This window comes from Corvus moneduloides, chromosome 7 (genome assembly GCF_009650955.1).
Source record: "Corvus moneduloides isolate bCorMon1 chromosome 7, bCorMon1.pri, whole genome shotgun sequence".
Taxonomy (NCBI): domain Eukaryota; kingdom Metazoa; phylum Chordata; class Aves; order Passeriformes; family Corvidae; genus Corvus; species Corvus moneduloides.
In genome coordinates, this window is record NC_045482.1 from 22,626,896 (window position 1) to 22,691,878 (window position 64,983).

Consider the following 64,983-nt stretch of genomic DNA (forward strand, 5'->3'; position numbering starts at 1 on the left):
CCCTCGCCTCTGCTCCGCCAGCGATGGCACCCCCCGCCCCGCGCCAGGCACCTCTCCCGCCTGCAAAGTGCTGTCAGGGTTTTTAAGCGTCAAACACGGGGATAATTATAAACCTCTCAAAACCGACGGGGTTTCATCTCCCTCTTTCACCGACTGCAAACCTCCACGCTTGGCCACGAGGTGTAAGCACTGTCCCCTACGCTCTTCCACCCACCCCCCCAGCCCCCCGCCCAAAAAAAAGGAAAAAGAACAAACGCGGGGCAAGTGGACCAGCTCCGTCAGGGAGAGCAGCGACGGGACTCCCGCTCCAGAATCTCGCGGCGGATCGAGAGCGGAAGAGTCCGCCAGCCTCCTCCCCTTGGCCTCACCCGATCTCTTATTTGCAAAACGGCGAAGTGCTTTTTCCAACACGACGTTAACGTTTTGCCAGGTTTATTTTACTTGTTATACACAGACGATACAAACGGGCAAAAACCGAAACATTTCTCAATGGAGCATGTACTGGTATAAATTATTCAGTTCCACAGACGTAACAGAACAAATATAAAAATCACAACATTCGATTTACAGAAGAGTCAAAAATATACACACGTTTATGACCCTGAATTTCTATTAGGAAATCTCCCCGTCGAGTGTAATCTAGACTGAATATTTAGCCTGATGCATATTTCAGTTCGTAATTGTTTTTTTTTTTTTTCTTCCATATAAAAATGCGTTAATTGTATAGATTTGCTACTCAAAATTCGAAGACTTACTATTCTGCTTCGCCGGGGGGGGAGTCCTGGAGGGATATTAGTTCTCCTTCAATAGTTTGATAAGAGGTTTACAAGAATGATCACTCTTACTTTCGATGTGCATTTGAGTCCCCAGGAAGTCAGATCTTGGTTAGCTACTTTATGAAAAAGTCAATTCCAAAACTAAATGCAGTAAAATATACAACTCACAACTCATCTTCACTGGACTACACTATGGTTACCAACAATTCAGTCGTCTATATCTTTTTTCTTTTTTTTTTTCTTTTTTTTTTTTTTTAAGATTATTCATTACAAAGATTTACAATGATATAAAGAAAGAGGGGGAAACTGCAAAGAAATTTGAAAATAGTTTGTTAGCATATTTGGCACCTGCGGGGACCAGTAATGGATTTGGCACTTGGGGGCAGGGGAAGGGAGAGACCACAAAAATAATAATATTGCTGATCTCGAGCTATTCCTTTCAAAGAAAAATAAGAAGCAGGTAATTTTGGTTTTGGAAGGCATTATGCTCCTTTAATCGACTTTCCCATGAGGCGTATTTCTGTTCTTTTGAAGGGAAAGCTGAGCTATTCCTTAGCTGTGTTATCCCAGGGCACCGCGTAATTATTTCATGCGAGGAATTGGAGAGAAAGTGAGAAACCCATTACTCGCTGCTACAGCTATGGACCACTTACATGTTCAGAGGCATTTAGGAAAAGTGTTTACCTGGGGAGGGGCACGAGGAAGAGGGAGCAAAGAGTGGGGAATGGGGTAGAGAAATTTAAACAGGATCTAAGTTTTGTGACTTAACAATGAAAACAAAACAAAAAAATCCAAACAATAAATAAACTGAATCAAAGAAAAGTAATCTGTTACAATAAAATAAATACTATGTACAGGCATTTCACAGGCTGTTTTCCCCACTATTACTGTTTCCCCTAGAATCCATCCGTGGTAAAAGGAAGGAAGCGCTGTACGGTTTGAGAGTCTAAGCATCCTACTTATCAGTGGGTTTCGGTGCGGCAGTACCCCCCGCGCCCCCGGGGCGCCGCCGGACCGGGCCGGGCGGGGAGCGGGGCGGGGGGGCGGCGGCGGCCGCGGCTCAGCCTCCCTGCCTGCCTCCCTGCCGGGCCGGGCCGGGGCACGGATAGGGCAGCTAGGGGAGGGGGTCAGTGCGCTAACGCGGAGGAGTTATTGTGCAAAAGGACGGCGGGCCTGCGGCCGCGCCTAGCTGTGCGAGTAGAAGCCGTAATAGCCGATGTCCTTGGCGCAGGTCTTTTCGCAGTCCCGCTGGGTGAGCACCTCGCTCTTGAGGGGCGAGGAGCTCTCGGACACCGGGGTGTCCGAGGGGGAGATCCGCCTCCTTTTGGCCTGCTCGTAAATCCCAGAATCGGAGGAGTCGATGGACTTAATGGACGACGGCGTCTCGATCCAGCTGGAGTCGGACAAATCTTTGGGCTTGGAGTCCTCGGCGCCCGGCAAGGGGGACCGCTCGGGGGCCAGGCTCTCCGCCTCCTCCCCTAGGTAGGGGTTGCCGGCGGCCATGCGCGCCGCCGCCGCGCTGTTGGGCCAGCAGGAGAGCACGGAGCCCGACTTGCTGCAGTACTGCGGGGGGCTGCGGGCCCCCCAGCCCGAGGGGTCGGCGTAGTAGCCCAGCGGCCGCCCGGCGCAGCCGGCCGCCTGCAGCGGCAGCGCCTTGACGCCCGCGGCCGCGTAGGACAGCAGCGTGGCCGCGTTGCCGGCGAAGTCGGTGGCCGTGTCGTAGGCGGAGGCGGCGAAGTCGAGGCGGTTGTTGGCGGGGGCGACGAACCAGCGCTGCGGCGAGGGGGCCCCCGGGTCCTCGGCTTGCTGTGGGGAGAGCAGCCCGTTTGTGTGGGGCACGCTGCGGTCGGCGCCGGGCCCCGGGCCGGCTCCTGCCCCGGGGTGGAAGCGGGACTTGGCGTAGTTACTCACGAACTGGTCCTGGAGGAAGGAGCCGGCCATGGCGTAGCGGGCCCCGGGCACGATCTGCGAGCGGGGCGAGTCGTTGGGGGAAGGCGTCAGCCGGTCCATGTCGCAGCCCGTGTAGATCCTGCCCAAGAGAAGGGGAGAGAGCTGGGTGTCCGCCGCAGCCCGGCGGCCTCCTCGGCGCGGCACCCGGCCGAACGCGGCCCTCGGGGTACGAACGGGACGGCGCCGTCCCAGCGCGCTCCTGCCCGGCCGAGAGCCTGCGCTCCTCTCCGGGCTTGGCCTCCGGCATCAGTAGTGCCGAGGGCCTTTAACGGGGAAGAGGAAAGACGGGGGCAAACATGGAGAATAAATCATTCGGAACCGGTTGGCCATTCCTTGACGGGGCTGAGATCCCTCTGTCCGGTCGGAACCCACAACCCAAAGGCATGGAATCCCGCGCGGTGACACATTGACCGGCCCCACCACATGCGCAACAGGCAGCCCGGTCATTTGCCGCGAACAGCATGAGTGGCAGACTACGGAATTCTATCGGCTGTTTAACACTTATTATTGGGAGTCACAGACGAACCATCAACATTTTGCTGAGTTTAAATTAAGCTAATCTTTAAACACCTACTGTAGGAAATGTAAAGCCAGACACTTCCAGTGTTCCCTGCTTGGCCTATATATAATTCTCCCATGCTGGCTGTAATTTGCGATTATAAAACTTTAATGGATGAATAACTACTATCTGTATTTAATTCAGGCTAAAACTGTGCTTTAATTAACCCTCCACGCCTCCTGGAATTTCTTATCCAAAATAAACTTGGCCCTTAAACAAATTCAACGTGCTAGACAACATTGAAGCTTCCCCCTCCCCCCGTCTCCTTTCAAGTGACGCCCTATAAAGTTTTTCCCTATCAAAAAGAGAAGAGCACTTTTGGCTGGGAGCGAAGGCCACGCAGCCTTTCCAAAGGCCGCACATACTCTCGCCGAGCTCCCGGAGAGCGGACAGGCTCGGCTGCCACCCTCTGTGGCACCAGGAACGGCCGCTGTCCTCCCGGCGGCGGCCCTGCTCCCCGCCACAGCCTCCGCGACCCCCGCCCCTGGGGAAGAGCGGCCGCACCACAAGCTGCTCCCTGGGGAGAGCTGGAGCTCAGCCCCGGGCCCCTCTCGCACTAATTCAGCTCTTGGCGTCGTTTCCACCCTTGTCCTGAAAACCTGCTGCTGGTGGCTGCTGGACCGCGGTCCAGCGGAGAGGCTGAAGCAGGCGCTGAAGGTACGCACGGGATGAGGCGCTCGAGGCCAAGTGAGGCTGCTCACCGCCACAGTTCAGAGAGGAAAAAGGTTTTCCTCCTCAAAGCCGGGGGCCCATCCCACAGACCAGAGCTTGCAGTGGGACAGGCGACATCCCAAGCCGCCTGCTCTCCTGGGTGTATGGGCCGCCCTGCGGCCGCCACCTCCCGCTGCCCCAAGCTGGGCTAGGGGGATGCCGGGCGGGCCGCACCTCGGGCCAGGAGAAGCCTGCCTGCAGCGCCTGCAGGCCGGGATATCCCCGTATTTGTCCCGAGGGCCAGGAAAGGCGGCGGCGGGAGTGTTGATGCCGCCCCGGAGCTGCAGTCGGAGGGGCACCAGCCGCGTGTGGCGCGGGGTCAAGGCCGGGGGGTCAAGCGGCTGGGAACGCCTCGGAGGCGGACGGGCAGAGGCAGAACACGGACAAACCGCGTTTAAAACTTCAGAGGCTTTAGCTCCACCCAGAAGGGAGAAGGGGGAAAAAAATCCAACCCCGGAGAAGAAGAAAACAAGACGAAGACGTTTGCCTCCGGACCCCGGCTCTGCGGACCCCGGGATGATGCAGACCCGGCGGGTTGCCGGGGACTGAGCCCCTGCTGCTCAGGTGCTGCTTTCGGAGCCCTTACACGCAAGTGAAACGGAAGCTTGGAAAGAGGCGCCAAGATACGTGCCAGGAAAAACCAACAACAAAACCGCCGCAAGTGCCAAAGCGAGATGCGGACTCAGGTGCGGGCAGCGCGGCCCCAGGCGCGGAAGCGGCCTCAGGCCTGCGTAGGGCCTCGCCGCAGGGACAGCCCCTGTGCCGGAGCGGGCGCGTGCTTCCCTCCCAGAGGGCTCTGGAAAAGCCTGACATTACATATCTCGGTGTGAAACGAGCCAGCCCTCATGCTAAATCTCCCCCGTTTGACATGTGTGTGCAGCCGGCAGAAAGATAGTAAAAATCCGGTTTACTTACGTATCATAATTGTCTCGGAATCCTTTCGCGAAAGGGTTGTGATCTATTTTCAGCTGTGTGATCTAGGGAAAAAGAGGAGCAGAGCACATACTGTGAAAGCCTGAAAAATATACCCCACTGCAGCCAACAGGTTTTTAAAGGACCAAGCTTTACTCTAGTCAGTCATATTGCCTTTAAACCGTGAAAAATAAGCATTGGCATGCTTATAGACATCGCCGTCTAATTTTAAGATTTACGTTGTTGTAAAAAGTACAAAAGAATTCAGTATTTAACCCCATATTTTGAGACGTGTTCAGCATTCCTAGTGCATGGGTATAAATATATTGAAATCCAGAAATTAGGCAAACGTACCGCAGAATGGTAACTAGGAGTTTGCATTTGCATCAAGCAAAATAATTAAAGCGAGAATGTGGACTGAACATATGTCATTTGAAAAGGGGGCACCAGTCTGTAGCAAAGCCAGACCACTCCGAAACGCATCCAGGCATTAACGAGCTTTTAATTTGAGGAAGTTGCTCCGTCACCCCCGGGCGCAATCAATGAGGATGTTAATTGATCTTTGCAGACTTAAAGCTTAAGATAACAGCTTAACAGCTAACTAAGCTGTTTCCGACTGGGAGATAAACGCCGCGGGCCAGCGCCCAGCCCCGGACGGAGGGGCAGGATCGCGCCCGTCCTGGGCGGGGGAGGACGATGCCGCTGCGGACGCCCGGACGGGGCTCCTGGGGCGAAGGCGGCCCGAGCGGCTGCGGCCGCCCTCGGGACGGCCAGGGAGCGATGCCACACAACGAGGAACAGGGAGCCCCATCTCCTGGCGCCGGAGACCCAGGGGAGGGTGGGCAGCAACCGGGCCGTCCCTGGTGGGATGCCTTGCGGGGAGCGGGGGGACCGCGAGGGGAATAAACTAGGGAGCTCTTTACATCGGTGTTTTGGTAGGCGGTGACGGCTATGAACTGCGTCTCGGGGAACGTGAATGTCTGCACTCTGCCCGGCTGATTGGTATCCTCCGTCCCGTCTTCGTTCACCTCCACCACATGCAAGCGAGGTTGGTACTTGTGAAGGGACTGCAAAACCACCATCTGTCAGGCATGGCAAAAGGAGGGAGGGGGACGCGGGGAAAAAGGAAGAAATTAGTGCGAGAAGGACGAGGAGAGCGATGCCCGCTGGCCGCCGCCTCCCCGGGACGGTTGCGGACTTCCCCGGCCGCACCGGACAGCGGTGTCAGCTTGGGCAACGCGCTCAGGGCCGACGAGGCCCGTGGCGAAATAAAATGGGAGGACTTTCTCACCACCACCCCCCTTTTATTTTCACCTAACGACACTATCTAAAAAAAAACCCCAAAACAACAAAAACCCCCACGTCCTTTCGGAAACGGTAGGATTTTAACAGAAACAATAAAAATAATTCTGGCAGCGTCTGCCTTCCCGCACTGACCTGCCCGTTGTTGTTTGATGCTCCTTTATTGTTTGTAAGTTTTAGTTTCCCAAAGGAGATTTCCTGACGCATCCAGTGGGCTCCCGTGTTGGGGGAGTCGGGATGCATATACACCCGGTTTCCTAAGCAAAACAACAAAAAACACAACCACATCACAGTTCTCGCCTGTACCCCTGTTCTGCCGCTGCATCCGCACACGAGGGCGAAGGACCCCGTGAAGTTACCAATATGTTACTGCCAAAACTCCCTTCATTTTAAAAGAAAAGGATTAAAACAGCTTTTTTCCGAACACCTTTTACTTTCTCCTCCACCCTCCTTTCTTTCCTTTAAAAAAAAAAAAATCGTTGGCCCATTTGCGTTTAAGAAGTTGCCAGAGCCAGTCCGCAAAGGCATTAATTAATCATTCTCACCTACATATGTGTCGGCAAAAGTGTTAATTGGAGGAACTTGCCTTGTACATTGGTGTCCGCCTTGCCGCAAGGAACCCATTTGCCTCCCTGAAATCTCCAGTGATTGGGATCCGCCAAAATTACATCCACAAAAATATTGTAGTGAGCCGTAGGGTCGAGACCAGAAATATTAAAGCTTAGGAAAGGGAACATGCGCCTAAAAAAAAAAAAAAGAAAAAAGAAAAAAGGGGAAAAAAAAGAAAAGGAAGAAGGAAAGCAAGCCACCGGCAGCGACAGGCACACGCGGAGGAACCAGCCGTTGTGCTTTATCCTCACGGCTCCCGATAGCGACCGGGAAATAAAAATCAAAATAAACCCCCTCCCTGGAGCGTCGAGCTTTCCGCGGGGAAGGGATGAGGGCAGCGGGCGCGGGAACTTGCGGGGAGGCAGAGAGGGCTGCCCCGGCGGGGACCGTCTCCGGCGGGGACCAACTCCGGCGGGGACCGGCACCGGCGCTCCCGGCGAGCAGGGCAGGGGCCCCGGTGACGGGCGGATGGCTCCGCCGGGGCGGCGGAGACTCCGGGCGGCTCCCCCGGCGAAGTCCGCGGCTCAGCCCCGACACCCAGAAAGGTCCGCGCGGTGGCTTACCTTCCCTGCTTCGTGATGATCATCTCCGTCTGGTGCCGGTGAAATTTCAGCCAGAGTGGCCTGTTGCACAGGTAGACCTGAGCCTTGCCGGGAACCAGCCCCGGCTGGGTGGAGGAGAACTGGTAGAAAGGTGCCCTTGGTAGGAATGGCCATACTGCTGGGGGTACGGGTAGCCCGCCGTGGGGTAGCCTTGCGGAGAAGAGTTGGACAGGAGGCTGTTATAAGCTCCGTTGGTGATCACAGGATGATGAGCCATGTAGCGGCTGGGGCTGGCGATGGAGAAGGCTGGGTGAGCAGGTCCATGCTGGCTGGGATAAGGGAACATGGTACTAGGAGCAGAGGCAGCAGACTGGGGCTGGCTGGACTGAGAGAGCAGATAGCGATCTGCAGCAGATCCATCGAAACTGTGACGAAGCTCAGAGACCCCGTCCAAGACGGGAGAGAGTTTATTTCTCTGGACGTCCCCTGGTGTGTCCTTGGAGTCAGGAAAATTGTCTGTATCTGACTGATTCGTCATCCCCCTGGTAATTTTTTTCAAAGGTGAACTTCTCTCCAGGTTGTCAGTGGTCGAGATAATGGGATGATCATGCAAGGCAAGCTCAGATCCGCCTGCATGTGGGTAACTGCTGCTCACATTGAGAAATTTCTTGGAGAGCATGATAGAGGGAGAAAGACAATGCTCCAGCTGCATAGCTCTAGCACCACAGTAATAACCCTTCAGTCCCTGGATCTGAAAGGGCTTCTCAGTATCAGAAGCTAGACATCCTGGGACCCACACTAGGCAGAAAGCACTTCATCTACCAAATGCTTCCCAAACGTTTGATTTACTTTTTTTTTTTTTTTTTTTTTTTTTTTTTTTTTTTTTTTTTTTTCTCCCCTTCCCTTCCCAGGGAGAAGAGATTGGCCAATTGACACTATGCAGCAATCAGGAAAGACTCACTTTTGATCTTGCTGCTTGTGGAGAGGATGAAACGGCTTCTGCCATTGGTTAACCGCTGACAGTAATTTAATTAGATAGACATTAATTAGGATAATCACCTGGCTCCTGGTCGCGACGATCATGGCAAATTGAAGGAGATGATTTTATTGTGAGATAGAAGGAAGGGAAAGGGGGAAGGGAAGAGTGTGTTTGCTGTGAGAGCTCATTATTATGTGACCTTTCTAGCTTTTTTTTTTTTTTTTTTTTTGACTACGGCTGGAAAATAAATCCAAACCCTGTGATTCCCCAAATATTCCCCGCGTGTACCCCACCTTTGTGCGTCAGGGAGGAGAGCGGGTCCTGGGCGCTTTGGGGAGCGACTGCGAGCGAAGCGTGGGGCTGGGCGGCCGCTGCCCTCAGCTCACTCCCGCGGTTTGTCCCCAGCGGGGCGCAGCCCCTCTCCCCCAGCTCTTCTGGGCGATCCCCGGCGCATCGCCCCCACCCTTCCCACCCGTGCCTATTCGCGGGGGAAAATACACCCTCCGTCCCTGCTGACAGTGGCCGCGTATCATCTCTTTTAACTTCTGAAATAATCATAAGCCCCGCAGCCGAAGTGCCCTAATGTATTTGCCGCGTTGTTTACGGGTCCTTTAGTAAATAAATATTTTATCTGGGAGCCGTAATGTCGGAGATTATCAGCAAAACAGCGTGGAAGGCGTCCACCTCCCCATCCGGCTCCGGATTTCTTTCCTCTCGGTGCCTGCTTTCCCTCAGTGACTCAGTCCCGCGGGCAGCTCTCGGGAGGGGCAGATTTTTGGTAGCGCCTTTGCCAGGGGCCGCGGCCCGCCGCGGCCGCGGGGCCGATCGGAGCTGAGAAACCCAAACCATGACGGTGCTGCGGCAGGAGCCGCCGGCACCTCTGCCCGGGGGTCTCCGCGGGAGCCGCGGCTCGGGCTGCGCTCCCAGGCGAGCGGGGGCGAAGCTCGCCAGCCCTCGGGGGAGCTGCGGGGACACCCAGTGACCGGAGGGACCAGCCGGCGGGTCCCGCGCTGTGCCCGGCCGAGCCTCGGGCTATTGAAAGCGGGACCCTCCAAGGCGCGAAGATGCGCCTGAAGAGTTCAAGGGGCCCGCTCGCCACCCCGCCTTTGCCAAGCACCAGTCTCAATTTCTCTTCCTAGGGAAGCCCGAGAATTTAAAAGCACGGGGTTTGTTTTTCGGTTTTTGTGGGTCTGGGGTTTTTTTGCCCGGAGAGGAGCTCTCCTGTTCCATTTTTCTTAGTGTTTGTTGTCCCCTTAGTGGTTTGGACTTCAGGTATTTTACAGACCACATCTCTTCCCAGGTGACATCAGCAGCCGGCTTCAAATTCCACTGACAGATAATGCAGCCTGAACCACTGCATAATAAAACCGAACCACCGTGTAATTGCATGAAGCCAGACTGAAACTTTGCAAACTCAAATCCAGAGAAGACTAGAACAGGATGATGACTTGTCAGAATGTGTATTTCAATGCTCACAAATCCCGTGGCCATTTATTTTTCTGTTGCTTAACCATGAGCTACTTCAGTTATTTGGTGTTTCACAGATGCCGACATACACACACTCTGCAAGGAAATTATTCTAATAAGATAATTTATGAAGCAAAAAGCAAGCAGTTCACTGTTCTACTCGAGTGGTTCAGCGCATGCAACTTTCCATACACCACCTTCTTTCTATGTTAAGAGAACAGTTTCATTATTACCAGTTCTAGCTAATGTTTCCGACACTTGTTTCACCAGTGCTCACCCTTCCCTTTCCCTGTCTGAAACAACAGAATGGTAATGGACTTATATAGGCAGGAGATGGACCAAAATGCAGATAAACCTTCGGAAATGCTGCCCTGAATTACAGAGCTACACCCATATAGATGCGGAGCTGCAATGAATTCAGTGGTATACTGCCAATCACACGGAAGTGCTAATATATGCCAAAAATCTTCAGTGCACAACTCCTAAACTGGTATAATAGGGGGGATATGCAATGGCAGGTGGTGTTACAGAATCGTCATAGAATGGAGTGAGGTTTGCTAATACAATATGCCCGTCCTTCGTGCTGACAGGTGACAAGGGGTCATGCTGCTAATGAAGGTCTGCTCCATTGCGGCTGGAGGCTCAGAAGGTGGCTGCTTGAAAATCTCTTTCTTCCTCCAACATGGTATACGGGCTGCTGCTTTTCAGCTAACAGCATACACACATTCTTCCAAATCCTCTGTGTAGCTCCTAAAGCACTGGACACAAATAAGGAAGGATGCCCCAAAACCTTGCATTTTTATTATTCATGTAACATCTTGGTAAATGGAAAATTGTGCCTCCAAGTTAAACTGAGGAGTGAATAGAAAGCAGGGTACCACAGCAAATGCTTATACTACGGGAGATCTGCGTCTCCAACAGACTCCCTTCAGCTACCCTCTGCAAGATGTACATTTGTCAAAATTAATTTAGAATATGTAAGACTCACTGGTTTGTCTCCCTGCTTACACCAGCCTCTCACGCATGTATACACTGCAGCACTGCGCTAGCTCCTCTCCTGTTCTGCAGTGCCATGTTACCCACGACCTGCCAAACTCTGTCTCCCTCGTGGTGTTACACGTGTGTGTGGGAGTAGAGAGCGGCAGGGATGCAGAGCCCCCCTGGCAGACGAGCCCCAGGGCAGGTCCCGCGATAAGCTCCTGCCCCATCTCACCCCGGGCGTGCGCATCCGGCAACGGCGAGGCCTGAATGCAGCCCTCCTCAACCACCCGCAGGCTTGCAGTGGGAATCGCCAGAAAGAACATCCATTTAACTACACACAGGCAAATGTGGTTTGGTATGTCTCCATTTTCCCAGTCTGATATTCCACTGCCTACTGTGGGGGCAGAGGGAAGGCCATAAGGAGGGCAGCTGCAAAAATCTGCATGTTTCCCTCTGAAGTAAGTGCACGCTAAATATACTTTGAGAGAGAGTTAGTCTAAAATAGTAAATTAAAAGGCCTAAATAAGAAATTTCAAACAAAAGAAAAATCTCTGAATGGTAAAGAGTAAGTAAATATGGGCATAAACTGGAAAATAAGACAAATTTATGGGTTATTTCTTTAGTATGCAAATAAGAAGTCAATTAAAAAAAATTATCTTCAAGAAGAGGTGGAGATAGTTTTAATATTTGCCTGCCACTACTGTTGCTGTTTATTAAAAAAAGCCCCAAACAAACAGTAAAAAGAAGAAGAAAACTTCTGCCCAGACAAAAGAATCAAATCAGCCTAAGCAACATCCAACACTTGAAAAAAAGAAGTGTAATGAACAATTCCAATCAGTACCTGCCCAAAACGCAGCCACTCCCTAACCCAGTTATTTGGCTTTGCCCTGCTTCAAATCAAGCAGTCAAACCAACTGCCTTCTTTCAAGTGTTTCCCTCTCCAGTTAGTGGAAATGGTTTTAGATGTCATATTCTAGTCGGGACTCTTTCCATTATATTTATATATATGGACATCTCATGTACGTTCTCTTTCACAGGAGGGTGGGTTCATGTAACCTAGAACAGCCTCTGTCACTTTAATGTTTATTCTCAGAATACTGCTATTTATGACACCGCTCGTGAGAGTTCTGTGATTCAGTTATCAGCAACTGAATTAATTTTCTTAAGGTCAGTTGTCTTCTGTAGATATTAGGGTTTGAATAATATTCAACGGGAGCTGACAGAGGAATTTTCAGCATTTTTGGTTTTGTACATCCTCAGAATTCTGCACTATGATTTTTTTGTTTTAATCTCCATGAGAGTAACTGGTAATCAATGGGAGCCAAATTCCAGTAGAGAATTTCTGCTTTCCTAGCAATTAGTATCTCAGTAGTTTTACAGTAGGGAGAAACAAATGTTTACTAACACTTTTTCTAGTTTGTTAATTCCCGCTGTCCTTCTCAAAAAAGACTGTCCAGAACTCAAGACAGATTTGTAAATGTATTTTTATTATGTGGGCAGACAATCAAAATATATATGTACTACTAATTTTTTCCCCCAAATATTAATTGAAAATGTAATACATTTTTCCCCACATTGTGTTCTTGAATGCTTTGGAATCTGTGAGGACCCTGACATAAAGAAACTGAAGCAAATGCACAATTAGAGACTGAGAGGTGTTATAGTGCTGCACTTACATTGCAAATGAAGTCAGATGTCTCCGTTTAATCAAATAGAGCCTCAACAGTCTCTGTTTTGTGAGTATTAGAAACAATAAACAAATATACACAGAAAGCATCACAAACAGTAAATCGGTTATTTAAATACAACTGTATCCAACATAGCAGCTAAACACTGGACAATGTTTGAGGTCATCAGCACATCCACATGCTCTTCTAAATGACGTTTAGGGTCCTGAAATACAAAGGATGCCATGAGAGGAATGACTGAAACACATCTCTGAAAGATTTCATTTACTTCAAGTCTATTTAAGATGTCTGTGAGTTAATGGAGTCAGGCCAGTAATGCTCCTAAATTTTCCATTCTAGGAAGACCTAGCAAATGACTGAATTTCCATGAACAAAATTTTATTAATTCATACTAACAGTTAAGTTGAGGATAGGTTTAGGAAGTAAATTTCTATCCAGCATATCAAGAGTAACCGTGGCAGCTGTGAGTTAGTTTTAAGGACAACACACAACATGTGAATTTTACTATACATCTCACTAAGGCCAATATTTTAATCTTACTTCTGGTACATTGCAATTTGTTTTCAGATCTTTGCACAAATGTGTGTTCCAATCCTGCAAAGATTCAAGAATCATCTAACACAGTCTTTGAATAGTTGTGTTGACTGCAAGAAAACTAGCATATCTATACCCATAAAAACACGAAACATGAACAATGCCCTGTTCAAATGCTCTTAGGAATTGAATGTTAAGCCTGAGCAGTTTTCTGAAAATACATATCCCCACACACTATTACTCAATTGATGTAGGCATTTGTGGGCATCTACATACAACAGTAAGATTATTTCTGGCTGAAAATCATACCCATACACTTCTTCAGTTTCACCACAGATATTAAATAATTAATCTCCAAATACTGCAAAAATATCAGGCATACCTCAAAAACATGTCTGAACTTTATTACAGTATCATTGTAGTAATTCTTGTGTGTAAAGAAATTAAAATACAGAAGACAATCATGCATGGGAATTGTAACTTCTTTAAAAAATGGAATTATTGTCAAAATGTAATGAACCCATCTAAATTTATATAGAAGAGTGCTACTGAATCCATGTATGCTGACCTTCTTAAATAACTCATTTTCAAAGATCAGACGGTTCTCCAATATTCTTACGGTTCCTAACAAATTATCACCTAATAACATAATATCCTTATTGTGAGTGGCTGCTTGTTTACAAAGTTTTTTTTTATCTAAGTTTCATAAAAAACCCCACTTGAAAATTACTTCACTGAAACCATTTTTTTTAATTTAAAGAAAACTTAAAAATTTTATCAGGAAAAGAATTATTTTCTTTTGAAGAACTGTATCAAAATAGAGTTTTTTTCACATATGCGTAACAACTAGTGAAGCTCAAGTTCTGTTTGAGATGACATCATAACCCTTAAAATACAACCCTTCTTACATATATGTATATATTTATGTATGTGTAGGTGTGCATAAACTCCATTGTTCTGAATGCTACAGAAATACATGAGTGACTGAACAATAGTGCAGATGTGTTATGACATTGCTGCTAGAAGCTGACACATAAGAGCAATCCAGAATCTTTTAAATTCTTCTACTGTTACTAGCAATACGATAAGTACTGGTTCTTTAAGGACACACTAGATATTTTAAAAGCTATGTCTTGTTTCCACTGCCCTTCTTGAACACAAGCTCTTACAAATTGGCTTTGCTCTCCTCTTGCTCATGAAAGCACATTTCCTCAACCTTTACGTTGAAATCAAATGTAGAAATAGTTTTTTGTTGAGTCTTTATAAAGACATTATATCCTGACATTGCAAAGGGATGGAATGAATTGAGTGGGTGTTTTCAGTTTCAGCTGTGGTCCTGAACAGTTTTCCTCAAACACCAATACAAAGGAACTCAGCCTACCTGCCTATGTGTGTCTGAGAGCTAAGCATTAACAGTGTGTTCATGAACTGAGGACATGGGTGAGCTGGCTCTTTAGCCACGACAATGTACAAACACCTCCCCTCACCTCTGTTTCCATGATTACCATTTTTTAAGTGTCTCCACAGTTTGGGTCTCTCTGACACAGACTTGGATATCTTTATGCCTCTTAGAAGAAGTTAAAACCAATGAAGAAGGAAAAGGGAAAACTACTAAATCTCAACACTGCTCCTCAGTATGTAACAAAAACACACGTAGGACATGGCTTGCAGATATTCTGCCGATTACCTACAGTCAAAGGCCCCGTTCTTTCCATAACCTCCAACAAAAATAAATGTATTATTTGAAGCACTGAGAATATCATGCACACAGAACTGAAATCACCTATGCACATGTAAAAAATTAGTATTTAGAATGAACGAAGCATATCATTCCACCTCACTCTAATTCATCACACCTCACCTGCTTGCCAACATTTTTTATTGCCAGCTGTTCAGGTGTCATCTTATCTTCTTCTTCAACAGCCTGTGAAAGAAACACAGAAAAGGTCAGTGTTTCAGATTTCATTTACTTTTTCCCCAAGCCACAGATTCTCAAAATACAATTCTGTTCCTTAAAAAAAAAAAAAAAAAATCAAACAGCAACACATTTCAGAAAGTCAAAAGGAAAGGTACTTCAGCTTTTCAGCAGACGTGGTTTTAATTACTGAGTGTTAGTGCAAAAGATCAAGGCAAATACTTACGAATGGTCTTATTGTCAGATATTCACCAAAATGTTATTAAGCAAAAATCCTAAATGAGCAGTATCAATAGTTAAAGATAGTTAAAACCAATTAGAATAGTAAAGCAGAATCCAACCCAGCATTATCTATACTGTTTCAACTACTGGAGATTTGATCTCAGTAAATTTTAGTACTGTTTAAGGTAATGTATTTTAATACATTTTGATACTGTTACGTTGCCTTCAAATACGGTGTCTTCATAAAGTTCATCCACTAACTTAACTAGTGAATGTAATACTGAATTTTGGTTTTAAGGACTTCTAAGGAGTTGAAAAAATAACACTTGTTAAGAAATACTGACATGATTACTACTCATAGAATGCTTGTTGAGATCTAATACTTGTAAGAAACATTTCTAAGTGTGTCAGTATTAAAACAGTACAAGTAGCTGTGATTCCTCTTACTGACAACACCAATAACAAATTTTTTATCTAAACAGAACACTGAATTGGGCTCTGGAATGTGTTCTAAACACTTATAGACTATCTAGTAGACTGATGCAGATAGATAACCTTTACTCTGCTACAGTGACCAAATAGTCCCTCGACTTGAAGGGTTGAAAAATACAACTAACTGCTCATTTTGATCTACAGAAATCTTAAATTCTCGTCACTAAGTAAAAATACAAAATAGATGTGATTACTCACATTTCAAAGCAAAGTGTGTTACAAAACACTTCGACAGTTTAGGGAAAAAAGTCTGGTGGCAATGCCTGAGGAGCTAATGTGGCAACTTCACACAAAACCTTAGGTAGTTGATTAGTACGAACTACAGTCATTCTGAACAAAGCTTGTGATAATCAATTCCTTCTGAAATTAAGCAACTAATTTCTTCATTTCATAAACACAGCTACAGTTATACTGTCATTATGGGATATGAATACCTTGTTATAATTCTTAGCTAATTCTAACATCTCCTTCACTACTGTTTCATTGAGTTTGCAATGTTCACTGTAGTCCTGAAGTGTCAAACCTTCCATCCAACTCTTCTTATGCAAATTTAGCAGCATCTGCAAAACAAAACCTCTTTAGAGCATTCATCATAAAATACTTTCAGAATACTATGAAGATCTCTTTGACAGAAAACCAACTTATAGCAAGAAGAATATAATAAAAAAATATTGATCTTACAATGTCAATGTTTAAATAGAGGAAATACAATCATCAACTATTCTGCTAGAGTAGATGATAGACTTGCATACTTTTTAAAGATCGAAACTTCTTGAATCCTAAATATGTAAATGAGGCATGGAAACATGGGTCGCATTTACTTTGACAGGAATACATAGATTTGTTTTCTGTGATTTGTTATTTTTTGCTGCAGGTTGAGAATGCACAGTTGCCTTGTAGCAGGGCTAAAAGAAAATTGAATACTTTAGCCGCCATATGAGGAACTCTGACAAAGTTGAAAAATATTTTAATGCTTGGGTTAAATTCATAAATTAGTTATATAGGCTACACTGATTATCTGATCTGTATGCAAGCAACTGACAGTTATGATAAAATGAACTTTGAAAGTGACCAAAGCATGACTTGTGTGTCTTTGCCTCACACAAAATAAACAAACATAAAAACCGTAAGATAAAATGTGCAGAGGTTTGATGGTGATGAATGCAGGCAGTATTACAAATATTTGAAAGGTTTTACTTGATACTTTGATGTCATTCTTGAAAGAGTAAAGGAATAGCTACAACAGCAATTTCTTTATTTTCATGAACAGAGAAAGCGTATTTTGTAGATCTCCTGCACACTTGATGATTGTAGGAAGGACCCTTTCAGCAAACAGTTTCAGCTTGCCTTCAATTTGTGAACATTTACTAGACATTTTTGAGAATGGGTATGCCCTGTAATTGGTATCACCTGAATTCAGGTACCTGTTTCATCCTACATACAGTTTCCAAAGAAACCTGGCTTTGGAACACGTGAACTGAGTTGAAAGTTTGTGTCATAATTTGTGTTAGCAAGATCTTAGCTACTGACAGAAGGAGTCGTAGGCAAACTGCATATGGACAGTTTAGCTAGGCTATCTTGATTTTAAAATTATGGTTTGGTGTGATGAGCTCCTAATCTAATACATGAAGCATGTACTCTTCTTACTACAGATGGAGATAACAGATCACCACCACCACGAGGGGGGTTTGAGATATGTATGAAGCTGCCTTATGAAAGATGTGAGAGAGAGTTGTTGCCTCACAGATTAAAGTTTTCCTAACTTGGTCAAGATAATTCTCCTACTTGCAAAGGTAACAACTTACTTATGTAAAGCCACTGCTGAAAATACACACTTGGAACTTCGAACAAGACTGGATTTGCCAAACTGTTGCATTTGAATGGAAACAATAACCCCCTGGAAGCCTCATGGACATTTCCTGAGAGAGCTGGTTTTGTTAGACCAGTTATGCTTTTCAGTGAGGTTTTGAAAGTCTGATACTGCCCTACAAAGGGTTATGCATTTCACACATTCTTTCAAACTCCCTAATTTGCACACATACTCCTCCACTATTTGAAACTGGGTTTTTTTCTTATTACTTGTACCTCTCTAAAAGTCTGCATTCTGTGAAAAAACGATTCTGACCATTTCATCATAAACCCTGAGATCAATTTATAACCCTAACAAGGCCATGAAAATGCACAGACATATCAGAGAACATACACAGAGGACACAATCTGGCTTTTCAAGAATTAACTTCTGTAGATGATAAATAAGCTTTTTTTTTTTTCCCCCGTTTGTTTTCCTGGTTGAGACTCCCAAGCAAGATTTCGCTTGCAACTTGAAGTTTGATGCAAAAGTAAGAGAAAACATTTGTTGTCAGTAAATCCATAATATTTCTTCTGTAAATGCAGGATATTCAGTGACGTCTTGGGGAGCTCCAATCATACCAACTGGAAGTACCTTCTGTCAAAGTGATTATAGCAAATAAAAACCCAACATCCCTTGGTTATACATTCCATTTTGGAAAACACGGTTAAGAATTCTCCTAGCTTCAGGAATTCCAGCCTGTGAAAACTGAAGGCAGCAAGTATATCTTTCAGCTTCATCACTGAAAACTTGAAACTTTGGACGAACTTAAGTGCAGAGAACAGCATGACAACTTTCCAAAAGGTGGACAAAAATGTTGTTAAATTATTCATATGATCATTAGAATGTGGTTTTGGAAAGTTTCATCATCATGACTGTACCACCAAGTGCTTTCTGGAAGAGAAGCCACCTATTCCAGGAGAGTTAAAACAACTACTGAAAGTAACAGCCACTGAAATCAGAATATTGCCACAAATCTTAAAAAGTTTGTATAAAGTTCCTTTTACTCTGAATTAAAGCTGAAACATTTACCTTCTGTTCTAGTTCATTCTTCCTGTAGTTGATGGTGATGGAATAGTAATGTCTGTTTAGTCCATGGATTAGTGCCTGCAAAATTTAGGGGAGAAACTGAAGTAAATCACCCACTGCTGAAACGAAGAAGTATCAGAAGGAGAAAGCTAATTTCAATACAAACATCTTTAAACATCACTCAAATAAAAGAAAAAACACAAAGAAAAAAACAGAGACTATAAGGAAATATGAAGTAAATATACCTGGTTCTGTTTCTCTTTTTGTGTTCATTAACTGACAGTTATGATTTCTATTTCTAAACCACAGCTTTTTTTCACACAGTAGCAACTATAATAAGAAAAAATGGTAACTGCCTGCAAACATTTGACCGATACATATGCACAAACATATTTCTCTCAAATCCTTCCTCTCTCAATAAATTTGGTTATCACTCCTATTAAAATATTCTGTTACAAACAAAAGATTATTTGCTATCTATTTATTTATAGCCACTGTCAACATTCCCAAGTTCATTTTCCAGGGTACAATATGAAGAGAGAGTAACTGAAGCAAGTAAAAACCTCAGTTAGACAATGTGCATCAAATTAACTTTAGGTATTAAAGCTAATTTTATTTTTTAACTTTAAACAAAAAAAACCCAAACCACCTTTTTCACTGTAATTATGCCCTCTGCAAATACAATCTGATCAACTGAGATTAGTTTTAGTGATATCTGTATGCATGTATTTTCTCTTTTGCTCACACGCGTTAGATACTTCTTTTTACATATATGACTTAAGGGTGAATTGTATTAATATTTGGGGGTGTAAAATTCTATGATCAATCCACATCACAACTAAAAGAGTCTATTTTCAAATAAAATTTTACACATTAAGTATACATTTACAAACAAGATAGGATAAATCATATATAAAGTATGCTGAATTAGTGATAAATACTTCTTCTGTTTCAAGCATTCCACCTAAATATGTTTAAATATATATTTAGAACTACACAAAATGAATGTGTATTTGCATCTTGTGCAATTTAATATTTCAGCATTACAAAATTTTCTGTATGAAAGCTGAAACTGGTTTCATACATACATTTTAAACAGATTTCTATTGCAAACACATATACAAAGATACAAAACTACTTGAAAAGTTATGAGAACCAGCACTTACAGAAAACCATTACTTGTGCAACTTATTTTAATTAAAATTGTAAAATACAGGTTTTATCATCAATAAAGGAATTTATAGTTGAAACTATTAGCAATAAGTAATTTCCACTGCTATTTTCTTACCACACTCAAAATGATTGCATATGAGATTTTGGTGTTTGTATATAAATTCAAGTGTAGATACTTAGGAAGTTGATTTTCAAGCTCTTAAAATGTGACAAACAGGTTTGCCTTCTCCCACTATCCTCTCCCTTTCCTCTCTCCTTCCAAAAACTACCCTTTAAAAGAGTGGGCAAATGTAAAAGATAAACAACTGTAAAAAAGCTGTTGATAAGGGAACACAAGAAAAAACTACACACACTGTCTTGGGGTGAAAAAAAGGGAATGAAGCCAAGGCGTGTACTATTCTATTATTCTTCTTCCTGAGATTTTAAGTAATGTCTCATAATTCCTGCTTCTAGCCCAGCTGAATCAGTATTTAGTTTGCTTCTTTGCTCAGCTGGGTCAGATTTTATTAATGGCTTAAAATAAAAGCAAAACAACACTGCGAGAGCTCTTGCAGCTTTAAGAACAGAGTATTATTTAAAACTATGATTTTTATCTTAACAGTGACATTTGCAACAGCTCACTGTCAGCTTGCAAAAAATCAACACAAACAAAAACTACCCATTTTAACAACAGAAACCCAAAATCCCATGGCCAAAATATGCCATGCTGTAGTGACAGTGATCTTAAAATAATGAAGCTGAATAATACTGCAGGGGTTTCCAAGGGAGAGCATTACACATGGTCTAGAACAGCCCAGTTAGAAAAGCCCTGAAACATGCAAGCATGAGCTTGCCTACATCCAATCAAGAGTATTAGCTGCTTATTTCATACTCATTATTGTTCACAGTTTTGACCAATTCGAAAATCAAGAGTAAAACACAGCTTCCTGAAGAAGACACTCTTTAAAGACTCTTTTTTGCTAGCATTTAAATCAACAGCAAAGGGTTTCAATGTATTTGTAACAAAAAAACTGCTGATCTTTTGCAAGATAGGGGTATGGTAGTCTAGTGCCTCCCAAAGGATGGCTCTCTCAGAGCTCAAGTTCAGCACTTATTTCAGTTCTGCTCTGACTAGTGGATGGTCTTTTTCTTGGATGTTTAAATAGCAAATATTATTTCTATTGTTCCAATAATGGAACAAAAAGCAGGAACTGGTCTTCATGGTTTCAAGGACACATGCTTTTTAGAATACATAGCAAGGGGGAGAAGTTTTTTAAAGGAAAAAACACTGAGGCAGAAGAACGACAGGGATAAAAGCATTAATCACTCCAGAGGATACTTGTTTCAGGACAGAAGCTATTTCTCAAAATAAAGGCTTGCTTCAATGAAGACCAAAACTTCTGTCTTTCTAATGGAAGTCAACTTCAGAAATCAAACTTTGAATACTTCAGTTTCACAAATGTGTATTCAAAAGAAACATTACAGCAGAAGTCAATCTGGCATCCATTTCACCCATTGAATATTCTCCTCCACCATTTTTTCAGCAAATTACATGCATTACATAAAAATCAGAGATTAATTATTTAAAACACAATACAAGGTTTAATCTGGATTACATAATAAACAAAAACCTCTATAAATTTAGAGCAAAAAGAAAAGAGAGAACTTTTTCCATAATTTACTTGAGAGTAACTTATCTTGAAGAAAGCTGAGATGTTGATAAGCAGCAGATTTTAAATTGCAGGACTGAAAACAGTACCTGTTTTGCATCACATGTTATGTCATCAATTGTCACTTTTAAAAGTTTGCATTTCCATAAATTTATACTTGAATCTTTGCTGTACACATTAAGTACATGCATTCACACTCAGGTAGCTAATTTAGGGCTCAATTTTAAACCCTTCACATATACATCTTCATTGATGAATCACATCAATTATAAATGCATGTGAAAAAATGCAATAGAGAGAACAATAAATAGTTTTTAACCTACTGATTTAAGTACCTTTCCCAAAAATTGATGAATAAATTTTGCAATTTACAGGACTATCAGCCCTAGGTTTACCTGAATAGACGGCTTGTTTAAGTGACCCAGATTTGAAGTTGTTTGTCTTGGTTCATGTCCTAAGACCATCATATTAGCATTGATCAGCCTGAAGGCATCAATAACAACCTGTAAAAACAAGATGTCAAGTCAATTCTTTTTAGAAAATGCAACTAATAGAGCCAAGCAACAGTGGACAAGGCACAATCAACTCTCATCTGTTTTTGGCCTTTATCCAGAAAATCATTTAATTATAATATTAATAAAAAAGAACCTCCTGCTGGCTATGTGATCAGCACACTATACTACCTCGTATTGTAAGGTGACACCAATTATTACCTTTTCCATGGAACTGTAAGTTTTATATGCATTATATCATCATATAACATTGAATTTTACGTACAGTTACTCTAAGCCTCAAAACTATGCATATGTTTGTCACCTAAATCTTATCCAATCAAAATGAATGACAGAGAGAGACTAAAACTGAAAGTGAGCACAAGCTAAGGGACCAAGTCTAAAGCCCAGTCCTGTCACATCAATTATACTACCACAATACTTGAAATGACAACAAAATTATAGCCAGCAAGGAACTTGCCCCATGTATTCCCTTCTAGTCAGATGCTTTTTGCTTCTTGTGACTACGAAAGGGTCTATAAACTGTCTGATGGATTAAAAAGTCCTTGTCAGTGTCATGCTCAGGAGTAAAAAAGAGAATAAAAGAAAGCCAAGGTCATTTATGATTTAAAGGTACATGGTAGGCAGTATTCAGTGCTATTTTACTGCAAATAATGTAAACCCATCACTGATTCTTACTCCGTCCTGTGCTAAATTTCTCTATGAAAATTTTTGGAAAGAGAAATTCATGGTCCCATGCAATAAAACCCCCATCCCTATCCAAAACCTATAGGAGCTGAAACAGAGCTAAGAACATAACAACAATACACTCAAACCCACTCTTACGGTGTCCTGACCAACACAGGTTCATAACTGCAAGATAGGAATTCTTGTTTAGGTTCCAGTCTTTTAACTGGACCACTGCAGGCACAGCCTTGCACATCCACTAAAACAGTACCAGGCAGACTTTGCAGGCATCTTGTCTGTATATGTTTGAAAAGTTATTAACTTAAATCTCATTTTAACAGTTTTTTTCTATAATAATTTTTATTCTTTTCCTCTCCGTACTGTGAGTTGGACAACAACAGATGCATTTACGTGGCTTGTTCGATATTTTGAGGAATTAGACTTGAATCTTGCTTACGTTGAACAAATAAGAAATCAACCACTGTCACTGAAAGTCTGCACTGAAAGTGACACTGAGTCTCCTACCTTGTTCCAGCACTTTCCTCTCCATTTACACAAATGTTAATAACTAAATAATGTGCAGATTTGAGGATTACAAGATAAATATTGAGGTCCTTCATGTGGAAATTAAATTAATTGGCAAGTATTTATAATAAAAAAAATCATCAGGTGTAAACAGAAAAAAACCCCAAACTTATCACCTGTTGTATTTACTTTTGAGACCCAAGTGAGACAGTGATGTTGACTGAGTGCCACTAAGGGCTATTGCTTGGTCTCTCAGCTGTTGGCCAGATCCACCTGCATATGCCATATCTTCAAATTGCATGCAGAAAACCTTCCAAAAAAGATCTTCTTTATTAAAAATGTTCAGTTGTGACCCAGTTAAAGTGAGTTACCAGTGACTTTTTTTTCCCCCTGAACAATAAAAACCCCAAATTCAGATTTAGAATACAGCAGAAGCATGCTATCTGATACCAATGCTACAAAAAAAGGAATTAACATTTAGAAGAATTTAACTCTCAAAAATATCTAGAACAATTACTACATATCTATACATTCTTTCTCATAATGTAAGAAGTAATTGTTTTTTTTTCCTTTTTTACCGTTTTTCTCTGTCTCAGAACACTTGTGGCAAGCTTTCGTACGTATCTTGGTATTCCATTTTAACCAGATGCTCTAATTTATCAACACCTGGAAATGCCAAACCATAACAACCAGGCAGTATAAATTAAAAAGTCAAGCAAAGCAAAAAAAAAAAAAAAAGAAAAAAGCACACCACAGATTCTCCAGAGACAAGCTAGATAATGGAAAAAAACTAAGCAAGCAAAAATTTACCCTGAGGAGCAAGAAACATGAACTTGGCAGTATACTATAATGACAAGGAGTTGTTTCATAGCTTACTAACAGCCATGCTTCTAGACCTGAATTTAACTGAGAACTTCACTAGACAATGTTGAGCTTATCCAAAAAGAATGGCATTGTGCAGCATGGATTTGTTTTGGGACTTGAGCCATGTAAAATAAAAAAAATTATTAAACTTTGTTTTGATAAGAAAATTCAACATTTCGGTTAGTTTTCAGATTAGTTAAACTTCACATTAAAATATGAGAACAAGTTGCTGAATTATTTATGAGGGATACTCAATATTGCTCAATCATCTTAATTCTGACGAGAAGTAACGTTCATTATGTTTCAGGTACAAGCTGCATGGCAATATACTGCACTGTCTATCTGTCCTCCTGAAGGAATGCCATGCAAGTATTTCCTAAGTAGAAAAAATATAAATCTAACAGAAAGCCATATGAAAAACTGAAATCACAAATCACAAATATGCTTTTAAAATTGCAATTCCTGCAATCTCAGAGGGGTACAAAAAGTACATGTGCAAATGCTATTTCTCATCTTAGTTGCACTCTGATGACCAATGGTAACTAAATACTTTAACTACACTAAGATTAAAGGAATTTGCTGCTATCACTATAGCAACCATCTTAAAGAAACTAACATGCTCAGCAACCTGGAGGCTAAATTTAGACCTAATACACAATAAAAACATAAATACAACAATAAATCCTACATATTCATTTCTATGAAATGTAGTTGCTTTTTTCACAGCGAGCATAAATCAGTCCCGCCTTTAGAGGATTACATAAAAATAAATAGACTCATTAATGTCCAGTGTACTAATGAGCAATGGGTGAAGTAGGTGTTAATTATGCCACAGTAAGATCCAAGAAAAAAGCCCCAGTGAGCACTTGGAGGTGTGTACAAGTTGAAGTCTCCTCTCTATGTTTGTGTATTTCGAAGTACAGAATGATGCAGGCTGATGACAGAAACATGGTCACCCCATATTCTATGATGCAAACTTTAGATGCAGTATTTTGAACAAAGAACTTCTAAGGATTAATTAAACCCAGTACAAACCACCACTTGGTTGCTTAGATTTTTGTTGTAAAACGTCAGTATTTCCCAACCAAAAATTTTAAGCTTTCATTGTACTTAAATTACCTGTATAATATAATGCAGCATGTACTCTTTTAGTAAAAATTTGTTTCCAAGATTCATGCTAAATTCCTTTTCTAAAAAGACATTAAAAAGTTAGCCAGAAGTCTATGCTATTGGGATGTTTTCCAGAAATTTGAAGGTAATTTTTTTTTAAAAGGCACTTCCATAGTGCAACTCTTTCACCACTCTGACCATTTAATTTTTCCTTGTGTAAGTGTCTCCAGACTTTTCAGAGGTCATTTCAACAGCAGACAGCTTATAACAAAACCATTAGCAGTTTGGCTAGCTTAAGGAAACCTCTTACTTTCCTTTTTTGTTTATTATCACTGCATGAATCTGCAGCATATGAGAGTTTATAATTTCTCAGGCTTGTTAAATTCATGTTAAAGGTCTGTTTTCTTGTTGAATAAATTTTGTTCATATAATGCTGCCTATTTCATATACTGAGTCTTTAATAGCACCTTTGGTCTATGCGCAACTCACAGATCAAAACAGAGGACTAAAATAGGGGTTGATGATGCTATTTACATGTGTGATTCCTGCTGTCTTCTTGTTAGTAGCTTTAATATAATAGAAGACCTTGTCTGTTTTGTAATTAACACATCTTTACTGGAGAGATATTTGGAAGTGATTGCTGTGAATATACTGGTTAGTAAAATAAACACAATCACACACCACTTTCTGTTATCAGACAAATTTGTGAATTGTACACATTATACTCCAGATCAACAAACTGTGATTTAACAGCCAAGTAGAAGACACATTTATATAACCCTTTATTTTTCTGAAAATATGTATTCAATCTGACCTTGCAAATATAATTAGCTTGTGGGATGTGTGGATTTCAGTACCATGGATGCTTTACTAATTGCAGTTCTTGGAAATAGATACTAAATATTTGGAAGCTGCCAATACAAAATAAAAACTACATCTTTTTGTACATCTGTCTTAGCTTCAAAATGCATAATAATCTGAGAAACAATAACTATACTGCATTTTTTTAGCATTTGCCTGGGGTCAACAGCCCACACTAGAGTCCATATAATGTATTTTTAGAAAGAAAATTTACAATTTTGTTCTGTGTATATTTCAGGACAGCTATAATTAATATGATTCAAATTTACTCACAATCTAAGATGAGCACTGGACACCTCAACTGCTAGCTAGATAAAAATCTGGCCTCTTATAGTCTCCACATAGTTATTAAAAATAATGACTTGATTAAAATTTAGGATGTTTAGTAGCCAGACTTCTTTTAGCTTCTCCTGAAAGTGTGAACACTTATATATATATAATCAGTTTTTCTAAAACAGTCTTCATAACTTCATGGGGTATTTAAAAAAAAAAAAAAATTAATTCAAGAGCACTTTACACACTTGATCCTTAAATCTCTCCAATATTAAATTTCCAAACAATACTGAATGAAATAGTCCTGTTTTTCAAGTCCCACTATATTTTAACTTCAGTTAGGAGTAAGTCAGCCTTTATTGTTTAAATTTTTTTTAAAATCTAACATCAATATTTTTCCAGCAAAGAATCCACGGCATATGGTGACTTTAAAAATGCATTGTGTCCTTGGAATTCCAATAGTGATGTATTGTTTATGCCATATGTTTATGAACAAACATACCAGTGCTGCAAGACAACTGCAAAGGAGAGAGTGTGGTTATGCCAGGTGTGGAAAAAGAAGTAATGTCCCATCTAAAATCTCTTTTATCACCTGCAACTGACCTGTTATCAACTGCTTAGTTTGTTTCTAGATTCTTCAAAAATGAAATGGAACACGTGACCAGAGAAGTGCAGCTCAGGTTTATGACCATTTCGTTATTTATGCTGCCATGCACTGTTAGACAACTACAAGTGAAGAACATCTTCTGTCCCCTGCAAGCCCACAACATAAAAAATTCAAAGAAATCATATTTTTTATGCCATTTCCAATGAAAAGCACTAAGAACTGAAACTGTCTCATGCCAAATGCATATCGCTGAATTGCTGTGATTGTGATTTTGAAGTTTGCAACATGGAAATTATTTATAAAATGTCAATTTTAGCTCTGGAAAACATATTCCTAGGAGTATGTGCATTTTCCTTCTCTATCCTTGGAGAATTATTTACTTGTGGTCAAATCTGCAGTACAACTTCAATATCCATACTGGAAGGGGAAGAGAACTACAGCATAATACATTTATCTTGACAAGTGAGGGCATGCATCCATAACTCCCAAGTAGCTGAGCCACAAGTTTTAAAGCTATATGCCTTAATGAACATAAATGGACTATTCTACATCCACCACAGCAAAAGGAAATTAAACATTTAATACTTTTCAACGAAGTCTTGGAACTTTCTGTTTTAGGGAAGGGCATGAACTGAAGTAACCTATGTAAATGGTTTAGTAGGTAGACATACATTAATTAATTAAATCACAACAAGTCCAAAGGACATTACATAACAAATTTTAGAACATTAGCATTGATATTAACAATTTCAGCACTCCATTAAGAAAAGAGGAAGTAAAATATGCAAAATATGTTAATCTGGATACATGTAACTACTCTAGAAAATGTAACAAAAGACTGGTGCACTGGCAGTAATAAAACTTTTTAGTTTATACCTAGGTTTACGCAGCCTGAACTGAAAACACCAAGTGGCCCACACTGTGATGCAGATGCAATTAATCTCCTACAAAGATGATTTTCCAGGAAAAAGAACATCAATCTTTACTGAACCAACAGTGATCAAACCCAGCACACACAACTTCCTTACTCTCCAAACCAAGCTCCTTCCTATTGAAACCCAGCTCTTGCCTAGATCAAACTAGGATGTTTCTGTCCAGTCAATGGTAAGGAATAGCACAGTACTGTGAGAGTATGCAAATGTACTATACATGCAAAATGTTCAGAAACATATTCTTGATACTCCAATCAAAATTACACACTGCAAAGTTATGTTAACCATTTTAGGATTTTTCCCTTTACAATAGAAAAGTATTAGCAAATCCAGTTCTAACAATGGAAGTTGTTCCAGGTATAAAAGATTCTGAGACAAAATTGTAGGCATCATGTTTTAAAATACATTTTCTTCTAAATGCTATCTGCATAATAATTCACAATGAACAGACATGTCTCTAAAGTAGTGACAATACAGTCAATTTACTGTTTTGTTGTTTTTAATTACTAATTTCTACAGTGTTACTGATTTTTAACTGTACCCTAAAGACTGTTGAATTCACTTGTGTTTTAGAAGTCTTAGAAGACTTACTACGGCAAAGATCAAGACATGCACATGAAGTGGGTGGAGGACTTGGGTATATTAAAAAAGTCTTGTTAGGTGGCTCCAATCTGCTTATAGTTCTCACAAACTTAATGGGCTATTTTAAATTTCAGGCATTACACTAGTGACTCCACAAATCTCATTTGAAGGACTGCTCCTTTTCTGCCTTCTTAAAAAACAACGTTTCTAAATCTTGTGGTTAATTCAAACAAAGAAGGGAAAAAGACAAGTTCAAAGGAAAAATAACAGCACTTTGATAAAAGAGTGGAGGTTTAAAACCATGCAATCTTTCAAAAAACTAGTGTAAGACGTGTTCAGCTGAAGAAAATCTTGAAGCTGGATGGTAATTCCAATATTCAGGAAATTAATTGTTGAATCACTGTCAGCTATTGGTTTCAGTATTTTAGACTAACAACTAATTACCAAATTATGAAACCATTCACACACATATTTGCCTTGATAAACTGGGAAGATTTGCAGCACAAAAACGGAACTCACCAATCTGAAACAGTGTTATATACAGACAATTTAATCTAAACCGGAGCATAAAAGTAGCAAAAGAGATCAAAACTACTTGCAAATCACTACTTTTATGATAAGCACTCAACAAAATGACCATCTATTACTCTGAAGAGTAAAAAACTGAAGTAATGTATTAACAAACCCGTAATGCTCATATACGTGACTAATTACATACAACTGTCACCTAGATTTACAAGTACCAATGGCCAAAAAAGGGGAAAGAGGTTGCTAAAACAAGTCCTCCAGCTCTCCTCAGGGTCTTTATTTGTGTAAGGAGGATAAAACCAGCACGTATCTTTCTCTCTCTCTAGCATGATAAGAGTAATTTTTTTCATACTTCAAAAATTAGTAAAAGAACAAATGATAAAGTTCAGCACATTTTTTTACTCCATTTAGAAGAAAATTCTAATGATCTCATAAGTTGAACAAAAGAAAGCAATTTTCAACTACCAATGAAAAGAAACTGCATGCACAAAGTGGTTCCAAACTACAGCCCACATTCTGACTCTTTGAAACAAAAAACCTTCCAGTTCCAGAAGAGCTTGCTTGGGCCACAGAACAAGGTTCTTCAATGATGTATGTGGCAGGAGACAATAGCAATAAACTGAAAAGAGGAGCTGCTGGCTATATGCATACAAGGGGAAAAAAACAACTGCAAGAAAAATAAAATATTGGAACAGGAATTGCCATGAAGCTGTTGAATCTCAAGACACAAATGGACAAAACACTTAAGTGAGCTGACCTGAACTCAATGTTGACACTGTGCTCAGCACAAAGTTGGGCTAGATGATCTACACAGATCACTCTCAACTAGAATTACTTTGATTTTCCAGGCTACCCAAATGTATGCATTTTTTCTTCTTTTACCATCTGAATGAGTGTAAGTTAAGGATGAAGTACCACAGCAAAATCCTCTTATCAAAGTGGCAGGATCTGGTTTAAGCACAAGATTAAGATGCATAGCATATTTGTTTTTATCTGTCAGAGGTGACTGAAAGAGAATTTATAAAAAAGTAATTGCAAAGACAACTATTTTCCTCAGCAAACAATTAAAAAAAAGAATTTTGCCATGAACCAACAGATCTTCCCACAAATACTTCTATCAGTGCTCGCTAGGAAAAAATATGGCTTAACAGAAATGAAAGTTTGCTGTATGCCTAAGAGATTTTGCTACCAATCCTCCTAAACACTGCAAGTGCCAATGAGCTTCTCAGATGTACAAAGTGGACTTCCGACAATTTTGGATATTTTACCAATCCTTATGCAAGCAGTTATTAATCAAGGGAAACCAGTTAATTCTCTCAGAAGAACAAATCATTTAAAATGGTGACTTCGTTATATTAAAGATCTAAAGTTTAAAACAGCTCAAAAAAGGAAAACACCACATTTTTCTTTTTTAATTTACCAATACTATGAGTGCAACACAGTAAGTTAATGCTTTTGGAGTTAAAGATACTATGTTACAGTGGGTTTGATGTAGTTATATTTTCCTTATGAGGTGATGAACAGCTGCTAAGTTAAGGTCCAAAAAAAACACACTTATTTTTAACATTTGGCAAAGGTTTATGGTTCTCTGTACAGACATTTCAAAGTGTATATTGGAAATAAATATGAAATGTCAATATTTAGCTTTATTCCAGATCTCTAATGAAATTACTGCTTCTGTGGAATATTCTAAATATGTATTACAGCTTTCATTGCACAGATTGGAAAACTGGAGGGGATAAGAGAAAGGTTTATTAGTAAGTATAAAATGAAACAACAGCTAGCCAGGTTGCCCCACTGGCCGTATTTCAGGATGTTTATTTTGACTTCATTCAAAGAAATCAAGCTAAAAAAAAAAAGAAAAGTCAAAACAAAGCTTTTCCTCTCTGGGTTCTGAGAACACTGACCCTCAGTTAAAGCTCACTGATCTGCTGCGAGTTTATTTTACAGACAACTGGAGCACTATGGGCCTAAATATTGCAAAATATGGTACACAGTCATGAAAAAACATACTTTGTGTGCAAGAATATGTACGTAGAGTAGTAAGATCAGTATTTAAAATTACTTGTCCTTCATGTGTCCTACTATATTTATGCAAAAATATCCCAGTCCTAAAATGGTCATTAAAGCAGTTGGCATTTAATCCACAGATCTATATGAGTGGTGTATTTTTATATAAGGATTTTATGTAACTTTTTATTTCTGCTCATTGGCTTTAAGACATAAAGTGACTTTGTTTTTTTTCTTTTAACTGATGAGGAATTACAGGTGTATACTTATCTTTAAACTGCAATCATACAGCCCTGTCCTATGTAGAAAACACGTATGGAGATGAGGCAGTTAACAAAGAACAAATTTTCATTTTCTACAGTAACAGGGCAAACTGCTTTTCAATGTTTTAGCTAGTCAAGGTGAACCTGAGGTTCCTCATCAGAATTCACTGCAACTTTCTGACACATGAAAATAACCTCTGCCCCAGTTATTCTTCACTAGCACAACCATGACTGCTTCACTGACCATAAACCATAGCAATTTATATGGGCATGGACCTGCCCTGAGGCAGGTTTAAAATTAGCTGATGTGTTATTTTGGATTTTGCTTTTAAATACATCTAATCTCAGACAAAACACACCATATTAAAATCTTCTATGCCACATGTTCACTGTATTTTTTTGCCAGACAGTCATGCCAGTATAAGGTACAATGAGTTATGATCTTGGACTCATGTAGCTAAACCCCACCAGTACAGTGGTTACTACACCACCAAAATTACCTCTGCAAGTGGTTCTTCATTTGCTGACAAATGCAGATACTTCCCTGAAATAGGCTGAGCTTGAGCTCTCTAGCACACGAAGAGGCTCTGGGTGCCATAATAAGTTAGCCAGGCACATGAAGCACTGAAACCTGACCTAAGAAACCCCCCTGACTCTAATATATCTGTTCTTCTTTCAGTTCATTTAAAATCCAAACACATTTTAGTATAAGTGATCTTGCCAACTAGGATCGTAAAAGTCGAACACATTCCACATCTTCCAAATCAAGAAGTTAATTACAAGTGGTATTCATAATTTGGGAGATTCTTTTTATTTCTAAGCTTTAAAGGATGCACTTGCCAGAAACATGACAGATGTAAATTTTTTTTAATGTGAAACCTGAGAACGTAATTTAATCTGACTGTAGCAGCTAAAAACGTGTATGAAAAACAAACATTAGAAGACTTCCAGTAATCTCAAGTACTGGCAGCAATGCCATAAGAGCAGCTGTAACTGAGAAATGCTTAGATGGACAAAAATTTATTCACATTCAAAATAAATATGCCAAAGATTACTTTATTGAAGAACTCAAAGATCTCAAAGATAGACATCTATGTCAAACAACAGCGGCAATAAAATTACTTTAAAAAGAAGCACTTAGTCAGCAAATGTGTTATAACAGTAGTGTGACTTATTGGGAGGCTTTTATTCTTAATGGATTTAATAGCTAGTGAGGTCTAAATTAATTACTAGTAATAGTCTTGACAATTATATTTTGACAAAATAAAAAGAATCCTATTTCAACATTTCTATTGGAGTGGGAAAATAAAAGTTCTAGGAAAAATAAGTCAGGAATAATTAAGTGTTCTATTGCATCTTCCCCCCTCCCCCCAGACTACCTGTATTTTCTTCTACTCTTTATGTAATTTAAAAAGGAACAAAATTTATACAGAGGACTAATAGCTTCCAAACAACCAGAAGCTAATAATTTTTCAACTGCCTGTTACATAAACATATTTGCTATAAAATTCTGAATTTTAAAAAAAAACAACTGAAAATGCAACTGTAGCTTCAGAACATTCGGCTATGAAATTAAGAGAACCCATAGTGTTTGGTAGCTTTAATAAGATCTGCCTCACAGGAAATATGATACTACAGTTCTATAGAAGATAAACACTTATAAAATATTTATAAATTTACATGAATATCATCCATATATACCATGACACATTTCAATAATTATTCTACAATACAATGGGAGTGCATGCTCAAACAAAACACCTCAGCAGTATTTTAAAGCAGTAAACCACCTAGCCAATTTCTGTACGTTCTGTAGTTTTTCTAATCCACTCTCCCTGTGGTTGAGCAAAATCGAATTGCCTCTCACATTTGCAGACAGCTCTGTGAAGGTGATAATAGAGCTGCTCCCTGCTGTCATGAGGCAGGAAATAGGAAAATGGCATATGGGGCTAGAAAGAAATAAAAAGAGAACTAAACAAGAACAAAAGAGATTTCAACAAAGGACAACTATAACCCAATATGCTTTGCAAGTTAATCTCTTTTCATAATAATTTAACGTACTTAATCATTTATCTGCACACTTCTCAAAAATCCAAATGCTTAATACCAACTTCTCTGTAAAGTTTTATTGCCCAAAACATTTTGAATAGAAATTTTAATACCATTCATCATATGCAATGCCTGCAAATCAGTGCATTCTTAGTACCCATGTTAAGGAGCTGAACCTATTCCAATCTGTTAGTAATGGATCTTTGATTTTGTGCCTAAATTGTAATATATAAAACAATGTATACTTGGATTATTAGTTATAAACCTGTTGAGTCACACCTAAATAACAAAATATTGAGAGGATTATGACTGGTTATGTGTACTGACAATATCAAAGACTTCCAGCCTGTTTCAGGACCGATATAAGATGCAGAACAAACTGGAAATATTTTCATTTACAATGAGATTTTTGTTTTAATTTTTTTTTAAATACAGTATGGGCCTCCAAAATCACGTACTTACACGTATTTACAGTGCTTCTATATTAAATCCTACTGAAGTACCTTAAAAATAAAAAGCAAGCCTACTATACCTTTCCTTTTACACTCTGAATGGGATCCACCACCACGGCAACAGCTCTTTCTGATAAGGCTTCAAAGCTCTGCTGAGTATTGATATCTACACCAGATAACCAACAGCCAAAGCCAGGATGACTATGGTACCAACCAACTACCATCTCAGGTCTGAAACAAAAAGGACATTGAGAGTCTTAAAAATATAAACACCTATCACAAGAAGAAGTAGGAATATATCAGGGCATAAATTAGGATAAGCTGTGAAAAAAACACCATTAGTAATATTTAAATTACTCACCACAGTATGGTGAAAACATGGACATGAATAAATGCGACAAAAGAGGGCTATCATTAAGGGATACACATTAGCAGTGGTAGATCATGCTTTCAGTTTTTCACCCTGTTACCACACCTTCCCTGAACCAGTTTTTACCCTTTCAGCACTTGAGTAAATATCCACTTTTTAACTCCTTGGCGTCGAAGGTTGAATTTTCACGGCAGAAAGTCCATTTCAGACATGGACAACGGGAACCAACGGTGGGAAAGGATTAAATATCAATTAAACCAGCAGTAGAACTAGGAACTCAGTCAAAAAGCAATTTGCACTGTTCTGTTCAGCTGCTGAGCCTTTTCGTAACACTAATTTTGAAGTTTTTCCCACAGTAAAAGAATTTGAGCAAGCAGACGACAACTGTTGAGAGGTAGGAGTGAAATAAAATTTGTTTAAATACTAGGATCTTTTACAAAATTATTTTCCCTTTCTTTTCATTAACATTGCTCATGAATAAGCTGTAACTTCAAAAATTTTTTAAATCTTATTTAAAGGGTTAAATAAAAAAATCAGTCTTTTAAGCAGGTACTGTGTAGTAATCGCCTATGCTAAACTGAGCAGCATTCTAATCTATCTGGGCGATAATCAAAGCTGTAGGTTTAACAGGAGTGACAATCTCCCGACAATTGAAATGCATGAGGGGGACTGAATTACATGCTAAGCTACTCTCCTAATTTCTAGGGCAATTCTTCATTTTTAAACATTATTAATAGCCCTTAGAGCACTAGTTTTGCAGAAAGCCAGCTGTTTCTTCAAAAAACTGTGGAGGGAGTACTTGTTACTGTCAGCCCTCTTTACAGTGACTTACCTTCCCGTCTGTTTCAGCATATCCAACATTTTTGCTTGAAATACAGGATCAACTGCCTCCACACTGACACCCTAATTTAAAAGACAGACAAAAATCATAGTAGTTGTACATGAAGCAATATTATCTTTTAACTTGTAACTTTGCACAAACAAAAATATTCATAAGCATCTGTTTAAAAAGGCAACCTGAATACTTTAGTACTACGTGACAGAACTCCCTTAAACGCAAAATGTAATTTTTGGAAATGTATTTCAATGTGATTTTTAAAATACTGAAAGATTATTCTGAATTGCTTTTTAAGTAATCTTTACTATGAATAAACATGATTAAATAGGCACAGGAATTCACATTTTTCTCCTCTGTTTGGTCTGCACACAGTGGCCTGTTGTTTTTCCCAAGTTCAGCACTACACATTTTATTCAACATACTGGCTTTTTGCAGATTTTTATATTATGCACATGTATAGAATAAACTCAGGACAAAACGATTTGAAAATTCTATGGAGTGCAGCTCTGAGTTACAAAGGAATCATTCCATGCTTGTTTTAAGAACATTTCATTCTAGTTACACAAAATAAAAATCATAAATTCCAATTATGCCCCTTGACACATCTCTTTAATCTGTTCATAAAATGGATATTGTACTCAAAATTTAAATACGTATTTTTTTCAAATCACAGAAGTATCATATAAGAGACATGCAACTAAGGTCTGTCAAAGAGAGCAAGTTTGAAGTATATCTAGTGTGAAGTTTATCTATAGCACCATCAGAATTAAGAGCATGCTACACTCCTAATCAAACCTTTTACACTTTGAATCTTTCTGCTGGCTCATAGGATATGAGTTCTGAAAGTTATCCATTTATAAGCCTTATAAGTCACGTTATACCAATATATTTATACATACATAAGGACATAACATCTGCATATATTGATAGACACACTTAAGTACTAGCCTTTACTAAAAAATAAGTTTTGACTACATTTTTTTTTTTTACTGAAACCCTTTAACCATTAGACTTGTTTGTATTAAAACTTGCAGCTTATACCTTCAGATTGCTTCAATGAGGTAAAGCACAAAAAGCTTTTTAAAAAAATATATTTACCATAAGGAAAAAAACAAACAAGCAAATAAAATTTTCAACGTCTAGATGCAAAGAACTCACCGTTCCAGACTGTGGCATTGCAAAAACATCAATCACTCTCACAGTATAATCATCAACAAATTCCCCAAGCATCAGACCCATAACTTCCATAGGGACACCAGCACGACCATGCTTCAACATCTGGAATAAAGACCAAATGACACCATATGTTTAACAGAAGGTTCGAGTTTGATTTGAGGTAGTTCTTTCAGCCTTTGTTGATCTATAGCTAATTTGCAACTTGTAGCACTTTTGGAAACTGTAACAAACTATAAAATAGTAAAAACAAAGCCAATGAAAGAACTAATTAAAGTAAGTTTCTGAGGGTTCTAATCAGTATTAATTTATTCTTAATATTAGTCTGGCCAGCACTTAGGCAACACAAGTCCAATAACTTTGGACAGCTGCCAGGTGCTCTATCTCCAGCATTATATTCAGACATAGTATGCACACAGAACACTTACTTTGAGCAGTGCAAGGGAAGAGATATAAACCTGTTCCGCTGTATCGACCGCAGGAGCATCTGTTGGTGGCCCCTATAAAAAGAATAAACAATTATTTTCACCATCATTGTTATTCTGCAGTTTCTAAATATTTTCTTCTGTTTTGCATACTACAAAACTTACAGAAAAATGCATACGTAATTGTGACTTTGTGGGTTAGATGCAGTTGTTACAAACAAAACAAAAAAAACGCACACCCAATCCCCAAACCCTTCTTTACAGCACCTTCCTTCACTAACATTATTTTGTAATAGGTCACCTAACCATCATCTTGTCTTCCCCCACCCCAAACAACACAGTCTAAAGAGCAACCTTACCAGAACCAGTCAAATATAAAGCAGGCAAGTACTACACTGGATACAAACCTGTTACAAGACACTCAGGCTAAGAGTCAGATCTAAGTTTCCATTAGTCAGCCTTGCTGCAATGCTAACCTTCGTCAGCTGTAAAATATGGCCAGTTCTCCAATTAACTATGTGTTTCTTACAGTGGTGTGAATGTAAATGCTGCTGGGCTAGCATGATTAACTGGCACCAACACAAACAGCAATTTCCCTTTGCTTCATCAGCTTTCAGCTAAAGAGGACTTGCAGATAAAGGCTATGGGAGTACTTTGCAGATACACTGGTATAGTGAGAGAAAAAACGGACCTCTGATCCCTAGGTGGAAAAGCTGTGAACAAAATACTTTGCTCTTTGCCTTATGAGTAGTTATTCAAAAATTAGCACAACTGTCCCAGGTGTGAATGATTGGTTGAAACAGGTTCTATGTACTGTTGAAATTGAAAAACACAGGAGGCAGCAGTTTAAATGTCCCTTTCTTGAGGAGCAAGAGAAATGTTGCTCTTATATACAGAATTCCATATCAGCGTACCTCATTACAGCCAATTAACAGCAAATGCATTACTTGATTACCAAACTGTGTACAACAAATTTCCACTGTAAAGACAGCTTACTTCAGCATGAGGTGATGTAAACTTAGAAGGGCAACAAAGTAACTATGGGTATGACCAAAAAAAAAAAGATACTTCAAGTTAAAAGAGAAAAAATGGTGCCTTTACACAAATACTTTGTAGACTTAGAACTTTGATTCCACAGTTATAAGCAAAATTGGGGGAAAAAAGTTTCTAATAAATTCTTAACTTTTCACTTTAAGTGAAAAAATTCAACACAACATGCATCCACACGACATCAAACAAGACACAGCAATCAACACAAGCCATTACTTCCTGAAGATAAAATCAGATACTTAAGTCATCAACACATTACATTTGTATAGGAATAATCCTTTCTGCATACTTTGATTTTCACACACACAGAAAAACATCAGTCTTCAGAATAAAGCCTTAAAGACAGTAAGAAAATTCAGTTGTGCGTTTTTTCCCCCCTAAAGTCAATGAATCTATTAGTTCTAGATCTAATCTTTATATTATAAATCCAATCTTTGTATTCTGAAATTCACATATATGCATGGATCTGTCAACCATACCCACTTCCTAACAGCTTCAAACCTCTGTTTCCAACTTTGACACTGCTGACCATCAACTCTCCATATTTGCCCTTCCTCATTTCTTACTACTCATTGCTAGTTCTTCTGTCACTTTGGCCTTTTCTTCCAGCAGATTTCCCTACATTTCACCTTCCATAGTATTCTCAGCAAAGGTCCATTTTTCATCAACCTCACCCCTTCATCAAGTATTTCCCTGGCTTAGCCCTAGTCCAACAGTGAGATACTCCCGTGGAGAAGTGCTCCTCTAGCACTCACACTGAAAACTATGTTCTTCAGTTCTTCAGAACATTTCCCAGAACCAAATGGGCAGAGCACCTGCATTATTTACACCGAATTTTCTACAATTAAATTGTTTGACTGGCAAAGCTTCAAATGCCCCATCATTTTTTAATGGTGTTCCTATGTTTTTTTCTCCATAAACATGTCAGTTTACTTTTTAAACTTTATCTGTCCTGCTTTAAGTCTATTCACTTAGCACTGTTCACTTAGAATTTGGAAAGCACAAAGACTCATGTTTCCACTTAATGCTAAGAAAAAAGCCCATGTAAGTTGAGTTTTAATTTTAAAAGTAACTTCCTAGTTTGTTAACAAAACCCTTTATTCATACATAAAGCTCTCCCAGTTCTCTACCAGTTCTAGACCAGAGATGGTCTAAAGGGAAGATAAAAATAACTAGTAACCTTGTGCTTTAGGAAGAACCATAATACCCATGCTGTGATCACCAAATGCATTCTACATTTGCTCCAGATCTGGTTTAACATTTCACTGTAAGCAACCATCCCATTACAGCATTCAGTAATTTTTAAAATAAAGAATCATGTAATAAAAATCTCCCCCAGATTAGCACAAATACTTCCATGATTTCTGGAAGGCTAATCTTAATGTTTGACTGAGACTAACTTCTCAAAAATCAGGAGCTTGAACTAGAATTTACTCCAGCTCTTGAATGAGCTCTCCCCTATGGAATTTCTAGCGTCTCTTAAAATCACACTGACAGCTATCCTGCAGCTGAGGCATTAATCACAGCTCTGTCCTCCATATAGATGCTGGTGTCCTCAACTTGTAAGAGCTTATTCTTCAAAATTTTTCTCATTTTAGGATCAGTCAGTAGATTCACCACTTACAGGGAACAAACAAAGACAAACATTAATACATTTTCTTTCTGTAACAAGGCAAATGAATCAACCTTTAGTTCAGGTGAAAGTAGGAATTAAGACAGGGTGTTCCTAAATATTTCCTTATGATTTCTACACTCCTTGGAGCATCCAAATGCTCATTTACCTTGATGCTGGGTCCAGAAGAGGGGATACTTAATATTATACTTCATCAAATCTTTAGGCATTCTATGAGATAAAATTGTTTTCAAAACTTACATTGAATTCCTGTTGCCACCACCCATAGCCAACAATTTCTTTTCAGCATAAGAAACATTGCTAATTCATAAAGGAATTTTTCATTGGTGTAAACCAACTTGCTTAGCTTTTGCGATTTTTTTTTTAAAGCCACAGTATTTACCGTGAAGGAATTTACATACTAAATGTGTTTAAATATATATAGAAATTACTACATTAAGGATTAGGAGGTATCACCTGCATACTTCACTGCTTCATTTTAAGCACATGCAAGAGACAGTAAAAATATTAAACAAGAGTTTCCACTCTTACCATGCAGTTCAACCAATTTACCTGAACTTGTAAAAATTAGCTAATGGTAGTACACAAGGCAGGTTTGTTAATTCTCAGTCATCTCAGACACAGCACATACCAAGTATTTCCTTGGTCACTGATGCTTCTTTGTGTGACCTCACTATCTCCTTTCCGTCTGCTCTGTTCTTCTTATAGATTTTAATTACTAGCTAAATTATGAGAAAATGAAAGTCCTCATTGCACTGTACCAATTATGTGTATTAATTTTCAAGTTAATATTCCTTCCTTTGTCTTGAATATCGATTACAATGAGCTGCTCAAGAGTACTGAAATTCAGGAATTTGGAGGAGGAAATTATTTTTCTACCAAAGATAAACTGCCACATAAAATACTATAAGCACACATTTGTATTTCTATAGAAAATTCTAAACCAAAGTTCATCAAATTCTTAACATAAAACTTTTAAAGATTTAAGAGATAAAACCAAATGGAACTTGGGTCTTCCAAGTAGCTTACTTGACTTTAGATGATTTGAAGAAAAAGACATTTGGAAACTAGAACCAATTTCTTCCATCTCTGATCACCTCCTTTTCCACAAATGGCTGATAATCTAACACAGCCCTGGAGTGACAGCCCCAGCTTCTGCGTGTTAGTTACACAGTATGTGGGAGCCAGCTACCAGTTAGTGTTTTGAGATCTCTTTGGCCTGTTTCTGGTAGTCTTTCACAAAAGTTTATGCTTTTCTTTCATCAAGCAAAGAAGAAGAAAGATTTTATTAGCTAATCTCTACATGGAGGCAAATATTTTACACTGACCCTCCACAGCATGTGCTATTACCACTGTTCATAAACTTCACTGCCTGCCAACTTTAACAAAGAAGCACCATCCTTACGAAGCAGAGCACCAAATTAAATTAACTGGTATCAGGAAAGCAGACAAGAAAGCGTTTGTGTCTGCAATGCAAAAGAGCTGCTGGTACTTTTGGTTACATTATCGTATTCAAAGAACAGCTATCTCATTGCATAGTTTTAGAAGACTGTCCATCCCACAGTAAACAGTGAATATTGCATACCTACAGGTTTATTGGATTATTTCTTGGGGAATTAGAGAAAAATTAGATTTGGAAACTGCAAGGAATACTGAACATTCTTTTTCCCAACTATGCATGTATAAGCTGGATACAGTAATTATTAAAATTAAAGAACTGCTGTAAAAAATACTGTTATGTGTTACTAAAAAACTGGTATTTCTTCTGAATTAACTTTATGCTTTCAGTCAGTGAAATGAACTGCCTGATAACCACCTCACAAAACCCAACCAAGCTTTAGGTTTGTTTTCATTTAGAATAGCAGAATTCCAAGTTCAGTAATAATTGATAAAATTAAGTTACTGCTATTAAAATACTTTTTTTTTTTTTTTTTTTAGTAAGACTTGAAAGGGAAAAAGATTCACATGCAAGTTATGGACAGAAAATTACATTGTAATATTAAATTATGCATGTTACTATTTTTGTTTCAAATAGTTAAAGAGATGATCCAATATAAAAAGCAGTCCTTTACTTGGGCAGCCCTTGTTGACGAAGTGTTAAAGGCATTTGCCATTCTTACAGGATAAAAACTAACGCCTTGAAGTGTTACCTACTCAGGCCTTTTAGCAAATTTGTTAACACTCTTACGTATATTACTTCACCTTTCTCTTAGTGTGAACTGATATCAATTATTTAACCAATTTTATTATTAAATGTGAGCTAAAGTGTTATTTTAGAGCACTGCTCTTTATTTGTACTATTTTAGAATTATTCAAATAGGTATAGAAAGTGGACTTGAATAATTACACAAGGAACTGAGAAATATTCCACAAATGGATACACTTTCCATTGTTTAGATAGATCTTAAACACTGCTCTGGTTTCATGCTAATAGCACAAAAGATGATTTTGAAATACATCATAGCTGTTTCAAAGAAACTCAGTTTTGCAGGGGCAACTGTAATAAAAACCCAAAGGCAGTCAACTTAAGTGCTGTGAAGCACATCTCAGCTTTAATGCACCAAATGACATATCACTGTGTAAAATAAAAGAATCATTACTACTTCTATTTATTTTTGTAACTGGAATGATTTAAACACAAACATAGGACACACAAGCAAACAATGACTGCTATCATGCTTTATTTCTTTCCCAGTAAGCTAAGAAAGAACCTTTTAATAGTTTAATTTTGTGGGTATTAAACAACTAGTGTGAAAAACAAGCTGCATGTAAACTATTTCTACTGCCTCTGCTTCAATGACTAGCTGAGGCAACCTGTTATAGGAGGTGTTAATTGGCAATAGGAGTACAAGTCAGAAGCATGTTCCCCATCGTCCTAACCCAGCAAGGCTAGGTCATTAAAGTGGAAATGAATTCTTTCATGCCGACTTAACCCTTTCACTACATATTTTCAGCTGTTATATCCAAAGACAATTGAGAAAGATTAGCTAAAAAAAAAACAAACCAACAAAAACCCAAGACAAAAAACCCCCTTGCATTACTTTTGAATTTATTCACCCCACAATTTTTCTTCACTGCCCTTCTCTACCTCCTCCAGAACATGTGTTTCAGGTAAAGATGACATTTTATTATGTAGGTAAGGGGGAGAAAGGCAACTGAGGTGCAAATGCAATGACAATAATTATAAAACAATAGTTTATCATATTAAAAGATGCATGGAAGGATGAGGCACTTAAAGTGAGCTTATAGCTGCCATTTTGTGGAGGTAAATTCAACTTCGTGTGTATAGCTTGGTAGAAGGAAAAAAAAACCACTATAAAATACTAGCTGCAGAGAAGACACAAATATGAGCAAGTGTGCAGAGGAGGTAGAGGTATTAATGATAGTAAGGCCTTAAAAGTTCACCAGAGTACCACTGCTCTTCTCTACTTTTGGCCAGTAAGTGGTACAACTTGCTGATACATTGGTATAAAGAATAAGAAATTTCTTAGATCAGCATAGTGCTTTTTACACATTGCTAAGCCTAAAAATCTAAGCAGAGCTGGGATTGTGGAACAATTTTTTTCCTGGACTGAGACAATACACCTATAGAAATTACCAACTCATGTTCCATCAGTGGAAGTGGCAAAAGGAGTGAGACATATTCTAAAATCTCAATGGTTCTAACAACTTCATCATGACAAGCACCAGAAGCCACGTGTTGCATTTTCTGCAGTACAGGAAGTTAACGTGATCAGTCATGGCAGAGAAAATTATTGAGGTCATACAAAAATATTAAAAAATCAGAGAACTCAAAAAAAAAAGGGAAAAACGTATTACTTTGCACTGTGAATCACATACTAATTAGTGGCAATTTGGAATTTTATTGTTATTTTCAAGCTATTACACACACAATTTTGTAGTTAGTTCCACATCAACAGGATTAGATTTTGAAGCTAGCATTATGTCTAAACAGTTTGTATGTTTAGGTCCATTTTTATACCACTTATAATCAAGCATGCATAACAGACCACAAAATACCATAAGTCTCAAAAAACAGCCTAGATTTCTCAAAGGATCACATTGTCTTGATACACCATATGTCAGATGAAATAAAAATTGTAGTAATATGTTTAGTCTCAGACTCCAAAATGGAGTAGGGATACTAAGGAAGTATTGTGGCATCAACTGCTACCTTAAATTGAAAAATCTCTGAAAAAAACCCCACCTTAACAGGCTAGATAAAAACTGTCTCAGTATGTTTTACAAAATTCTGTCTCCTAAAAAAAGTTTACCCAGGTTCACATTTACAACAGCAATATAGATGGACTTGAAATATATAACATTCCCCATCTCCCTTCCTCTTCAAAACCAAAATTACAAACCACAGAACTTTGTATAGCTTTGAGCAGTTGGTTAAACGGGTTGGGATCATAAATTTGCCAACACCTCTTTGGTGCAGAGCCAGAATTTTACTGCTTAGCTTTTCTGCTTGTTTAGAATTTTTTAGTTTCTGTGGGGTGGTTGAGAGGTTTTCTTTTTTTGTGTGTGTGGGGTGGGTTTTGGTTTGTTTTTTTGCTAGGGCTTTGGCAGGGGGGTGAGGGGGTGTTTTTGGTTTTTTGGTTCGGTTCTTTTTTAGGGTTTTTTTTGTCAGTTTGTTTTGTTATTTGATTGTTTCTAACTAAGCAGAACTTCAAACAAAAATAATCTCTAGCTTATCAGGACACTCAGAGAATATTATTATCAGAAATAAACGTTTACTACTCAATATTAACATGTATTCATGATAGAAAATTATTTACATATATCACCTAGTTGCAACTTGCAATAGTCAGACTTCCTGCAATGGTCCCAGTATAACCATTGCATGAAATGGCTGCTTAAGTGTAATCTTCCCTGGGTCAGTGTTTCTGCTATCTTTACCCCATTTAATCTACAAATTCCTTGAGAGACATTACACAAAGGGGTAGGTATGCTGTATTACTGCATTTAATATTCCTTATCAAGCATAAGGACAATCTGGACTAGATAACCTTTAAATGTCTCTTCCAACACAAACCATTCTATGATTCTATGACAATGTTATGGTTAGCAAAAAGCCATAAGATCAGGGACACAAAACAAATCCTCAGTAACACTGTACATCTTTTTGAAAAGAACTATTATTTTTCACAGCCTCAATGTACTGTAAATAAAAAGAAAATCCAGAAAATACAAAGGTCAGTTTCATTCCAGAATAAAACCAGGACTAACCTGTTATCTATTCCAATCAGCATTACAGAAGGTATTGGGATTTAGAACTGAGAGCCTCAAGGCAGATGACAAGTCAGCACCTGTAATTCTGTCTGCCTTCAGAAGTCTTGCTCTAATGTAGATTTTTAATTACCTTATTCTAGACACAGTTCTGCCAAGAAGAAGGTTTGCCCTCAGCAGGTTCTGCCTAAGCTCACCCTAAAGTACACTTTGTGAAGCAAAGCAGTTAAAGATATCTTCTCAATATGCAGAAGAATGTAATGGGTTCTATATGCCTATAGGTTCTCTGCTGTGAAGATCTGGTTCTCTGGATACAAGCAGGTGAACTGGGAGACTCAGTGGCAATATGCAGGGAAGTCAGTTGTTTGCAACAGTTGAAAAAAACAATCAATCAACCAACACTCACCAGCCCCCCAAACCACACCACTATAACACAAAAACATTTCAAACTTCCCAGAAAAACTTGAAGAGGACTCTTCTACACAGCAGGAGGAAAACAGAAACCCTTGTTCAAAGGTGGTAGATAGTGGCACTGCAACTTAATATTCAAGTGCATGGGATTTCAGAAAGAAGATACAATTTCCAAGAGAAATAAATTACATCAATCACTATAAGGCAGCTGTTTCGTGCTTGAAGAAAGGAACATTACAAGTGAATAGATGCAATGCAAAATGCACAAAGATGTCTCTTCTTTAGTCTTTCTTCCCCAAGCTCTTTCTCGTTATGGCTACACTCATTTCCTTGTCCAAGCTCCTTTGTCTCTTCTGGGGAAAGTCGAAAGTCAGCTGGACTGCACTGTCAATTAAACTGAGGAGAGAGAACCTAATTGCCTAATTATTAGAAATACTGAAGATTAAGATCTGAGGCCAAGAAGAGGCAGCTAAAAATGTTCTCTAGAGTAAAACAGCAGATCAGAGGAAACTGTAATGCTCAGACACAATCCACTAGTATTTTAGTTTCAGTTTTATGTTTGTGATCAATACATAAGACGTGTCTATAGTCCAGCCATCCTACTTTAAGACAGCCTTTATAACACAAATTACACACAGGGTTTAAGTAAAATTATATGACTGCTCTAAACCAACTCTAGCAGGTTTCTCTCTCTCTCTCTCTCTCTCCCATCAGCCCCTTAGGAGATAAATCACATTACAATGACTCAACTGTACTACAAATGTATGAGAACTACACTCTGCCTTTGCAATCCCCAGCAACTTTCAAACAAGCCTAACACGACCCATGGAGTTACTGTCTCCAGCGAAATCAGACCCAGGCCACACCTGTACCCTAAATTTGATATGAAGCTTTTGTTGAACAGACCTGTACTAAAGCACTAATCAATGCAGTAAAACATTCATCCCAGACAATGAAAGTAAAACAACACAGTTTACTATCTCTAAGGTGGTTTTTTTCTCCTTAAAACAAAATCATATATTTTGTATATAAAAACTGATGCTGAGACTTTCTACAGAAGATAATGCAGGCAATTAAGTCTTCTGAACTTTCTATGGGATTTCATGTTAGATGTTTTTAATGGATAAAAAATGTTTGTCACTGAGAAAATTTTTTTATTCCTTAAGTGCGTTGACAGCTTCCAGGGAAAAAAAGTAAAACTGGAATAACCCACCCAAACTGTACACCATCTCATCTACTGGGAGTTACACTGGAGTTCTAGAAATAGTAACATTCTTCATACTTGAGAACTTTGCTGGAAAATGTCTCAGAAGCAATGGCACAGAAATGATGCACAATTTTCAGAGCTATAATTCAGATTTATTCCCCTGGCAAAATAGTCTCAAAAGGCGTATTTGAAGCTTCAAATACATATGAGAAGCAGACAACAGTGCATCACCACAATTCAAACCCCACAAAGCATATATACCCAGGAGACACAGAAAGGAGAAAGTCATACAGCTAAACAGATACTGAGATAACAGAACACTCTACAGCTTTACAAAGAAAAAGGCACTTCATTAAAGACAACACATTTGCACCCTTCAAATTAAAACACAACCTGTTTCAAGAATCAATGAACCAAAATAATCTTCAGTAAGATGTTAAGGTGTTGCAGTTTTTCCTGGTTGGGTTGTTGGTGTGATTTTGGTTTTTTGGGGTTTTTTTTGGAGAGGAGGGATGGGAGTTGTCTGGGTTTGTTTTGGGCTTAAGGTTTTTTTGTTGTTGGTGGATGCTTCTGTTTACATATGGAAGATGTAAGATGCAAGAAAAAGTCATATACTTTGAATGACAAATCAGCTTAATGAAGTAACTCAAGGAAATTTGCATCTAGTCGTTAATTGGGAATGATCTACACTGAGTCTGATCCTCCACTGTCTGCCAGACCATCAACTCCTCTTTGGAAGCCTTTTTTTGCATGCAAAAGAGTGCACTGTGCTGTCCTCCAACAACCACCCCGACCACATCAGCACATGAAACAGAACTTTAGATCAGCAGCAGGTCTCCCAAGTTCCCATGGTGCCAGAAATTTACTAAATAGCATAAGCATGTTCTGAAAAAACCAAGATCCTATGAGAGGAAAAAGGTTCCACAGCATCAAGCAGTGCAGTATTTGAAACCTCCTAATCAAAGTGACAGTTTTCAAGTGCCATTTACAATGCCCTAATCTGGAAACATCCCAGCTAACCCATCTGATCAACTATTTCACAGATGGAAGCACTTGATGGCTAATTGGCAAGTCCATGATTCAAATAAAATAGCTATCTGCACTTCTTTTTCTATATTCCAAATCAAGGTGTAAACACTCCTTATAAGCCACAGGTCAGTTCTCTGTCTCCCCCCCCTTCCCATTGGAATTTTCCCCCTTCCCCTCTGTCATCAAATATGTTAATTCAAAAATACAGAATCAGTTTTATTTTTCATCTATTGTACTAGAACAGTTGTCTGCACTAACAGAGCAGTGTAAATGAATATTTTCAAAAATCTATCAAGCAATAAAAATTACTTCAACAGCCTCTTTTAAAAGTGTCAGTATTTCACTGCTCCCTATCACATCTGGATTCAGAAAAACAGACAGCATGTGCTAGTATGGACAAGAACTTAACTTGAATTACTGTTCTGAAAGTGTTGAGGAGAGAAAGCTTGTCTACAAATGCACTTAATTTGCTCATACCCTTTGCAGTGGGATTACCTAATAGAGGCATATGTGGAACTGATTTCACCAGCAAACAATAGTTCAGCATACAAAATGAAGATGAGTGTTGCTCCAAATTCCCGCCTGCTACATAAGCAGGATGCTTTTACGTACCCCACAAACCTGTTCATTTGTCTGCAGCAAATGTACAATGCAAACCGAAGTACTAAACCACTAGTGAAATTCTGTGGTAGGCAGTATTCCAGGGGGACAAACAGGGAGAGACAGAAAAGAATGAATCAGGAAAGAGAAGTTAAGTAGAAAAATGCAACATGTCGAGGGGCAGAAGGAAAAAGACAGGAGACCATATAAGTAAAGAAAAACAAGTGCATTGCCAAAATCTTAATTCCCTTGAACTACAGGAGGGAAACTGAAGTAATAAGATTTTCTTTGAGACATCACAACACTTTGAATCTTTTACATCTTTTCTAAAAGGCTTCATTCATTCATTCATTCATCTTATGCATTTATCACAAGAGCATAAATTCAAGACAAAACAAACTTATGGACCAGGTCTACAACACCAGTCGTGTAAGACATAAACAATTTCTGCATGAAGCAGTGTTCCAAAGAAGGTCATACTTTTGGCATCAAGTTCAAAACTAAACACAGGTACCTTGCCATAAAAAGAACACAGTTAATGACCAAGTGCACTGTCAGGAAATACTGTGAATGGCTTATGTGATGCCAAAAGCTGTAAGATTCTCCTCCCTTCTCCTCTCTTGTCCACCTCCTCCTCCCCTTTGTTCACCTATGATTAAAAGAGAAGAAATGCCTCAAGAAAAGCCACAAGTCACTGGAGGGAAAGTTTATTGTTGAAGTATCAGTTTAAGATTACTTCCTTAAAGATCTGTTTATTAGCCATTTGAAGACAGGCTTAGGGTAGATGGGATTTAGCACTGACCTCCACTGGACAACTGAAGGCCAATCAGCCACTCAATAGCATCCTGAAGGAGCAAGAAGTAAGGAAAGAGAACCACAAATTCAGTGACAGCAGCTATCAAGTGTAATACACTACACCAAAAGACCTGAAAAGCATATTGCAAACACATTAATTTAAAGTTCATTTGGGACAACAGATCTGAGTTTGGAAAACCAAGAAAACCTAAATGAGACAATAATCAGAAGAGGTAATTTTGCCAAGGGGAAAGAGTCAAGTAACTGCTGCTGAAGAAGCTAAAGCAAGTCACTGAGAAAGAATGCCTCGGCAGAGATGAAACGGGAACTGTGCTGACCAAGCATCCGCCGGTACTTTAACATCAGTTACAAAGCAAATCAAACCAAATGGACTCTTAGCAAACTTTAATGGAGAGGACGTGCAGTCCTCTTGCAAAGCAGACCCCAAGCTACACAAAAAAGAAATCTCCAAACTATGTGATAAAATTACTTTAAAAATGCCCCTTTTTCTACCAGACTATATACACAGATGATTCTTATGCTGGCAAGAATGACTCAGTCAGATGTTTTTACTACATTCAACCTTTAGAACAACTGTGACACAGCAATAAGAAGAACAAAAAGCTTTGTACTGCTGTTTAAAACACCCTAGTGCAAACAAATGGTAATAACTTTGCTTTCTAGCAGTACAAAATATATCCAAGAAATACCTTCCTCCTCTCTTCTATCTCAAAGACATCTGATTCACTCTGGATTATCTCTCAATTTTTATCAATTGATACTCAGGATATAAGTGACCTTTGAAGGTCCATTGAAACACAGTATTTTAAGGACGTAAAAATATTCTATTTGAAAAGCCTTCCTGCTGATTCAATAAACCAAAAGACTACAAATTCAGTCAAGACATCCAGTGCAAGCAGCAGCTTGAGTAAAGAGCAATTCAATTTTATGCGCTTTTTTTTAATCCAACACATACTCATCAACTCATTTAAGAGACAATTCCATATTTAAACATACACAGAGCAGCTTTGCAGGCCAAAGCTACCAGAGGAGTTCAGTGAGCTTCCTCTGAATGTTATGTTCTATTGTCTGCCACAGTTTTTTAGCAAGCCTTAAGATGAAAAATTCAGAAAACAGCAGAGAGTTAACCGTAAATGTGAAAAACAGCTTTGATATGCGTCAAGTTCAGAGAGGACTAAGAAGTGAAAGCTTGAGAGATTAGACTGCACAGATGTTAAAAAAATGAAGAGTCATGAAGCAGGCTGGCAGCTCAGAGGAACAAGAGAAATAACTGTTTAAGAAAGTGAAACTAAAAATAACTGAGGGCGGCTTGAAGATTCACTAAGAGAACGTGAATAGAATTTTAGCTATAAAAAGGGGAAAAAAAATTATGCACCAAAAGTTACAGCTTATTTGGCAAAACTATCTAGAGTCTGTAGATCAGCCTAGAATATTTCACCAAATGCTTCAGTATTATACTCCTGTAGTTATACTGGACACAAACACACTACACACAACCAAAAGAAGCTTTGGGTTTAGCAATTTCAAACATCCCAGAAACAACCCCTGCCTACACATCATGAAGCCTAAGACATACAGAACTGATTACTCCGGAAGAACAAGAGTCTGGATTCCCGATTTAGAAAGAGCCCAGGAGGCAGATGAGGAAACAGAGAAAGGCCAGCTATTGCAGCCAACCAAGACTACAAAGGAAATTACGCTGGGGCTCATTCCTGAAGGAAAGAATTCTTTCTACAGACCTCAAACAAAGAAGTTCCTAATTATTTTTTCCCCTGTATCCAGAGTAATCAGCACAATGTAATAAGATCAGCTTGATTTTATTTTTGAAGACTGCTGGCAATGCCAGGTGATCAAGGAAAAAAGCACTAGGACTTGCTGTAAAGGTAGGAGAAGCCACACGATGTGAATAGGTCTCTCACTGGAACAAGACAGCTGCCAGGGAGACCTTTTAGCTGTGAGTAGTTAGAGAAGTGAGGACAATCAACAGGAGGAAACACAATAAAACACACATACAGGTAGCTACAACTACCCATACGTGATAAATCCAATTCAAATTACCTCTTGAAATTTACCTATACTTCAGTATCTTATAATGCCCCATTCACAATGTGATCCAAGAACCGAAAGATGTAATTTATGACAGAGCAGTGGATGTGCTTGGCCATTTAGAATACCCTTCATGTTCTGAAATTCTGTATTACTTGCAACTGGTTTTTAAAAAAATGTGTTTCCAATGCTTTTCAATTCAAACTTTAAAATGCTCAGACACAAAAAGAAAGGTCTATAAACATTCTGTAAACTTAGTGCCAACACAGGTATTCGTATTTACAAAAAAAAAAGGTCAGGCTGTAACAAAGATTTGCATACACATATAGAATCTCTTGAGTCAAAGATTACTATGAACTCTGCTTTTTGGTGCTGTTTTAAAATACAACAGAAGGCATGTTCCAGAATTCATTAATTTTAAAGAAAAGATTGACAAGCTATATACTAACCTGTCCCAGCCCAGGCATACCTCCTCCCAGTCGCAGAAGTCTATCCATATTTCTAGAAAAACAGAAACAAAGGAAAAATGTTCCCAAACTCAAAATGTTTACTAAATTGCTATCTATATAATTCACCTTCAGTCACTCAGTATGTCAAAAATATTGGTGGTAATTACAACACAACATCAGACTTCCTGTTAATTAACACCACATATTAATTCAAGAAGCTGTCTTCCATGCTAATTAACAGACTTTGTTTTATTGCTTTGGTTTTGGGTTATCCCCATTTCTGAAGATGAACACTCTTGTCAAACTTCTCAAAACTTTCCCATCATTCAATTAATTGGGGGATTTTTGTTGCTTATGATCAGTACCTACAGCCAGAAAGTTCCTAAAACTTATTAGATATACAATCGAATTTACTTCAGTTTGCTCAGAAATCATCAATAAAAATGTTAAAGTAAGGATTTTAGCATCCTCATTAGTAAGTTCCGCGCTAATTAACTTACAGCTTGTCAGTTATCATCAAAACTACATGTGAAAGACACTAAGCAGATTATGGATCTCTGAATTAGCATCAAAAGCTTTTTTTTAATGAACTCATTATACTAAAAGAAATACTGTAAAGTAAACATTTAATGTGTATATAGTTAGAAGACTAGTGACAGTACAGTCATTTAATACATTTCCAGTGTTGCATGTGCCATTGCTTTAGTGCAAGATTATTCCAATCAATGAAATGTCTTACCTTAGAAAAAAAGCCAATAAAAAACAACCCCATCAGTTTTTATGTCTTGTAACTTTCAAAGGGGTGATCCCCAGGAATAAAGGCTGTTAAGGTGCCCAACCAAAAAAATTACACTGATATTTCTTTCTCTAGTTTCTTTACTTTCTATTGTTGAAAAGACATCGACAATTTCATGGTGGATACCTAAGTACAGGTTCTGCCCCAGCTTTAACAGAACTTTACCCCATGCTTACTTGGCTTTTTCAACTTCTTAGCTCTATACAACAGAACTTAAGGATAAAATTTAAAAAAGCCTACTGAATATTTATTTTTGAACATCTGTTTTCAGCAAATCAAGCAATTTCCAAGGCTTACAGAAATCAGAAAATTTTACTGGCTTATTTTATTTGTGAAATAGAAGATACAAAGTACAGCATCGAAAATTATGGTCTTAACTGGACAAGTTTTAACACAACACAACAAAGCCTGTTTAGGTGATATAAAAGCAATTGAGAACACAAAGTATGATTTCCAAAACACATTCATTCTCCAAGTGGATGTTACATTACACATAAGAGAATTATATACATGATTTCAGATTACATTAATAACACTAATTCAATAGTCTTCTTTTGAAAGTAATTATGCAAAAGAACTTGAAAAACGTATTTGTTTTGTATATGAAAAAATCTTCATGTTGAAGATGAACATCACCATCATTTTCATCATTTCTTCTGAAATTTGCTAGAATTTTTACTGGCTAAAGACTAACAAACTTTATTTCAGTATAAGTTTAAAACAAATAGTTTAAGCTTCTAAACACACAGAGAAGCAGCATTTTACTTCCTACTTTAATGACTTCATAAGCTATCCAAGGTACATCGATCAGAAATACTTGCTTTACTTGCTAATTTCACTTTCCCAGTTTAATGAACTATCAGGCTGTTAGTTTAATATGATTCACTGCCTTGATTTTGTAGAACCTGCAAACCCAACAAGTGCAGCCTCACCTAGCAGTAAGTATTTTCTTAAAGCTCCACTGGCGCCATATAAATTAAAAAGGAGTTTATTAAGGCGTCAATGGTTATGCTTCACTTTTTCAGTAAGTTCACTGAAACCAAGCTTCTTTATTAGAGGTAAAAGCTGCACACAGTGTATATGCTTTTCAATTCTGAACTACAATAAATTCCAAATCAAGTTGGAGGATTGCCTTGGAAAGGTTAAGTTGCTGTTTAAAGATATTATGTAAGCATATGTTAAATGGCTTCAATAAAACAGTCACAATGTTACCACAAATTAACGCCAACTACAGTTCATTTTACCCCTCTGTGGTAGATACTCCTCCATTGAAACCCACAATGATTCATCTTCCATGACACTAAAGAGGGCTGAAGAGTAACTGAGAAGTAGATTTAAGCTACTAAAACGATTATTTTAATCCATCATGGTTGTTCATTTATTTTAAGAAACTTTTAGTCTCTACAACTGGTAACCCTAAAACTGGTAGTTCTGACAACTACAGCAACTTCCATAAGCTGATGAGGTACATTATCTACATACATTTAAGAAATAGTATTGAATAACAAATCCTATAACACAAGTGAAAAATAATAGACAGTACTAATTAATATTTTATTTACACTTTTTTTGCCGTTTCTAACCCAATAGAATAGTACATCATTTATAGAACCATACTTTGCCATATTAAAGTTGGATTAGACTAATGTGTTAAACAAATTGATTATTTGTCAGCATAACTTTACAACAAACTCTCACTGTCTTACAGAACTGGAGGGATGTAACATTTCCCACCTAACTGTCACAGACTAGTCACTGAACTGAGATATTTAGATTTTCAAGACAGCAGCACAGACAGAAAATCTCCAAAACCCAGTTCTAGACGCACTGCAAATTATTTCACTAGCTCCATGACTTGACTCTGGTTAGAGTTGTGGCAACTAATGCTTTACTTGCCTATTTGTAACTGAGTATGTTTTAGTAAGCCATAGATTATATGGACCTAAACATAACTGTTTACTCAGATGTATAAACATCTGAAGAATTTGGGTCAGTGAACCAAATCAGAACAAATTTTAATTTTTGTTAATCCACTGTATCTAAATATTATTTCAGCTATAGACTCCATTTCTGAAACAATGCTTTTGTAAAACTTAAAACAGCTTAAGCAAAATTTTTAGACATTAATGAAGGTAACTTTAGCCTTTACAAATAAAGCAACTATGCATTTCTAACCTGGTGCTCAGCAAGAGGTGCTCACAGAACAAACTCAGCAGCAGCTCCCCACTTTTTGACTGTAAAGATGAAACCAGTAGATCTCTTTCCTGTAGAAAGAAACAGAAACGAGAAGGGCAGAAACCCAGTAAAATTTAGAAACACATGCAAAAAGATACATTACACTGATAAGCTACAAAAGGACAAGGCACCACTGAAGAATAACCCAAATAAAGTCTACTGGTTTTTTCTTTTCCTTTTACCATACAATCCCTTGAAGTGGTACATGCCATGTCTTGCTCAAATATCCATAATACTGCAAGACGCTTCCAATTTTCTCAAAATTACATGTAAAAATACTTTAATAATTAATTTAAGCAATTTAAAGCTAATTGATCATTTAAACTGCTGTTAGAAACTAAAACCACAGTCTTTTTTTACTAAGCTCTTGTTGTAGCTAAGATCCCCTAAGCACCAAGGGTAAGAGCAGTCTGCAGATACAGAAAGCTTTCCTGTTTATTTCTGCAAGAGCAATTGGTGTGACTGGAAAAGTCACAAAGACCTTTAGGTTTGCCTGAATTCAGGTTGAGAAAGAATGCTTCACATTCAATTTAGGAGTTAAAATTCATGTTATCCTCCTCCCTGAGAACACTGCCCATTAACTGCATCCACTCATTCATTTGTAGAGCAGTGTTTTAAAACAGATCTGTGAAATGATCTGTGGCCGTGATTTGATAGACGTTTTTTTCAATGTCAGTATTAACATAAGGAGCAATGAGGAAGCTGCTGCTGCTCACCAACTTGATGCTGCTTTCTCAGTACTGCCAGGACAGCCATTTGTGCAGCCCTGCAGCAAACTGAGAGGCTATCAAAAACGCTGGGTTTAACCCTGTTCACTTCTCTGAGAGGCTTCACGCTGCATCCCAGAAATAGTTGTCTTGCCATAACAGAAAAAGAGGTCTTGGAAGAGCTGACTGCTTCTAACACTAATACAGTTCCAGAAGACATTTCTGTCAAATCATTCTTTAAGCTAAAGCTGCCCAAAGAATGTCTGTGGGTTTTGGGGGGTGGTTTTGTGTTTCTGTTTGGGTGGAGGGCTTTTGTTTTGCTTTTTAGTAACTGAGGTAATTTAACAGAGACCCTTCTGAACCTTAACTCAAAGTAGTACAAGAGCAAAGGAAGATGTGTTCACCTTCCCAGAAAGCTGGAAAAAAAGAACAAGTCAGCGTTTCTCAGTGCTGACAGGCTGGGGTGGAAATCACTAACAAGTCAAATGGAAAGTTACTATCCTTCTGCCAGCTTTGCAGAAGGCAATGATCCAGGAGAGACCATGAGAGCCAGGAGCCCAGGCTACAACAGAACTGCAACCACTTCATCAACTGGGCTTGAGTTACAACCCAATTCACCTTTAGCCACCTGACCACCCAGTGGTCTTGCATTCCCTTCTCCACTTACTATAAGGATATGAAAGAAACAAATCTCCATGAGCTTGGTCTGTTCCCCAGGGAGGCACACACGGTAACCTACAGCTGAGAATCTTACCTCTGTTACAAAGTGCAAAAAGCTGGGTTTGATTACCAACTTACCTGTTGGGTTTTTCCCTATATTTGCACACACACACTCACATTATATATACATATATATATATGTATATAATAAAAGCCAGAAAAGCAAACAAACAATTCACAGTAAATCTCACCTCTTTTCCTTCCAAAGTTGGCAAAAGTTATTTTGATACTGTTTCCTTCTGTCTGCAAGGAAGAATTAACAGTCTCTGTTTAAAGCAAAACTTTAAGGAAGTAAATGTATCAAATAGTTCCATATCAGAAAAATGCAAGACAGTTATCATAATAAACTTGCATTTTGGTGCATTGCAGGATTTAGATGACATGTACTTATCATTGAAATCAATATGGTCACTAATGGCTTAAGACAAAAAGAATTAAATAGCTTCTCTGCTTATGTATGTCTATGATTGGAAACACCGTAACTAAAAAAATCTTGGTCATAGGATGGTATTTAAAAATCTAAACTTCCATTACTGCAATTTTCTTTTTAACTGTCCTTGCTTCAAAAGGGAAAAATCAGTGGATATTAATAACGCAGTGAAAGTATATACAGAGCATCTCAAAACTGATCTGAAAACAGAAAATTTAAAACCCATGTCTAACATTTGCTCCTAATACTACTGGTTAGGTAACTGTAATAATTGGGAAGAACTGCCCATTTGGAGGGCTCTGGTTCACTATTCAGCTGTTCATTGGTATTTTCAAGTCACTTAAATTCTGACTTTTAATAATGAAAACATTTTTCCTCAGGTAACACAGGGATAAAATTATATAAAAGGATTATGCACAAATGTGTGTACATGTATAGGTATAAACCAACAGCTACTGTGCTTATACTTGGCATGCTTCAGCATGTATTTTGAAATCAACTTGAAACAGTCTTAAATTACTGCATCTCTTTGCATGAGACACATGAGTTTCACACTACAGTGCACTATTTTTATCTAGCATTAACACTCCATGATGTGATCCCTCAATGAAAGAGGGTTCTCCTGGTTTGGCAACTTTTGAGTTAGTAAAGAAATAAGTATCAAAATCAGCTTCGACATACATAGAAAACAATGTCTACTAAACTGCCCTATTAGTGGAGAGAGTATCAGGCTACACGCAGGTGACAGCAATTTACTTTGCAATTTGTACACTGAGTGACTGGATGCAAATCATATCATCTTCAGTAACTCAGTTTCTCCACCTGAGACTACATAACAAGATTTGTACAAGCACTTCCAGATCTCCTGTTGAGGAGTTACACATAGCAGATGATCAACAATTTTATTAACAGCAACTAAAGAAGTGGCTTAAGGTTTTTGGTGCAACTGCAACCATTTCAGCTTCACTAGGGACGATAAACAGCTACAGAGGTAAACCAGCTGAGAAACTGCACATTGCAGAAAAACATCATTTCACCAAGCAAAGAACAAAAACTCGCTGCAGTTAAAGTCATCAAACCTGAACAGAGAGTTCACACATAAAAAGGTTAAGGGGGTTGAGGGGGTGGGTGTGGAGCTAGTCTATTTTCCTATATATTTTGTATGAAAAGAAGAAAAAAATATAGATGTTACCATCAATTCTAAGTAATCTGTTCATTAAAGCTAGAGTTTAATCATGTCATGCATGATTGCAGTCTCAGCAGTGCAAGTCCAGAGCTACATGACTCTTGCTTCCAAAATATGCTCAGTTCTGTAAACCCAGACCCTGTTTCTGGATCACACGAACCTGAATCTGAATAGACCCCAACTGGACTAGGAGGTTTGCAGGTCAGCTTCCCAAATGCTGCTTTCTGACTTCCAAAAGTACATCAGACCTAATTCTACTACATTCATTGCTGAGCTGGAGTTACTTCAGTAACACAGATTCAAACAGACTTCTTTAAAGCTACTGAAGTACACTCACAAAAAACTTACGGATAAGCAAAGGCTCATTAACAAGCTGCACCACCACAGAAACGGATAGAATTTATTTTAATTTTATGCAATATATAAACTAATGGTCTTCTCTGAAATCTGCAGAAAGGCAGGTAAACACACAACTATTGTTGAACTATTCTGTAGTCCAGCAAGTACTTATCACACCAGTTCTCTATTGTTCAAGGTGTCCTTAACACCTGCCATCTCCCATCATCCTAGATATTACAAGGTAGTTGTAGGTACTATTAGTTTATACGCAATAATTCTTGTCAGGAGTGAATCACTTACAAGAAAGTTGACAAACTAATTTATATACTGGTATTAGTTAATATTAATTTTAAAGTATTCTCTAACGTATAACGTTCTAAATCATAGTTTTCAAATTAATATCACTGAAATGGTATGTTACAATAAATGATGGAACACAACATTTTCCATTAAGCTACAGGCTAAATCCTGTTGCTCAAAGTCACACTAAGTGATTCAGAAGCAATCCACATGCAAGTCAATTTCTAAATTTCTTCACAAACAGATATTTTTCACTGTCTCAATAAGGTCACAAACAGTTTCTGTTCCACAGAATCTTCTTCCAAGGTTACTCCCTACCCGAGGCATACAGGACACCTTGGACTCCCAGGGCCGACAGCTTTAAGATGAATACAAATCTGTCACACTTTTCAGCTTGCCTAGTACCATTTCAGTTATATATAGCTTTGAGATACATTTACATAAAACTTCTTTTTAAAAAGTGGATCTCAATCCCTGCTGGTTTTCTGTTTTTCCACAGTATACCGAAAACAACTGTAGCTTTAAGACATGACGCCAGCACACAACCAGATTTGTCAACTGTTTACAAGTATCCAACTACACGACACAAATGTGTTAAAAAAACAATACTTAAGTCAGCTGCATATTAGAAATAGCGCTGTTAATTTCTGATCATCGCTCCTTTTCTATTTAATTCTGCTTCCTTCCCCTTCAGGTATCCCAGCCAGCGCTTTGCCCTCACTTCCTCCCGTCCCCCTCTAACTTCAGCTGCACTGCCCGGGATCGTGGCAATGCAGCACTCCGGGAGCAGCAGCGCTGCCGTCCGTGAGGTGCCTCTAATGGGGCACAGAGCGCTGGTGCTTCCCGCAGCACGAACCCGCGCCCGGCGCTGCCGAACTACGACGGCCGCTGCGGGCCGGGGCGGAGGCGGCCGGGCCCTGGGGCCCGTGCGGCGCCGAGGCCCGTCCGGCTCCAGCGGCTGAGCACCCCTCCGCCGCTCCCCGGCCCGTTCAGACCTGCCCCCGCGCCGCCGCTGCCCTGAAATGCCCGGACTTCCCCCGCGGAAAGCCCACGGGGCCCAGCGCGCTCCCCACCCGGGCCGGTGCCGCCCGCCAGACCCGCCCCGTCCCGGTCCCGTCCGCGGCCCTGCCCAGCGCTCGGGCCGACTCCCCGGGCCGCGCTCCCGCCGCCGCGGAGAGGCCGCCGCGGGGTCCCTCAACACCCCGGCGCGGAGGCGGCCGGGCCCTCACCTGGGCCGGAGCCGCCCGGGCCGCGGTGAATCAGCCGGATCTCATTCAAACCGAGCCCTTCCCGGTTCACAGGGCACCCGGCAGCGGCTTCCGGCCCCGCGGCCGGCGGGGAGGAGCTTCTGAGAGCGGAGACCTCCGGAGGGAGGCAGGCTCCGAGTGGAACAGGCCGAAGGGAAACGGCTTAAACTGCTCTGCTGTAAAGTGCTGTGGGTTAACTTTGTCCCTTTGCAGCCGAATGTCACCAGTGCTGCAACAACGACACGATAGGATGGCAGAAGAACCAACAAATGAGTCATCAAATCAATAAAAGAATGATTACTGTAATAGGAACAGCACCACGTACTCCTCTCAAAAACGGTACTACAGAAAATACAAGGATATAGACAAGAGAAGAGAAGAGAAATATGAGTGGCCATATGTATAAAACCGGCACAAGCAGAAATGGAAACAGTGAGAATTTTGGCCAAACAGAGATAATAGGGAGATAATCACATAAAAGCATGTATGGTGATGAATGATGCAAACTACTCTGATGCAAACAGAAGCAAATTGGAACTTCTATTACCCTTATGTTAACTCCGGAGTGAAAACTCTGTTGTAAGTTAAAAGCAAATCACAAGGCCAAGGAAGTACATTATCAGCATGTGAACAACTTGTGGATCTCAGTGCCCCTTATGAACTTACTATGGCTAACACAAGCATTTTTAAAAGTTGATTTATATGTAGTTAGTGAAATACTGCAAGTATTTTAGAAAATATTGGGACAGCTTAAGAACCTATAAAAGCAATTTATTAGAACTCTGTGTAGAGTTTCTGCCATGAACGACCAAGAAGAGCCTCATGGTTTATTTGAAAGCTCCGTTAAAGACTGAGAATGTAATATTAGAAGACGATCAGCATTTTCTGCTCACATACCAACTACATGGAAGCAGGTGAAAAGGTACTAAGTTATAAATTACATGGAAATAACCTCAAACAGATACAGTCATCACTTCCAGAACACTTCAGCAGACACAGAAGTCTTAGTTTTTTATACCATGAAGTATAAAATTAATCCAAAGAAAGAGAAAGGGAATTACAATGATATGGTATTCTGCTTTTTAAGAAGCAACCTTTCTGAGAAGCAAAATATTTGTCTCTTCCATTCCTTTTCAGATCTTTACTAGGCTGAGGGAATCACAAGAGTTAAAATCTCCAAAAGATTCTTAAAAAGCTAAAGGCTTGAAATGTAGTTTAAATTGTGGGATAGTAATTTCTTTTTCACATTACTAATGCAAAAACCTATTAGTGTAATTTATTGGTGCACCCACAGCCAAATTACTCAGAAACAAAGAGTAGAACCTATGTGTGTCTGTCCATGTGTATGTTTATCTATGTATGTTTGTCTCAAAAGGAAGAAGTCTTGCACCCTGCTTCAAACATGCTGTTACAGTCCTTCCTGTTTTAACCTGGCAAAACTTAGCTCCTATAGTCCTGAGTCTGTATTTTGAGACTTGTGCATGTCCTAATGTTCACAAAAGTCATGATAATAATTATGTGGTTAAAGATTTTTCTTTTTGGATTAAATTAACGAGGTAAAGTATTCAGTGAATTGAAATTCATTATGTATTTTGCTAGTTTTACCATGATTTTTTGAGAGCAAACCTTTTATTCCTCCGTGTTCACTGGAATTCTGGCACCTTAAGGAGAAATACCCATTATATTTGGGTTCTCACTCTGCAGTCATGTGTCTTTAAGGAACTCTGAACTTCTGAAAAAAGAAAGAAAACAAATATTTATGAAAAGTGAGCATTTCTCTGGGTTAATGTGTATGATAAAGAAAAACAACATAGTTAAATCTTTATAATATGCCTATAACCACTGACTTAAATAAGCAATGGCATTTCAAACCATTTGAGGATTTGGCCCTTCTTTGAAATACAAAGTGAAACAGACTTTCATTGTTATTCCTAATTACATTTCAAGTCATAGTATTGACTTTTTAAATATATACATTTATTGAAATTTTATAAATAAATACAGTTACAGAAAAAGAAAAAAGGAGAAAATAGGAGAAATATTTACACTAGAAAGTATAGTGAATTAATTGGATATATAGAGACAGTATCATGGTTGGAACTTATGACAGATGGTATTTTATATTTTTATATAAAAAAGATATATTCTTAATCGTATATGTCAAAGAAAAGAGACCATATGTTGTTAAACACTTCCAAATTGTCATTTAATCTGAGGGGCACTCTCTCGCATGCTACTGAATCCCTCATTGTTTTGGTCTAACCAGTGCTAATCTATAGAAGATTTTATTTATTGATTTGCAGTAATGCAGTGCAAGAAAATGTTCAAGGTTTGTTCCCTTTTTTATTACTTGGATGGCTCTCGTAAGTGGTCAAAACTACCTTTGATTGGACCCTTAACATTTTTCCTGGTCTCCCCATGCTAACCTATCCTTGTTTGTAGTGAAGTGATCAACAGAGATCAGTCTTGCTAAGAGATCACACTATTTTTTCCTAACTCCTGGTATATAATTTTCCCTTAGAATCTGTTTGTTCCCTTAGAATCTGATTGGATTAAAGCAGCAATATTGCTGAAGCTCTGTAAAGATATAATTCAATTTTACATAGCTAAGTGGCAAAATATGAGAGTGAAGAATACCCTGGGAGATTGGACACAATTTTCTTGCAAGTCATATATACAGAGAGTGCTGTTTGTGCTAGGACAGCAGGAGTTCTCCAGAACTGAGTTATAATATTAAAAAAAAAAAAAAAAAATAGCAACACCAAAAAACCCAAACAGACCCAACAGAAGATACAGTTTCAGATGTTAGAATACCCAATGCACTGCGGATTGAGCAAAACATTAGAGTTGTGGATATTTTTGTTTTCTATGTTTAAACATGTAGAACAGAGCATGGGGAATTAATTATACATCAAGAAGTGCGAGAGCTGACATAATCTTTGTGAGAGGGTAATAGAGCCAGGATCACACTATTTTATTTTTTTATTTATTTATTGGTTTAGAACTATGTTTGGTAGTTAAACACTGAAGAAGTAATGAAGGAATAATAGTGTTTTAAAGAGCCTTTCACCCTGGGAATGGACTGGAACTCTGTCTTGGCAAACCTATATATGGGGAAATGATTTCTTCTGTTATCCTTGGCAAGCACTCACTCAGTTAGAAGTGCTGATGGTGACCTCTTTGACGTCCCCAACAGCTTGTACAATGCTTGATCAATTCCTTGCTGCATGCAGAGTAATAGCAAGTCTTGTCACAAACAATGAATAAAATTTTACAGGATTAGTTAAAGATAGTATATGAGTGAGATTACTTTTTTTAGACTCCTCAACAATTCTACAATCAGCTGCAGAAGGCTGCTAGAGGATTGAAAGAGGCTTCATTAATCATGAAACATATGATTATTGAAAACCTGCAAACAAAACTATTTTCATCTCTTTCAGAGCACAGACCTGCCCATTAAAGTATGACAAGTATAAAGTCAGTTTAATTTGAGTGAGAAGAATGGTAACAATGTATTTGGATATAATCCATCCCAGTTAAGGAAATGATATTAAGCAAGCAAACGTTCCTTACAGCGAGCCATAAACACAGCCCCAGCCTCCCCCCCCCCCAATTGGTGCCAAAATATCTTGTTTACATTGGAAATTTCACCAGCCAATACAAGTTTCACATGCAGTCCTAAAGGAAACTGGACTTTTGTCTTTTTAAGTCTATTTAAAGTGATGGCTGAGTTGTGAGAACTATCTACAAACCATCTGGAGAAGATAAGGCCAAGAAAAAAATCAGTCTTGTTGGAAATGCTTGTGTTGGGGGTGTCTATGGAAAATTTTTATGAGGAAACAGAGAAGTGGGTTTGTGTCCCTGGCAATTGCAAAGGTGCTACTCTGTGAGAGACAGTTTATTTAAATAACTGTGTAGAAGACTGTAAATTGAAAACTGTAAATTAAGAGAGAGGTGGTATGTAAAGTGGACATACTGTGGGTTTTTTCTGGATTGCTGTGGGATGGAACAATACTACACTTTTTCCCCCCCCTTTATTCAGTGGGAGATTTTCCCCTTATTTGTGACACAATAAAAATTAATTTTACACTTCCTTTAGTACTTAAGATATTTCTGATTGGGCTGAAACATTGCTTTTATAGAAGTGCTGTGTCATTGGTATAGTGCTTGTCACCAATTTCAGGTACTGAGAGCCAACCAACAAAGACAATTTCAATTACTTCTGTGGTTATGTCTGTGTTAGGGAGTAGTACAGACTAGGAGGAGCAAATGTGTGGGGCTAAACAGGCAACCATGATATATTTCTTTCAGTATTTTTACTTTGGATAGCTCTACTTGTGTCCAACAGAGTGAATGCCCATTTGCAAATTGTATTAAGCATGTTTCAGCTCTGCTGTTTTTCAATGGGAGTCTACTTCCAGCACTCACAAACAGCTTCACAGAGCAAACCAAAGCACCAAACTGCTTTGAGAGTTTTGCTTTAAAGGCACGCTTTGGATGCAAACTTAAACAATCATGTAGATGCATGATATGTATCATCTTTTTTTTTTTACAAGAATTAACCAACAATGTGTAAAGATAATATGGCAGAAAGCTGGAGAAGAGTGAAATAAAATTGAAGAAGGTGAAGTCGTCCACATTGCTACACATGGCATGCCCAAAGCACTGGGTATATACAATATGTTCTATGGAGAGCCTGAGGGACCTGTAAACTGCTAGATAAAAACCCATTCAGTGAATATTTTGATCCTCACAAGAATGTCACTTGGGAAAGGCACATTTTTTACAAGAAACCAGCTGCCAGATGAGACCATTGACCATTGTTAAGATCTTTAAAATAAAGCCAAGTAATGTGAATTGGAGCAGTTAACAGATGGATGAATTACTTGTGATATAAGTGATAACCAAGTCAAAGCAAGGTGAGAAAAGGACTTGACATTGCAAAGAACAGCGGATATTTGCAGGGCTAGTAAAGACTGCTTCCCAAATAAAAGTGTTAGCTAGTGGTGAAAGAACTGGAGTGTATCTAATTAAAAATGCATACCAAAGCATAAAGAGAGAATACAAGGGTAAACAAATGGCAGAGACCAGACTTGTTTTCAATAGATGTAAAATCAATCACAACATGGTGAAAAGGTCCTACACAAGAGGTTCGGTGTCCTGTATACAATGAAAGCAGCCATTTTGCCGAGATTAGATTGCTTTCAACTCAACTTGTAAAGATCTGCTTAAGAAAATCTATCTGTGACTGCGCTGCTGGAGAACATAACGCGTGACAACGGTGATTACAATGGCTGATTTAAAGGATGGTAGGGATGATACTATTCTATAAAATAAGATTTTCTGCTGGACCAAAATTGAAATTACCTCACAAACAGGATTGCAATTTGCAGATTTTGAAAATTCTCTGATGACACGAAAGTAACGAAGAATTCTTAAATAGCTTCATTCCACAGAGTTCTACATAAATTTAATAAATCTATAGAGATTACATTGCTATACTAATCACAGAGATATAGCAGAGAATAAAGTATTTGCAGTCTTGATGCCTCTACAAAACAAGGTTCTATTCATCATGTGTAATTTACCCTGTTACTCAGGACGTGAGGAACCTGTACTTTCTATTTAAATAGAAACTGGACCTAAATACAAAATAACGTATCGAACTTAGACATTAAATTTGTGACTTCTACATAGTCTTCAGAATTATGAAAGTTATCAATCAGATATATTGACTCTTCTCTCTAGGATGGTTTCAGTTCTTGCAGCCTTCAAGATACACCTCATGGCATTTTTTTCTCTTCATTACTCTGACTCTTTTTTCTTTCATCCTTCGTAGAATTATCTGCTGTTCTTGTAAACATTAAAGCATGATAGAGCCCAGTTGTGTTTGGAATTTTTCTGAGATAATACAAATTATTAATAGCTAGCTAAGATAAACTAGATAGTTCTCCTCCTTGGCTGGTTTAGAAAAATAGCTATTTTATTGATTAAACATATATGTCATACTTCAGTCAGTTCAGCCTTTTGGAACACGAGGCATTAGGAAAAGGAAAAGGAAAATAAAATATAGCATAATTGTTTTTTGAATGTGCACAATCTGTGGAGTTGTGATCATGCCTTGTTCTCTGTGTTGGTCACAGAAAAAATACTAGAAGTACATAGAAAATG

At 38.9% G+C, this 64,983-nt stretch overlaps 2 protein-coding genes across 3 annotated transcripts; both read right to left on the reverse strand.

Moving 5' to 3' along the window:
* Nucleotides 1-415: 415 nt before the first annotated feature.
* TBR1 (T-box brain transcription factor 1) lies at nt 416-8,207 on the reverse strand. Its single transcript, XM_032115161.1, is given in 7 exon segments — nt 416-2,805; nt 4,912-4,973; nt 5,832-5,990; nt 6,346-6,467; nt 6,797-6,951; nt 7,383-7,515; nt 7,518-8,207. Coding segments are annotated over 7 exon segments (2,031 nt in total). The 5' UTR covers nt 8,074-8,207; the 3' UTR covers nt 416-1,961.
* A 4,043-nt stretch (nt 8,208-12,250) lies between these two features.
* PSMD14 (proteasome 26S subunit, non-ATPase 14) lies at nt 12,251-58,894 on the reverse strand. Of its 2 annotated transcripts, XM_032114525.1 has the most exons (13): nt 58,795-58,894; nt 55,502-55,553; nt 53,824-53,912; nt 50,853-50,904; nt 36,383-36,454; nt 35,940-36,059; nt 34,776-34,846; nt 33,654-33,804; nt 21,735-21,842; nt 18,521-18,595; nt 16,074-16,199; nt 14,872-14,934; nt 12,251-12,681 (listed from the first exon to the last, which is right to left on the reverse strand). In XM_032114525.1, the coding sequence occupies exons 4-13, from the start codon at nt 50,898-50,900 to the stop codon at nt 12,583-12,585; spliced, it is 933 nt and encodes a 310-aa protein (XP_031970416.1). In that variant the 5' UTR covers nt 50,901-50,904; nt 53,824-53,912; nt 55,502-55,553; nt 58,795-58,894; the 3' UTR covers nt 12,251-12,582. The 2 variants fall into 2 exon arrangements, with proteins under 2 accessions (XP_031970416.1, XP_031970417.1); XM_032114526.1 differs by lacking the exon at nt 55,502-55,553 and having other exon boundaries at nt 58,795-58,878.
* Nucleotides 58,895-64,983: the final 6,089 nt, after the last annotated feature.

Excerpts from the sequence above, each read along its gene's own strand:
- PSMD14 (XM_032114525.1), bottom strand. The coding sequence starts at position 50,900 with ATGGATAGACTTCTGCGACTGGGAGGAGGTATGCCTGGGCTGGGACAG. Across the intron at positions 21,843-33,653 it reads TTCAGAGTGTAAAAGGAAAG|GTTGTTATTGATGCCTTCAG; the intron begins GTATAGTAGGCT and ends TTGTTTTTACAG. Across the intron at positions 14,935-16,073 it reads TAGCTAAGAATTATAACAAG|GCTGTTGAAGAAGAAGATAA; the intron begins GTATTCATATCC and ends TTTCTTTCACAG.